This window comes from Drosophila bipectinata, chromosome XR (genome assembly GCF_030179905.1).
Source record: "Drosophila bipectinata strain 14024-0381.07 chromosome XR, DbipHiC1v2, whole genome shotgun sequence".
Taxonomy (NCBI): Eukaryota; Metazoa; Arthropoda; class Insecta; order Diptera; family Drosophilidae; genus Drosophila; species Drosophila bipectinata.
In genome coordinates, this window is record NC_091735.1 from 7,370,864 (window position 1) to 7,442,952 (window position 72,089).

At 39.5% G+C, this 72,089-nt stretch overlaps 2 protein-coding genes across 7 annotated transcripts; both read right to left on the minus strand.

The window, feature by feature from the left end:
- Window positions 1–15,784: 15,784 nt before the first annotated feature.
- Window positions 15,785–16,736, minus strand: LOC108133499 (solute carrier family 25 member 46-B-like). Its single transcript, XM_043211302.2, has 2 exons — window positions 16,705–16,736; window positions 15,785–16,639 (listed from the first exon to the last, which is right to left on the minus strand). The coding sequence occupies exons 1-2, from the start codon at window positions 16,734–16,736 to the stop codon at window positions 15,925–15,927; spliced, it is 747 nt and encodes a 248-aa protein (XP_043067237.1). The 3' UTR covers window positions 15,785–15,924.
- Window positions 16,737–19,715: 2,979 nt separating this feature from the next.
- On the minus strand, window positions 19,716–53,284 carry LOC108132130 (mitochondrial outer membrane protein SLC25A46-like). Of its 6 annotated transcripts, none has more exons than XM_043211249.2 (5): window positions 53,088–53,281; window positions 52,915–53,013; window positions 52,727–52,860; window positions 52,336–52,684; window positions 19,716–20,663 (listed from the first exon to the last, which is right to left on the minus strand). In XM_043211249.2, the coding sequence occupies exons 1-5, from the start codon at window positions 53,093–53,095 to the stop codon at window positions 19,949–19,951; spliced, it is 1,305 nt and encodes a 434-aa protein (XP_043067184.1). In that variant the 5' UTR covers window positions 53,096–53,281; the 3' UTR covers window positions 19,716–19,948. The 6 variants fall into 6 exon arrangements, with proteins under 6 accessions (XP_043067184.1, XP_043067186.1, XP_043067183.1 ...); XM_043211251.2 differs by lacking the exon at window positions 19,716–20,663 and adding an exon at window positions 24,668–25,447 and having other exon boundaries at window positions 52,915–53,036; window positions 53,088–53,284; XM_043211248.2 differs by lacking the exon at window positions 19,716–20,663 and adding an exon at window positions 24,669–25,447 and having other exon boundaries at window positions 53,088–53,283.
- Window positions 53,285–72,089: the final 18,805 nt, after the last annotated feature.

Here is a 72,089-nt window from a genome sequence, read left to right on the forward strand (position 1 = left end):
ATGAGATGATTAGCCAGTTGGGTTGTTGCCTGTGTTGGGCATCTGGAGCGACTAAGGATAGCGGTATCATCGGCGAACGTTGACGTTGTTAGTTGTACGCTCGTAGGAATATCCGCAGTATACATAACATATAGACACGGACCGAGTGCGATGGTGTAGTCGCACGAAGTGGGAGTACCTTATTATAGAGGTATGATTCCAGTAGCATGTGGGTGTATGTTGGCAAATACGTTTTAATTTTTTGCATGAGTCCGATGAGCCAAAATCGTTCAACAGCTTGAGATACGTCGAGGAAAATAGCGCTGCAGTACTCTCGCTGTTCGAAGGCTGAGCGTATTTCGGATGTTAATATGTTCACTTGTTCGATGTTTCCATGGGTTTCTCGGAAGCCAAATTGGTGTGCCGGGATAATATTGCAAGCTTCCAGATGTGGTATGCAAGTTAACAAGTATTTTTCAAACAATTTAGACAAACAAGATAGAAGGCTTATTGGTCTGTATGATGACGGAATTGTGTGGTTTTTTCCAGGCTTCGGTATCATTATAATGATGGATTTCTTCCACTTTTTTGGGAAATAGCCAAGATTAATGATTTCATTAAATAGTTTGCAGACGACCTCTATAGCGCATTTTGGAAGTTCGATCAGCATCTTTTGGTTTTAGCCCTCTTATGACTTTTTCGATTTCGTTCGGACGGAATGAAGGTGCGGCTGGCTGAGGGGAGGACTCTGGCTGAATTACTGGCAGGAGGAATGAATTTGAGGCTGGAAGACACTTTGGAGATGTGTGGCGAATGTTTCAGCTCGGTCTTCGTCGCTGCGAGCCCAGCATCCAGAAGAGTTTCTTATCGGGGTGGTCGTTTCAAGTGGGGCGCTAAGATTTAGGTGGGCCCTCCACAGGGGGTACTCTGTACTTGTTGGCGAGAGATTCTGGATGTACCTCAGCTGTTCACTTTCTTCTTGTTGGTGGGGAGCCTGGTCGATTGATCGGGTTGCTTCCTTAAGGCGTTGTTTTGAAACTGGTGATCTGCTGTTTTGCCAATCACGACGCGTGCGCCTCTTTTCTCGTACGAGCTGTTCAATTTGCTGATTAGATTTGAAGTGAGTTAGATTTGAAGCGAGTTCTCTGTGGGCACTCACGTACTTTTTGTATTTTAGCAAGTTCGTTTTTGGCGTCGTCAGGCTGAAGGGGTGTTCGGTCATTTCTGGGCTTTGAAGAAGCGTTAGAAGCACAGGCAAGTGGTCTGATGATAAGTCCTAGACTGCTTTGGCACTTATTAGATTGCGAGGTTTGTTTTTGTCAGCTTTCGTCAGCTGGGAGTTTTCGTGAGTCTGTTGGCCAGTATGTGGGACTTCAGAGTCACTAGACGTGATCCCAAATGCGTATGTTTAGCGTTGTAGTCTCCTGCGGCTATAAATCGATCCCCAAGTGAATTGTAGAAGTCCATAAATTGCCTTTCCGGGATTGAGAAACGAGGAGGGCAGTGAACGGCAGCGATTGAAAGGATTCCGTTGCTTGACTGAATTTGTATCGATGTGGCCTGCAAGAAGTTTGTTGCAAACCTTTTGTGAAAATGGTGTTTAATGCGTTCTTTGATTAGATCTCCAGTTCCGCCGTGGGATTTCCCATCTGGATGATCTGTGCGGTAGATTGTGTAGCCTCTTATATGAAAGTTGTATTTGCTTGTAAGATGCGTTTCCACCAGTAGCATAACGTCAATATGGTTTTCGGTCAAGAATTGTGATAATTCTAGTTTATGCCGTGAGACACCATTGGCTTTCCACATTGATATTCGTAGCGCCTGCATAGATTATTTAGACTGTTGTGCTACGAGCAGCTGTATCACCATGTTCTGGTTTTAAACAAGCGTTTGCATGGTCGTTTTCATGAATGACATAAGCTCCATCATACTTTGTTGGAGGGTAAGCATCATAGTTTCCAATTTGATGTGTGGCTGTTCTGGGGCCTGTTGAGCGCTTTGAGAGTTAGGCTGAATTGGAATTTCCCTTCCAGATTGTAGAGCGTCGGCATAGGGAAAGCCCTTGGTGGTGTTTAGTGGACCGAATGAGGATCTCGCAGCTTTGGCGACGAAGGCGTAGTTTTTAACTCCGACTCTTGCGACTCTTTAACTCCTCATACACCATACATCCTCTATAGTTTGCCGTATGGTTGCCTCCGCAGTTTCCACATTTCTTCACGGTACTGTCCTTGTTTGTAGTGCAGTAAGACTTGTGTGTCAATACTCTTGACAATTAGTGCATTGCACTGGACCGTTGCGTTTATGTGGCAGGTTGTGGCAAAATATATTGCAGGTTGTAGATTGGGTGAACTTCGTTCTTCTTCAGCGACCTGCTTTCTGGCTTGAGCTGAAGAGGGGTTTTGGCTTTTTATCTTTATTTAGAATGTTAATAACAGTCTTGGCGGCGAAGCCGTTTTCTTTAAGGGCGGTTTTTATTTCCGCGGCGGTAACATCAGGTTCTATTCCCTTTACTACCACTTGTAGGCCCTTACTGCTTTTCAGCTGGTACGTGTAATAGTTTTTCTGTACAGTGTCCAGATATTAGGACACGATTCGGAAGTGCTCTTCAGTCTTGGCTTGCACTTTTGTTTCATGGATGTTCCCTTTGATAAACGGAACAACATGAAAGTTGTCACCGTTCCCAATCAACGACGCAATTTTGTTGACCAGGGCACTCGAGCTTTTCTCCCTAATATAGATAAGAGTGGGCTTGGGATTTTTGCGGTGTCTTGGGCTGGTTGGTTTTTCTCAACCTCCGCCAGTTGGGCAAATCTGTTAGTAGTGGATCTGTCTGGTTCTTTATCGATCTTCAGGACACGGTTAATTTTTGTTTTATTGCCTGCCGGTTTACTCTGCGGGCTAAGCTTGCGCTTTATTTGGATGTAGCGATCCATTCCAGTCTGTGTGGCCGTGGCCGCATTGGCAATTTCCGAAGTTGTTGTTTTTGTACTCGCTGTAGTCGTTGACGTCGCAATACTTTGAGTTGCAGTGGTTGTCGCTGAGATTGCGACATCATTGCGTAGCACAACTGTTATAAAAAGCTTGTCTATTGTTTTTAATAAATTGTAGTTCATCGTCTTTTCGCTTATATTGCGTTACCCCACTTTTTTTATTAGCTGTGTTGTAATGTTAAACGTCGTCCAGAGGATCTATATAGCAAATACCATAGCAACAACCCAGAATGCATATATAAGGCTATTAAATACCACAGATATGGATCAAGTAGTTTATATTAAAAATATTCAGCATGAACCACTTTCAAACTACGAAGTAGTACAAACTGACTTAGAAACCAGAGGAAAAATTGTATTATCCCAACTTTCGAAAAACTTCCTCCTCAATTCAACGAACAACTCACAACATAATGCACCCAGTATAGTTCGGACTAGAAACCGAATCAATCACTGCCAATAATTTCTATAAACAAAAACTGAGATTAACTGATGTTAAACCCGTATATATAAAATAATTTAGAAATCCTCATAGTCAACAAGACGAAATTCAAAAACATGTCCAAAAACTCATTAAATATAAAATAGTGGAACCCTCTGTATCACCTTACAATAGCCCACTATTGTTAGTACCAAAAAAATCACTTCCAAATTCGGAACATAAAAAATGGCGATTATGACTATCGTCAAATTAATAAAAAAAACTCTTGTCTGATAAATTTCCGCTCCCTAGAATCGACGATATTTTGGATCAGCTAGGTAGAGCAAAATATTTCCCATGCCTTGACTTAATGTCGGGTATTCACCAAATTGAACTCGAAAAAAGTTCATGCGATATAACATCCTTTTCAACAAAAAATGGTTCATATCGCTTCACGTGATTACCATTCGGCTTAAAAATAGCGCCAAACTCTTTTCAGAGAATGATGACTATAGCTTTCTCTGGATAAGAACATTCGCAAGCATTCCTTTATATGGATGACTTAATAGTTATAGGTTGCTCTGAAAAACACATGCTCAAAAACTCAACTGATGTTTTGGAGAAATGAAGGCAGCACAACCTAAAGTTACATCCAGGAAAATGTTCATTTTTTACGCATGAAGTCACTTTTCTGGGATATAAATGCACAGATAAAGGAATTTTGCCCGACGACAAAAAATACGTCATTCAAAATTATCCAGTTCCACATGATGCGGACAGCGATAGAAGTGTCATCGCATTTTGCTATTATTACAGACGTTTCATAAAGAATTTTGCAGCCTACTCCCGTCACATAACAAGATTATGTAGGAAAAATGTAAAATTAGAATGGACAGCAGAATGTCTAAACGCCTTTGAACATTTTAAATCAGCATTAATAAATCCAACTCTGTTGCAATACACAGATTTTAGCAAAGAATTTTGCATAATCACAGATGCTAGCAAATACGCTTGTGGAGCAGTCCTAACTCAAAACAAAAATGAACTTCAGCTTCTGGTTGGATACGCATCAAGATCCTTTACTAAAGGTGAAAGCAACAAGAGCACTACAGAACAAGAACTAGCAGCTATTCATTGGGCAATAATACACTTCAGACCATATATTTATGGTAGACATTTCACTGTCAAAAGAGACCACAGAGCACTTATTTACTTATTTTCAATGGTAAATCTCAGTTCCAAACTAACAAGAATGAGACTTGAATTAGAGGAATATAATTTTACGGTAGAGTACCTAAAGGTACTTCATCTGTCTTCATCTAGCTTTCTTTGAGTTCGGACGTCTACTTTTTCGCTCATGTCGCCTCTCGTTTGCACCGAGTGCAGTGCAGAAGTTACTGCTACCCAACTTCGTGGGTGTGAGGCCGTTCGGTGCGCGTCGATCTGCCGGCGTGCCTATCACACCGCTTGTGTTGATTTGCCCTCGGAGGCTATAAAACTACTTATTAAGATTCCGAACTTAATGTGGCAATGTGATAGCTGCGTCATTGGAAATGATTCGCATTCCAAAATTGATAAGCTAAATCATAAAGTTCTAGATCTGGAGTCCCGTTTCGAAAGCCTTAATGCCAAAGTTGACCTTGCCCTGGTAAATGGAGCGGCTGTGCCCGCTAGACGCGCCTCTTCGGCTGGGGTGCATGTTGCTGCTCCCCCTGCTATGCCCACCACCACTGGGAGCATAAAGGCTACTCTGGGGCAGGCCCCAATGGCATCTAAGGGGGCTGTCCCGAAGAAGAAGCGGATCAACCCTAATAGGCGCATTGTGGGACAAGCACCCAGTTGCGCTCAACTTCAAGTGCTTCCCGCCTTGAAATACCTTCATGTTGGTAAATTCGCGACGTCTACCGAACCGGATGCATTGTGCAAATTTGTCGCAGATAAGCTGAACGTGGAGCCCAATGATTTAGTCTGTGCTAGGCTGATCAAAAAGGATGCTGACATCAACGCCCTCAAGTTCGTCAAGTTTAAATTGGGAACGCAGAGCAACATTTCCCTACAGTCTTCAATAATGATTTTTGGCCTATGTCGGTAAAAAACAGTCGGTTTGTTCATGGAGAGCCTGCTAAGGTTATTGACCTCCCGGCGATTCTACCTTCGCCGCATTTGCAATCTTCAAAAAACCCCCAGTAAGCGGCGTCGCTGGCGCTGGTTACTTCTTATTTTTCTCAAGCTTCAGTTTGTGTTCACTTGTGGATGTCCAGCAACAACTAGACGATGGTAATCGAGACGTTGGCAGCGCATCGCTTATCTTATGTCTTTTCGCTGGGCCACTCTCTGGTGCTTTCTTTTCGCCGATGGAAGATGTTTATTTACGTTTTGGACGGGTGGGTGGATCTTTGCTGCGTTTGGATGTGCCTGACTATGAACGCTAAATGTTTTCACCTGGCACTGGATCTGCCGTGCAACTGAACTCTCGCAGGTCTACTGATGAGTCTAATGGAAATTTCTATGTGTCCTTGTCGGCTATTTTGCAAGCTATGCGTATTGGATATGCCTCCACATGCACCAGTACCAGGAGTGCACTTTCACCATCACCGCCTTGCCGTCCAATTCCCAGTTCGGACTGTAGCTACTCGTCGTCCTCGGACCCTATTAAAAGCCTAAAAAACCCTATTCCAAAATATATCGGGAATGAGAACCAAGACCCGGATGGGATTCCTCAATTCTTCTGCCTGCGATTTTGATGTAATCATCCTTGTAGAAACTTGGCTCAATGACAAATTCAGCTCCTCTGAGTTCTTCGAGCCTAATTTGTACCATGTATTTCGAAAGGACCGAGATGCATTCAGTACCCAGTGTGGGCGAGGTGGAGGTGTGATCATCGCTATCCGTCGATCTCTTCAGGCTACACCACTGCGCCTTCCGGTGGCCGACCCTCTACTGGATCAGCTTGCGGTTTCAATCCAGGGCGTCCATGGCCCGTTCGTCATCATTGCATCATACATCTCTCCGAACAGCGCATTTAGTATATATTATGCGCATATGGAAAACATCACTAGTGTCTGTACCAGAACGTCGGACCCTACCGCTTTTATGGTAGCTGGCGATTTCAACCTGAGCTCCGTTGTCTGGTCTTGGGACCCGGAATCTCCCTGCATGCTACCTAGCAACGTTCACCAGAGTCATGAAATTGTAGTTTTAGATCAGTGGTCGGCACCCCAATACAATGATATGATTTTACCGCATTAGTGTTAGTAACGAATAGCAGAAAGTAGGCTGTGAGCATGACGTTTCACACATGTATACTAGAGGTCTGCATGATTGCACTCAAAATTTTCGGTTATTTGAGTACAATAAGTTTAAGTCGCAATTGAGCGTGCCAAACCGTTTCAACAAAGTGAATTGCGGATTGGTAAGGGTTGTTTTCGTTGTGCGCGAAATGAGTGAAATTCAAACCAATGTGGAATGGATAGAATGAGTGAATGCAGAGTAAATGCTTAGAGTACTCGGATAAAATTTTGACATTCTCGTCATTCATTGCAGTTAGAGCAGAAGCTAAAACTAGTTGCAAAATTTTTTGTATACCTGCAAGCAGCTCGGCAAGCAGGTAGCAAGGAGCTACCAGCAAAGAGCCTTTTCAGATGCTAGAAATTTAATTTCTGAAAAGCGATGTATTATTGCTAACAATGCAAATACAATAAAAAAAATTATGTTTTTGCATTCTGTTATGAAAAACTAAATAAATGACATACATACATATGTATATATAATAATTAATCCATGCCTTTCTATTTTTCTATTTCTTGTATTGAAAAGCAACACAAAAACAAAAAATAAATTTGACGTCACAAATGCGACGCACAACTAACCGAGTACTCGGTTACAAAACTCATTTGGTTATTGCGTCGCCGTTCGGATAGAGTAAATTTTTTATTCATGCCTTTACCACATTTGCCAAATCCGTTTTACTCAATGTCTCACTCAGTCAGTCAGAACTTTGAGTGAGAGTGCCAAATGCTGCTTTGACTGTATTCATGCAGACCTCTAATGTATAATATACTGTGTGTGTGTGGCAGAGCTCGGGCAGAGAAATTTCCTATGCCCCCGAGATAGGGCCGTGCCGACCTCTGTTTTAGATGATATTTTTAGTCTGGGCCTCTCCCAAGTAAATAATATTTTTAATGATTTATCCAAATTCTTGATCTTATATATTTAAGTCTCATGTTCCGGCCTACTTTTTAGAGGTTATTTCAAAAAAAATTTTTTGTAATAAAAAAAAATGATATCGTTTCAATTTTCACATATGTTTTTGTAGGCATCATAAACTATTTGAAAATATTTTGTTTAATTTATTCTTGTGTAGTTTAATACACTTTATTGCATGCCAAAATATGTATATATAAAAAAAAGGTAGGTCCCTGGCGCAGGTGATTTCGACTGCTAGAGTCATCCGAAACAAAAGAATTAGAATAGATTACACAGTACGACAGTGATTTGGAACTTTTGAAGAGACCTAGTAGGAATTGTTCATTATAAAACCGTGTTTGAAATTTTTCTAACACCCTCAAAATCTTGATTTTTTTAGAAAAAACGGGTTTTTGGGACTTTTTTGCTCCTAAAAATTCCTAAGCACGTAATTTTAAACCGATTTTAAAGTTTTTTTCGTTTTCCAATAGTTAAATTTTGTAGCTTTTGAAAAAAAATAGGTCTTTAATTTATTTCAACAAAAAGGGTACAATTTTTACGCAAGAAACTGACATTTTTGAATTTTTGTCGTGTTTTTCAGACTGTGACGCCATTTGTTCGGTACAATTTCTTAGAAATGATATCATTTTTGATACATATCATTATTGTCTCGTTAATTCTGAATGAAACGAGACTAATTTCATTAAAAAATTATGAAAATTGTTGAAGTTATAAGGCTTTTCCCAAAACAAGTCAGTGCAATTTTACTAGCGCTCGTGAGTAAAAGTGTGAAAAAAAGGATTAAGCGAAATGCCCTTCCATTTCGCTTATTCCTTATAACTTCAACGCGTTATAACTTCAACAATTTTCATAATTTCTTAATAATATAGGTCTCGTTTTATTCAGAATTAACGAGACAATAATTATATGTATCAAAAATGATATCAATTCTTAGAAATTGTACCGAAAAAATGGCGTCAAAGTCTGAAAAACACGACAAAAATTCAAAAGTGTCAGTTTCTTGCGTAAAAATTGTGAAAAAAATCGATTTTTTCAACCTCACATCCTGAAGAGCGCACCCTCGCGCTGAAGAGCTCATCCGTGCTAAAGAGCGCATCAGCGCTCGCCCCTCTATGCACTCTCTCTCTCTCGTCGGCCGTCGTCGATCGTCCGCTCTGGTTATAGCGTTTATTTTTACTAAGTTAAGTTTTCAGACTTGTTTACGGCCATTTACTTCCAAAACTCGCGGCTCACCCCATGAGGGGTTTGTCGCAGCGTGGCAAAGTCTCACAGACCGCTTTGAGAACCGGCGGCTATTGGTCAACAGCCAGTTGAAGATCCTTTTCAACATCCAGGCTATTTCTCAAGAGTCCGGGGTCACGCTGAAGGAGCTGCAAGCCACCATTTAGAGTTGTCAAACAGCCCTAGAAATGTCCTCCATCAATGTTGAGGCTTGGGACTGTCTCCTGGTATTTATGATTTCCTCAAAGCTCCCCAAAGTCACACTTTCTATGTGGGAGCAATCCGTACATAATAAGGCCGAAATACCAACATGGAAGGAATTAGATAACTTCCTGACAGAGCGCCATCGCACTTTGGAGGCGTTCGACGACGTCAGGCCTAGTGGCTCCGGGCAATTTCCGCCAAGGTCGGGAATTCCTACTGCCCCTCCTCGGAGGCTCAATTCTTACGAGACTCGAGTGGTTCCGGGCCAAAAGGGCTTCGACCTCTGTTCGAGGAAGAACCACTCCATTCGCTTATGTCCGCGTTTCCTAGAAATTGACGTAAATGGGCGCTCTGAATACATTAAGAGGAAGCAGTTATGTTTAAACTGTTTTGCCCGAGGGCACCAGCAGCGAGACTGCACGAGCGCCCATACCTGCTTCACATGCCACAGCCGACACCACACCCTCCTGCACCACGGCAATCCGTTCGCCACCGCTCCAAGTCCGCCTAAGCCAGCAAAGCCGGGTCAGGAGCCGTTCTACTGGGCACGGCCCTTATCAACGGGGTGCAGCGTCCAGGCACGAGCACTGATAGACTCAGGGTCCGAAGCGACTTTCATAACGGAACGACTCAACCTTGTCAAGTTTCCCTTCAAGACGATTCACGCCCAAGTTTCCGGCCTTAATCAGACCATTTCCGCGCAGTCTACTTAATTGTGCCATTTCTTCATTCGGTCGCCGTCTAGACCCGGGCTACAATTAGAGACTGCGGCTTACGTTCTTTCGCAGTTGGCAGGAAATTTGCCTTCATATCCGATTCCGCGAGATCGTCTCAAGGGGCTGCCCGACATTCCCCTGGCGGACCCCAACTTCTTTAAGAGCTCCCAAGTCGATGTGTTATTAGGATCTGACATTCTTCCGTCCATTCTCCTCGGTAATTCCAAGGCTAACATCTGCGGGTCGCTTCTCGGTCAGGAGACCATTTTTGGATGGGTGCTGACGGGCCCATTATGTCCAGCCAACGCCCGCAGCGTGTCCGTGTTTTCCACACGAGTTGCCCGCAGCCTCGGTAACTCACTGGATCAGGGAGATGTGCCCACACAGATCAGTTCGGAATCGGATTCAGGTTGCGAGCACAATTCTGTCTCGACTCCTTGTTCAATTTACGCATCGCATCTCGCTGCACTGTGACAATCAGCTGATGATCCGTCTGATCCGGGCCAAATTCGGGATTCCAAGGTCATATTCAGCACGATGTCGCCACGTCTACGCAGCGCAGAAAAACGGACAGAAAATAAGATTTGCTGATTGAATGTTGTATGCGTAAGGCTGATATCTCAATTTAGGCGGAAAATAAGTTGTTTGAAAAAATTCTGCGAATAGATGGTCTGCAATGTCCTGACCAGAGGTCGCAGATGAATTTTCAAACGTAAGCAGTGGTGGCAAAGATACATGTTTACGCTTTGTGTTTACAAAATTATAAAACTACTTCGGATCCTGAGAAAATTGTATCCGGCAGCGACGAATATAATTCCTGTAACATTCAGCATCATTCACGGTAAAGTTTGAACGAGCTAGTAGATTTAGGATAATTTGAGAAATCAATACTACTGCAGGTTTTTTTATATTTTAGTTAGAGCCTATTTTTAGTATTTTTTAGGTTAGTGAGGCACCTTGTAAACCATGGAGGATTTGATTTGAAGCGGACGGATATTTCCATGGCACAACGGAGTCAAAAAATGTATTTAAAGTAAAATAAAATTTGTCTAAGGTGTCGTTAAGATCAGTGCATGCCAGAACATCTGACCAGTCATATGTATCGATAAGGCTATTAAATAATTTGGTTAATAGTAAAGTAGAATTATGCAATGTACCATTAAGTCCTTGTGATATGCACCACAAGCCGTTGCAACGCGTTGGTAATTAATATTGAGTTTTATAGTTTCTTGCCTTCTGCTTCCCCCATTCCATATTATCATCTAAATAATACTAACTTGTCACTTATTACAATAGTTCAGGGATCGGCACCCCAATACATTGATATGATTTTACCGCATTAGTGTTAGTAACGAATAGCAGAAAGTAGGCTGTGTGCATGACGTTTCACACATGTATACTGTGTGTGTGTGGCAGAGCTCGGGCAGAGAAATTTCCTATGCCCCCGAGATAGGGCCGTGCCGACCTCTGCTATAGTTTCACTATTACACTTATCACTATAGTTTCTTGCCTTCTGCTTCCCCCATTCCATATTATCATCTAAATGATACTAACTTGTCACTTATTAATGCCTCTTTTTCAGCTTTTGATTGGGTTTCCTTTTTTTCGGATGGCTCAATCGATGATTGTTATACTTAGTTCTTGGTTGCCCTTTTTAATATTATTGATACTTATGCCCCTGTGAGGGTACGAAGATCCTATAGGCTTCCCTGGTATAAAAAAGGTTTAAAAAACTTAAAGAATAGAAGGGATAAGCAATACAAACAATTTATAATGACAGGTGAGACTCGAGCAGGAGAGCTGTACTGGCAATTTAAGCGGGAATTTGATTTCCTTAATAAGTTCCTCTACAATCAGTATATATCCGATGTCGAAGCTAGCCTTCTATCCAATCCTAAAGCTTTTTGGCGGTATGTTAACAGCAAAAAGTCAAAATCGGACATACCTTCATCCATATGTTATGGTAATTTAGCAGCCGACTCGGATCAGGGCGTTTCTGATCTTTTTGCAAAATACTTTGCCTCTAACTTGGAGCCGAAGGTTCCTTGGAGTGATAATGAAACTCTTCTTAGCATTGAGCCTTTTCTTAATGTGAGTAACATGGACGTTTTGGACGGTGACCTAGTTGAAGCCACTGGACATTTGACCGAGTGGCTCACACCTAACGTGGACGGTATCTCCCCATACTTTCTTAAGAGGAGTATCGCTTCTCTTTCTACTCCCCTTCAACTACTGTTCTCCTTTTCGCTCTCATCTGGTAGATTCCCCCACCGGTGGAAGATGACTTCTATAACGCCTGTTCACAAAGGTGGCAGTAGGTGTGATGTTACCAACTATCGACCTATAGCCAAAATTTGCAACGTCGCTAAGATACTGGAGCGGATAGTAACTAAAAAATTGACTTTTCTGGCTCGCAATTTCATATCCCCCAACCAGCATGGTTTTTTGCCTGGGAGGTCTACTACCACTAATTTAGCTGTCTTCTCTAAGCACTGCTTTGAAGCTTTTGGAAACCGATTTCAGGTTGACGCCATTTACACGGACTTCTCCAAAGCCTTCGACAAAGTGTGTCATGCTGCCCTTCTGGCCAAATTATATAAATTTGGTATTCATTCCTTCCTATTAAGTTGGTTCGAGTCTTATCTGGCTGACCGACCTTGCCACGTTATTGTTGGAGACGCTATCTCGAGTCCATTTGAGATCTAGAAGAGGGTCAACCACCGGAAGGCGTAGTGATGTAGCCTGAAGAGATCATCACACCACCTCTTCGCACACACTGGGTACTGGATGCACCTCGGTCTTTTCGAAATACTTGGTACAAGTTACGCTCGAAGAACTCAAAGTAGCTAAAGTTGTTATTGAGCCACGTTTTCAAAGGGATGAAAACACCAAAACCACCGGCAGAAGAATTCAGTAATACCATCCGGAACTTGGTCCTCATTTCCAATATATTTTGGAATATAACTTTTAAGCTTTTCTTGGAGTCCGAGGACAAATTATTACTGTCTAAACTGGGAAATGGACGGCTAGGCGGTAATGATGAAAATACACTCTTGGTACTCGAGCATGTGGAGGCATATCCAATACGCCTAGCTTGCAAGATAGCCGTCGAGGACACATAAATTCTTCCATTATAGTAGATTGGATTTCAAAAGCCAAAGCTTGAAGAGAGCGATTGGAGTGGGCAAAGTAAAATGCAGAAACAGAGATAAGAACCTCTATTGAACAATAAAAAAAGTAGAAGAAGCAGAACCAAACTATTCTTGGATTTAAATCAGTGGACGGCCCCCCAATACTTTGATATGATTTAAACGCATTAGTATTAGTAACGGATAGAAGAAAGTAGGCTGTGAGCATGACGTTTCACACATTTATACACAGAAATTTCCTAAGCCCTCGGGATAGGGCCGTGCCGACCACTGATTTAAAGTAAAAAAATGAAATTTGGTAGGTTAGATCAACTGACCAAAAATAGAATATGTACTAAGTTTCAGCTTTCTATCTTCAAAAACACCAAAGTTACCATATACCATTTCCGATCAATCAGTTATATGGCAGCTATAGGATATAGTGGCACGATCTGGTAAATTTTTTTAACATATGTTTACAATATTTTTCTAGATATTTGGTGAAAGTTTCATAGCGATAGCACATCTATAAATATTTATGGCCGCGGTTCCATACAAGCCAGACCACTGTGCGTTGGTAATTAATATTGAGTTTTATAGTTTCTTGCCTTCTGCTTCCCCCATTCCATATTATCATCTAAATGATACTAACTTGTCACTTATTACTATAGTTTCACTATTACACTTATCACTATAGTTTCTTGCCTTCTGCTTCCCCCATTCCATATTATCATCTAAATGATACTAACTTGTCACTTATTAATGCCTCTTTTTCAGCTTTTGATTGGGTTTCCCTTTTTTCGGATGGCTCAATCGATGATTGTTATACTTAGTTCTTGGTTGCCCTTTTTAATATTATTGATACTTATGCCCCTGTGAGGGTACGAAGATCCTATAGGCTTCCCTGGTATAAAAAAGGTTTAAAAAACTTAAAGAATAGAAGGGATAAGCAATACAAACAATTTATAATGACAGGTGAGACTCGAGCAGGAGAGCTGTACTGGCAATTTAAGCGGGAATTTGATTTCCTTAATAAGTTCCTCTAGAATCAGTATATATCCGATGTCGAAGCTAGCCTTCTATCCAATCCTAAAGCTTTTTGGCGGTATGTTAACAGCAAAAAGTCAAAATCGGACATACCTTCATCCATATGTTATGGTAATTTAGCAGCCGACTCGGATCAGGGCGTTTCTGATCTTTTTGCAAAATACTTTGCCTCTAACTTGGAGCCGAAGGTTCCTTGGAGTGATAATGAAACTCTTCTTAGCATTGAGCCTTTTCTTAATGTGAGTAACATGGACGTTTTGGACGGTGACCTAGTTGAAGCCACTGGACATTTGACCGAGTGGCTCACACCTAACGTGGACGGTATCTCCCCATACTTTCTTAAGAGGAGTATCGCTTCTCTTTCTACTCCCCTTCAACTGCTGTTCTCCTTTTCGCTCTCATCTGGTAGATTCCCCCACCGGTGGAAGATGACTTCTATAACGCCTGTTCACAAAGGTGGCAGTAGGTGTGATGTTACCAACTATCGACCTATAGCCAAAATTTGCAACGTCACTAAGATACTGGAGCGGATAGTAACTAAAAAATTGACTTTTCTGGCTCGCAATTTCATATCCCCCAACCAGCATGGTTTTTTGCCTGGGAGGTCCACTACCACTAATTTAGCTGTCTTCTCTAAGCACTGCTTTGAAGCTTTTGGAAACCGATTTCAGGTTGACGCCATTTACACGGACTTCTCCAAAGCCTTCGACAAAGTGTGTCATGCTGCCCTTCTAATTAAACCAAAAATTATATAAATTTGGTATTCATTCCTTCCTATTAAGTTGGTTCGAGTCTTATCTGGCTGACCGACCTTGCCACGTTATTGTTGGAGACGCTATCTCGAGTCCATTTGAGATCTAGAAGAGGGTCAACCACCGGAAGGCGTAGTGATGTAGCCTGAAGAGATCATCACACCACCTCTTCGCACACACTGGGTACTGGATGCACCTCGGTCTTTTCGAAATACTTGGTACAAGTTACGCTCGAAGAACTCAAAGTAGCTAAAGTTGTTATTGAGCCACGTTTTCAAAGGGATGAAAACACCAAAACCACAGGCAGAAGAATTCAGTAATACCATCCGGAACTTGGTCCTCATTTCCAATATATTTTGGAATATAACTTTTAAGCTTTTCTTGGAGTCCGAGGACAAATTATTACTGTCTAAACTGGGAAATGGACGGCTAGGCGGTAATGATGAAAATACACTCTTGGTACTGGAGCATGTGGAGGCATATCCAATACGCCTAGCTTGCAAGATAGCCGTCGAGGACACATAAATTCTTCCATTATAGTAGATTGGATTTCAAAAGCCAAAGCTTGAAGAGAGCGATTGGAGTGGGCAAAGTAAAATGCAGAAACAGAGATAAGAACCTCTATTGAACAATAAAAAAAGTAGAAGAAGCAGAACCAAACTATTCTTGGATTTAAATTAGTGGACGGCCCCCCAATACTTTGATATGATTTAAACGCATTAGTATTAGTAACGGATAGAAGAAAGTAGGCTGTGAGCATGACGTTTCACACATTTATACTGTGTGTGGCAGAGCTCGGGCAGAGAAATTTCCTAAGCCCTCGGGATAGGGCCGTGCCGACCACTGATTTAAAGTAAAAAAATTATTCATTCGCCTTCAAATATATCACATCACTCCCGATGCAATACTGTTGAAATTGAGTGAAGTTTCTTAAATTACGAAGATGTTGCCAGATGAAGTAGGAAAAACAAAAACCCCGTTCTGGTTATTACGATTCAGCCAAACTTGGTGAACTAAAATAAAACAATTTAAAAACATCTTCATTTTTATCTCAATAGATTTGACATAGCTTTTTTACCTGCATATTTTGAATAAGTTGTACATATTTATGCATAAAATGTTTAATTAATTTAAAAGTAGACAAGTTGGTTTATTTAAGGAAATATTTTTTTAACAAATTCTTAAATTTTTAATACATTAAATATATTATAGTCCTCCTTAGTTGTCACTTAATTAATATATTTTAGGAAAAACTATGCTTTACGACATATTCGATGAGCTAGAACTACAAACAATATTATCGATATTATAGTAGTGCACAACTCGTGATGATGGCTGATTTGAAAGAGTTTCAGATATTTTGCTTACAATCAACTTTGATAGTTTAAGGACAGCAAGGTGTGACATGAATTGTAGAATCATTGCGCCAAATCCTTTATAGAGCCCACAAAAACCTTCTGAAAATATGGTCGATTGGTAACAATCGATGGCTCCTTGATAGTTTGTTAGTATTGGAACAACTGCATAACCATTGTCTAAATTGTCAATAATAGTTCGTGTACCTTGTAGTTGAAGACGATGTAACACGGTTTCAAAAGGATAGAAAATGACCTCGGTGGTTATTGTTGTTATAAGATTGGTATATATCTCAGCATTTTGATTTTCTAGCTCATCATCGCAAATTTTTTCAGCACGTTTTTTTCTTAAAGCTGTTAACCGCCGTCTTATAATCCTAGAAGACAGCCCACGAATTACTAAACTGAATAAATACTTTATAATTCCCAATGAAACACATGGCCCTATTAACGCCCAAGCAGGCAGCATTCTGCCCTTCTGTGGTGAACTCCAATACAGAAATCGAAGACTTCCTTCTCGAAATATATCAAAAAGTCCTGGTTTTTCACTTGCTATATCACTTTGGACCGTCTCCACTAAAGATGCAGAATGGAATGTTACAACCACTCCAATGCTGAAACTGAAAAAAATTTTATCAGTAACACATATGAATAAATTGTATTTGACTAAAAAGGTGATATAAACTATTCCAGCAACTTCCGATTTTTATCTGACATATGGGCACTTCCAGAAACAGGCTAACCAGGAAAGAAAAATTGAATGTAAAACAAACACATGTTTTTTTTATTGCATATTCTTTAAGTATATTCTATTGGGAATACTCTCACAAAAATTCATAACGATTAGAACCGAAGCTGTAGCTATTTATAGCGCACTATCTGCATATAAAACTTGAACAAACTTAAAACTTTAAACGCGATTATCTCAGAATCTTTTTTTTGGGAAATTACCTTTGCGGTGGACACGATTACTAAAAAACTACTAATCCGATCAACACCAAGTTTTGACCACTTATTTATTATGATATTAGCTAGTCCGTGAACGAGGGATTTTTAATTTTTTTTAAAACTCCTTTTTTAAAGCACTAAAAACGAAAATCTTATACCTTGAAAAAGTACATTTTTTGTTAAATACGTCGCCATTTTTTTTAATCAAGTTTTTAAGGGGACTTCCCCCATTCTCGATTTTAAATTTTGACGATTTTCAATGGGCTGGCAAATGAACATAAATTATTTTTTAGGGTTGTAACTGTGCTTATATTAAGACACAAAAAGGAAGAAAATCATTTCACAGAATTTTTTTTTGTTCTGTTTTTGTTGTTGTTTTTTGTGATCAAAGAAAAGCCCTTCTTTTCGGGGGCGCATGTGATTTCCGCTCACTGGAACATCTGAATCCAAAAATTCCAACGGGATTAGAAAGAGTACATGTTTGGCTTTCGTATGAACTAGGATTATTAACTTCGCTCAAAAATTAACAAAATGGCGGACCTTTGAAATTTTTTTTTGAAAATTTTCATTTTTTTCAGCCACAAATCGAGTTGAAAAGTAAAGAAGATCTTCACCGATTTGATTTATCCTAGTTCACGCGAGAGCTATATATGTATAGAATAACGTATTACAATTTGGAACCGATTGGATTAATAGTTTTTGAGTAAACTCATGCGCCAGTCGTAAAAACACTGTTTCGAGAAAAACGCGTTTAAAGTTTTGAGACGGCTCTCGCCGTCGCCTGACGCTTCCACCATAAATCGGCTTTATCTTCAAGAGTTTTTGAAATTTTGACTTGAAATTTTCAGGGAACATTCTTGAATAGTTACAAGTTCGAATTAAATTTAAAAAAAAAATCGATTTTTTAAAACCGAGAATGGAGAGGGTCCCCTTAAGAATCCCTCGTTCACGGACTAGACAATACAATATACTAACTAAACTTTTTTGAATTTTGGATTTCGGATGAACCGTTTTCGAGAAATCATGTCCACCGCAAGACACCATCGAAAAAAGACGATTCGGGAATTCGGCTATAACATTTTTGTTATGTAATATTTTTTTATGAAAAAATTTAATTAAGTACCCAGAAACATGTACTAAACAAGGTCGGTAAAACATTTTTCATAAATATTTTCTATGGTGTCAAAAAAAATCGATAAAAATCCATATTTTTGCGCGGTACATCTGTATATAACCCCTTAAATAGCAGCTATAGGATATAGTTGGCCGATCCAGGCCCTTCCGACTTATATACTGCGTGCAAAGGAAAGTGGGGTGTGTGCCAATTTCCAAATCGATAACTTTAAAACTGAGAGACAAGTTTGCGTAGAAACAGACAGACGGACAGAAGGACATACTGACGGACATGCTCATATCAACTCAGGCGGTGATCCTGATCAAGATTCTATATACTATATAGGGTCGGAGATGTCTCCTTCACTGCGTTGCACACTTTTTGACAAAATTATAACACCCTCTGCAAGGGTATAGTATATATAAGATCATGAATTTTAGATAGGGCTCACACTAAAACTATCATCTAAAATTACAATTTCATGACTTTGGTGAACATTGCTAGGTGACTCAGCGTCAGGAGACCAGACGATAGAGCTTAAGTTGAAATCGCCAGCTACCATCAAAGAAGTAGGGTCCAACGTTCCAGCACAGACACTCCATATGCGCATGATAGATACTTAATGCGCTGTTTAGAGGGATGTTCGACCCAATGATGACGAACGGGCCATGGATGTCCTATATTGAAACGGTAAGCTGATCTAGAAGAGGGTCAACCACCGGAAGGCGTAGTGATGTAGCCTGAAGAGATCGACTGATAGCGATCATAACCACCTCCTCGCACACACTGGGTACTGGATGCACCTCGGTCTTTTCGAAATACTTGGTACAAGTTACGCTCGAAGAACTCAAAGTAGCTAAAGTTGTTATTGAGCCACGTTTTCAAAGGGATGAAAACACCAAAACCACAGGCAGAAGAATTCAGTAATACCATCCGGAACTTGGTCCTCATTTCCAATATATTTTGGAATATAACTTTTAAGCTTTTCTTGGAGTCCGAGGACAAATTATTACTGTCTAAACTGGGAAATGGACGGCTAGGCGGTAATGATGAAAATACACTCTTGGTACTCGAGCATGTGGAGGCATATCCAATACGCCTAGCTTGCAAGATAGCCGTCGAGGACACATAAATTCTTCCATTATAGTAGATTGGATTTCAAAAGCCAAAGCTTGAAGAGAGCGATTGGAGTGGGCAAAGTAAAATGCAGAAACAGAGATAAGAACCTCTATTGAACAATAAAAAAAGTAGAAGAAGCAGAACCAAACTATTCTTGGATCTAAATTAGTGGACGGCTCCCCAATACTTTGATATGATTTAAACGCATTAGTATTAGTAACGGATAGAAGAAAGTAGGCTGTGAGCATGACGTTTCACACATTTATACTGTGTGTGGCAGAGCTCGGGCAGAGAAATTTCCTAAGCCCTCGGGATAGGGCCGTGCCGACCACTGATTTAAAGTACAAAAATTATTCATTCGCCTTCAAATATATCACATCACTCCCGATGCAATACTGTTGAAATTGAGTGAAGTTTCTTAAATTACGAAGATGTTGCCAGATGAAGTAGGAAAAACAAAAACCCCGTTCTGGTTATTACGATTCAGCCAAACTTGGTGAACTAAAATAAAACAATTTAAAAACATCTTCATTTTTATCTCAATAGATTTGACATAGCTTTTTTACCTGCATATTTTGAATAAGTTTTACATATTTATGCATAAAATGTTTAATTAATTTAAAAGTAGACAAGTTGGTTTATTTAAGGAAATATTTTTTTAACAAATTCTTAAATTTTTAATACATTAAATATATTATAGTCCTCCTTAGTTGTCACTTAATTAATATATTTTAGGAAAAACTATGCTTTACGACATATTCGATGAGCTAGAACTACAAACAATATTATCGATATTATAGTAGTGCACAACTCGTGATGATGGCTGATTTGAAAGAGTTTCAGATATTTTGCTTACAATCAACTTTGATAGTTTAAGGACAGCAAGGTGTGACATGAATTGTAGAATCATTGCGCCAAATCCTTTATAGAGCCCACAAAAACCTTCTGAAAATATGGTCGATTGGTAACAATCGATGGCTCCTTGATAGTTTGTTAGTATTGGAACAACTGCATAACCATTGTCTAAATTGTCAATAATAGTTCGTGTACCTTGTAGTTGAAGACGATGTAACACGGTTTCAAAAGGATAGAAAATGACCTCGGTGGTTATTGTTGTTATAAGATTGGTATATATCTCAGCATTTTGATTTTCTAGCTCATCATCGCAAATTTTTTCAGCACGTTTTTTTCTTAAAGCTGTTAACCGCCGTCTTATAATCCTAGAAGACAGCCCACGAATTACTAAACTGAATAAATACTTTATAATTCCCAATGAAACACATGGCCCTATTAACGCCCAAGCAGGCAGCATTCTGCCCTTCTGTGGTGAACTCCAATACAGAAATCGAAGACTTCCTTCTCGAAATATATCAAAAAGTCCTGGTTTTTCACTTGCTATATCACTTTGGACCGTCTCCACTAAAGATGCAGAATGGAATGGTACAACCACTCCAATGCTGAAACTGAAAAAAAAATTTTATCAGTAACACATATGAATAAATTGTATTTGACTAAAAAGGTGATATAAACTATTCCAGCAACTTCCGATTTTTATCTGACATATGGGCACTTCCAGAAACAGGCTAACCAGGAAAGAAAAATTGAATGTAAAACAAACACATGTTTTTTTTATTGCATATTCTTTAAGTATATTCTATTGGGAATACTCTCACAAAAATTCATAACGATTAGAACCGAAGCTGTAGCTATTTATAGCGCACTATCTGCATATAAAACTTGAACAAACTTAAAACTTTAAACGCGATTATCTCAGAATCTTTTTTTTGGGAAATTACCTTTGCGGTGGACACGATTACTAAAAAGCTACTAATCCGATCAACACCAAGTTTTGACCACTTATTTATTATGATATTAGCTAGTCCGTGAACGAGGGATTTTTAATTTTTTTTAAAACTCCTTTTTTAAAGCACTAAAAACGAAAATCTTATACCTTGAAAAAGTACATTTTTTGTTAAATACGTCGCCATTTTTTTTAATCAAGTTTTTAAGGGGACTTCCCCCATTCTCGATTTTAAATTTTGACGATTTTCAATGGGCTGGCAAATGAACATAAATTATTTTTTAGGGTTGTAACTGTGCTTACATATATTAAGACACAAAAAGGAAGAAAATCATTTCACAGAATTTTTTTTTGTTCTGTTTTTGTTGTTGTTTTTTGTGATCAAAGAAAAGCCCTTCTTTTCGGCGGCGCATGTGATTTCCGCTCACTGGAACATCTGAATCCAAAAATTCCAACGGGATTAGAAAGAGTACATGTTTGGCTTTCGTATGAACTAGGATTATTAACTTCGCTCAAAAATTAACAAAATGGCGGACCTTTGAAATTTTTTTTTGAAAATTTTCATTTTTTTCAGCCACAAATCGAGTTGAAAAGTAAAGAAGATCTTCACCGATTTGATTTATCCTAGTTCATACGAGAGCTATATATGTATAGAATAACGTATTACAATTTGGAACCGATTGGATTAATAGTTTTTGAGTAAACTCATGCGCCAGTCGTAAAAACACTGTTTCGAGAAAAACGCGTTTAAAGTTTTGAGACGGCTCTCGCCGTCGCCTGACGCTTCCACCATAAATCGGCTTTATCTTCAAGAGTTTTTGAAATTTTGACTTGAAATTTTCAGGGAACATTCTTGAATAGTTACAAGTTCGAATTAAATTAAAAAAAAAAATCGATTTTTTAAAACCGAGAATGGAGAGGGTCCCCTTAAGAATCCCTCGTTCACGGACTAGACAATACAATATACTAACTAAACTTTTTTGAATTTTGGATTTCGGATGAACCGTTTTCGAGAAATCATGTCCACCGCAAGACACCATCGAAAAAAGACGATTCGGGAATTCGGCTATAACATTTTTGTTATGTAATATTTTTTTATGAAAAAATTTAATTAAGTACCCAGAAACATGTACTAAACAAGGTCGGTAAAACATTTTTCATAAATATTTTCTATGGTGTCAAAAAAAATCGATAAAAATCCATATTTTTGCGCGGTACATCTGTATATAACCCCTTAAATAGCAGCTATAGGATATAGTTGGCCGATCCAGGCCCTTCCGACTTATATACTGCGTGCAAAGGAAAGTGGGGTGTGTGCCAATTTCCAAATCGATAACTTTAAAACTGAGAGACAAGTTTGCGTAGAAACAGACAGACGGACAGAAGGACATACTGACGGACATGCTCATATCAACTCAGGCGGTGATCCTGATCAAGATTCTATATACTATATAGGGTCGGAGATGTCTCCTTCACTGCGTTGCACACTTTTTGACAAAATTATAACACCCTCTGCAAGGGTATAGTATATATAAGATCATGAATTTTAGATAGGGCTCACACTAAAACTATCATCTAAAATTACAATTTCATGACTTTGGTGAACATTGCTAGGTGACTCAGCGTCAGGAGACCAGACGATAGAGCTTAAGTTGAAATCGCCAGCTACCATCAAAGAAGTAGGGTCCAACGTTCCAGCACAGACACTCCATATGCGCATGATAGATACTTAATGCGCTGTTTAGAGGGATGTTCGACCCAATGATGACGAACGGGCCATGGATGTCCTATATTGAAACGGTAAGCTGATCTAGAAGAGGGTCAACCACCGGAAGGCGTAGTGATGTAGCCTGAAGAGATCGACTGATAGCGATCATAACCACCTCCTCGCACACACTGGGTACTGGATGCACCTCGGTCTTTTCGAAATACTTGGTACAAGTTACGCTCGAAGAACTCAAAGTAGCTAAAGTTGTTATTGAGCCACGTTTTCAAAGGGATGAAAACACCAAAACCACAGGCAGAAGAATTCAGTAATACCATCCGGAACTTGGTCCTCATTTCCAATATATTTTGGAATATAACTTTTAAGCTTTTCTTGGAGTCCGAGGACAAATTATTACTGTCTAAACTGGGAAATGGACGGCTAGGCGGTAATGATGAAAATACACTCTTGGTACTCGAGCATGTGGAGGCATATCCAATACGCCTAGCTTGCAAGATAGCCGTCGAGGACACATAAATTCTTCCATTATAGTAGATTGGATTTCAAAAGCCAAAGCTTGAAGAGAGCGATTGGAGTGGGCAAAGTAAAATGCAGAAACAGAGATAAGAACCTATATTGAACAATAAAAAAAGTAGAAGAAGCAGAACCAAACTATTCTTGGATTTAAATTAGTGGACGGCCCCCCAATACTTTGATATGATTTAAACGCATTAGTATTAGTAACGGATAGAAGAAAGTAGGCTGTGAGCATGACGTTTCACACATTTATACTGTGTGTGGCAGAGCTCGGGCAGAGAAATTTCCTAAGCCCTCGGGATAGGGCCGTGCCGACCACTGATTTAAAGTAAAAAAATTATTCATTCGCCTTCAAATATATCACATCACTCCCGATGCGATACGGTTGAAATTGAGTGAAGTTTCTTAAATTACGAAGATGTTGCCAGATGAAGTTGGATAAACAAAAACGCCGTTCTGGTTATTACGATTCAGCCAAACTTGGTGAACTAAAATAAAACAATTTAAAAACATCTTCATTTTTATCTCAATAGATTTGACATAGCTTTTTTACCTGCATATTTTGAATAAGTTTTACATATTTATGCATAAAATGTTTAATTAATTTAAAAGTAGACAAGTTGGTTTATTTAAGGAAATATTTATACCCTTGCAGAGGGTATTATAATTTTGTCCAAAAGTGTGCAACGCAGTGAAGGAGACATCTCCGACCCTATAAAGTATATATATTCTTGATCAGGATCACCTCCTGAGTTGATATGAGCATGTCCGTCTGTCCGTCTGTCCGTCTGTCTGTTTCTACGCAAACTAGTCTCTCAGTTCTAAAGCTATCGTCTTGAAACACACACCCTTCTTTCCTTTGCACGCAGTATATAAGTCGGAACGGCCGACTATATCCTATAGCTGCCATATAACTGATTGATCGGAAATGGTATAACTTTGGTGTTTTTAGAGTTAGAGAGTTCAAATTTGACACGAGAGCTATTTTTGGCAAAATAATACGACATGCCAAATTTCATAAGGATCGGCCGACTATATCCTATAGCTGCCATATAACTGAACGATCGGAAATGACCCAACTTTCGTGTTTTTGAAGATAGAAAGCTGGAATTTAGTACAGACTCTATTTTTGGTTAGTTCATCCAACCTACCAAATTTCATAAGGATCGGCCGACTATATCTTATAGCTGCCATATAACTGAACGATCGGAAATGACCCAACTTTTGTGTTTTTGAAGATAGAAAGCTGGAACTTGGTACAGATTATATTTTGATCCATCCTACCAAATTTCATAAGGATCGGCCAACTATATCCGATGTTTGCGATATATATCCGGTTTTAGCTGCAAGGGTATATAAACTTCGGCTCCGCCCGAAGTTAGCTTTCCTTTCTTGTTTTTTAACAAATTCTTAAATTTTTAATACATTAAATATATTATAGTCCTCCTTAGTTGTCACTTAATTAATATATTTTAGGAAAAACTATGCTTTACGACATATTCGATGAGCTAGAACTACAAACAATATTATCGATATTATAGTAGTGCACAACTCGTGATGATGGCTGATTTGAAAGAGTTTCAGATATTTTGCTTACAATCAACTTTGATAATTTAAGGACAGCAAGGTGTGACATGAATTGTAGAATCATTGCGCCAAATCCTTTATAGAGCCCACAAAAACCTTCTGAAAATATGGTCGATTGGTAACAATCGATGGCTCCTTGATAGTTTGTTAGTATTGGAACAACTGCATAACCATTGTCTAAATTGTCAATAATAGTTCGTGTACCTTGTAGTTGAAGACGATGTAACACGGTTTCAAAAGGATAGAAAATGACCTCGGTGGTTATTGTTGTTATAAGATTGGTATATATCTCAGCATTTTGATTTTCTAGCTCATCATCGCAAATTTTTTCAGCACGTTTTTTTCTTAAAGCTGTTAACCGCCATCTTATAATCCTAGAAGACAGCCCACGAATTACTAAACTGAATAAATACTTTATAATTCCCAATGAAACACATGGCCCTATTAACGCCCAAGCAGGCAGCATTCTGCCCTTCTGTGGTGAACTCCAATACAGAAATCGAAGACTTCCTTCTCGAAATATATCAAAAAGTCCTGGTTTTTCACTTGCTATATCACTTTGGACCGTCTCCACTAAAGATGCAGAATGAAATGGTACAACCACTCCAATGCTGAAACTGAAAAAAATTTTATCAGTAACACATATTGTTTAGGTGAGGGGCCGTGGTGCCACTCACCTGAAGAGCGCACCCGCGCTAAAGAGCGCACCCACGCTAAAGAGTGCACCCGCGCTGAAGAACGCGTCCACACTCGCGCCTCTGTGCCCTCTCTTCTCGCTCGTTGGCTGTCGGCGATCTCTTTTTTTTTTCACTAGTTTTTAAGATCAATCTCATGTAAGCAGCCGAATAAAGCTGACCGCGTTATACCATCCGAAAGACGCCCCCGACTTCATATTTCAACATTCTAATTTTTTCTGGAATCTTTTTGCGGAACCACGCCCCCCCTTCAAATTTTGGTCCTTCGAGCCGGATACCAGGATATTCAGGATATTTTGGATCCACCAGCAGTTCAGGCATTGTTCCGCCCAAAAGATAAGTACGAAATTTTTTCCGTCTCCGTCTCTCTGCCGGTCTTCAGCAGTGGTCCGAACATAAAATTTCGTTCACACTGCTGCAAGATTGTTTTTTCCTCCGTGTCAACTCCAAGTCCGAGTTTTCCGACACCACGGCAGCTTGAGACTTTTCTAAGACAAAAAAATTACCAAATTTTCCATCCATCTCCGTTGTGTGTGCCTCGCCATATTCCTCGCCGTTTTTGGCTTTTCCGTTATCCGTTCGCTCGCCAACGGTCGAGGCATATGTACATGCATACACACATTTATTGTGTTTCGTGCAATTAATCCGCAAAAAAAAAATCGGCAAGTGAACAGTGAAAGTGTGTGGTGAAGAAAAAAAAAATATAAAAATAAAAGGGCATAATTAATATTGGCCAGCCGGTGTGAAGTGGTTCCGGGAATCTCCAAGTTCACCGAACAGTCCGCCGCTGTCGTAATATTGGTTTTTCATCCCCAATTTTTTACACCACATAACTTTTCCGTTTCCGCCGTTACACATTATCGACGCTCCACTATGCCAACATACATATGCCCACATGCCCTTACATACATATATCCGTACCTGCATGCATGTCCACATATCTCCAAATATTTTCTGCCTCCGATTTCAGGAAATATATAACCGATAAAATTTAACCATACAGTCCACTTATCGACGTTCCACTGTGCCATCATATGTCCCACATGCCCTTGCCCTACTTGCATGTATGCCCATATATTTCTCAATATTTTCTGCCTCCAATTTCAGGAAATATATAACCAAACAAATTAAAAAAAAAAATATCAATTAATTATAAATTTATTTATTTATATTTACAACTACAAAAATTTATTTAATTCGTATTTTCCGTCCGAGCAAAGGGCCAGGTTTTTTAATTCACCTTTCCGGCCACTCAATAATTAAATCGAAAATTTAATTTTCGAAAAAGAAATTATAATTAAATAATTTAATTGTCGATCTTCTTTCTGAACCTAGCCGCGGTTTCAATTCCACCGTTCCAGCTTCGGGTTCCTTAACCTCCATTGATTAAGAATTGAAATTTTCAACTCCACCCGTCTATTTCCATAATAATTAAATCCGCCAATTAGGCAAAAATTAATTATTTATTTTTTTTCTCTGTGTTCAATCCAAGCCAAGGTCAAGTCCACCTTTCCGGCTCCGCAATTTCGAAAATAGTCAGGAATTGAATATTTACGTACGAGACATACTGGTCGAAATATACAGACATATCTATATAGACAGTAATAAATTATTTTTCCGAACGATCACGAATTTTCCGGGCCTTGTCCATTTTCCGTTCCGTCATTTCCCTACCGCTGCTTCTACTTCGCATCTGGCAAAATCCGCCTAGAATCTCAACGAACCTTGGCCCTTCTGGATTTTTCTTTTTGGCTTCCTGAAGTTTCTCCCACATCCGAATTGTGCCGCATCCGACGTTCCTCTCGACATCGGCGCTTCTAATTCCAACTTGGCCTTGCAATCGCAATTCGTCCGCGATCTCACCGGTCTCATCACATTAATGACCGGCTACCGCTTCGTACGAGGCACCCATTGCGCGCGTCAGTCGACAAGTTCTGACCAGCGAATTGGTGTCTGAGAATGCCCACGGGAGACGACCAAAAGCCACGTCCGATCCCAACCATCCGTCTGGACAGATCTCAATCCGCGGACGCCTCTTCTCCGCGGACGCCTCTTTTAAAGCCTAAGGCGTACAGTGCCATTCCAAGGGCAAAGAGTGACGAATCCGTCAATACAATCCCCGGTCCTTCACAGAGGCAGACTCGTTCCGTTGCAAAAATGGCTCAAAGTGCGGTCGACGTGGCGCTGAAAAAGTTCATTGCCACAACGGATCGAATTAGCCAATTTGAGGCTAACATAAATACTCCGGGCGCCAGAGAAACGGAAGGAGGCTCCCAGTACATTTGCGAGGTCCATCGGGACCAAATTCGGGCACTGTGGGAGAAGGTGGAGAAAAGCTATGAGAGCTGCTCCGATTTACTAGCCGTGTCAGACGACAATGTGGCCACCTCGACCGTGCTGGAATCGAAGTACAACTACTGCTACTCCGTCTATTCGAGATGTATTGCCCAGCTTGGGAGAAAATTGCTTCCCAATCCACTCAGGCTTCCGTCAATGTCCACACGCCCGCGCCTACAGGCTGCCGGTTACCTCCAGTGGATACCGAGGTCTTCGCGGGTGATTATCTTCGGTGGCCCACCTTCAGAGACTTGTTTACGGCCATTTACATCCAAAACTCGCGGCTCACCCCGGTAGAGAGGTTGTTCCACTTACTGTCCAAAACAAGTGGAGACGCCCACGCCATTGTCTCTAAGGCTCCGCTTACCCATGAGGGGTTTGTCGTCGCTTGGCAAAGCCTCACAGACCGCTTTGAGAACCGGCGGCTACTGGTCAATAGCCAGTTGAAAATCCTTTTCAACCTCCAGGCTATTTCTCAAGAGTCCGGGGTCGCGCTGAAAGAGCTCCAAGCCACCATTCAGAGTTGTCTGACAGCCCTCGCAATGTCCGCCATCAATGTTGATGCTTGGGACTGCCTCCTGGTGTTTATGATTTCGTCAAAGCTCCCCAAAGTCACACTTTCCATGTGGGAGCAATCCGTTCATAACAAGGCCGAAATTCCAACATGGAAGGAATTAGACAACTAGAATTAGAGCTCGAAGGCTCCATTCATACGAGACTCGAGTGGTTCCGGGCCCCAAGGGTTGCGATCTCTGTTCGAGGGAGACCCACCCCATTCGGACTATATTAAAAGAAAGCAGCTATGTTTGAACTGTTTTGCCCGAGGGCACCAGCAACGAGACTGCACGAGCGCCCATACCTGCTTCACATGTCACAGCCGACACCACACCCTTCTGCACCGCGGCAATCCGTTCGCCACCGCTCCAAGTCCGCCTACGACAGCAAGGGCTCGACCCGCACAGACTGCCAGAAGCACAAACGGCCCAGAGGACCAATCGGATGTGCAGGTGTGTTTCGCTTCCGGGTCAGGAGCCGTCCTACTAGGCACGGCCCTTATCAACGTGTGCCATTTGCGGTGCAGCTTCCAGGCACGAGCTCTGATAGACTCAGGGTCCGAAGCGACCTTCATCACGGAACGACTGTTCAACCTCGTCAAACCACCCTTCAAGACGATTCAAGCCCAAGTTTCCGGCCTTAATCAGATCATTTCCGCGCAGTCTACAAAATTGTGCCATTTCTCCATTCGGTCGCCGTCTAGACCCGGGCTACAATTAGAGACTGCGGCCTACGTTCTGCCGCAGTTGGCAGGAAATCTGCCATCATACCCGATTCCGCGAGATCGTCTCAAGGGGCTGCCCGACATTCCCCTGGCGGACCCCAACTTCTTTGAGAGCTCCCAAGTCGATGTACTAATAGGAGCTGACATTCTTCCGTCCATTCTCCTCGGTAATGCCAAGGCTAACATATGCGGGTCGCTTCTCGGTCAGGAGACCATTTTTGGATGGGTGTTGACAGGCCCATTATCTCCAGCCAATCCCCGCAGCGTGTCCGTTTTTTCCACACGAGTGGCCCCCAGCCTCGGTGACTCAGTGGATCAGCTCCTCACCAAATTCTGGGAGGTGGAAGATGTGCCTACACCGATAAGTTCGGAATCGGATTCCGTTTGCGAGCACAATTTTGTCCAGACGACGAAAAGAGACGAGTATGGCAAGTACGTTGTGACGCTCCCCTTACGCGACCCCGGGCAGAAGGGTTCCGAGCTAGCGGCTTCACGGTCCTTTGCCCTTGCTCAGTTTCTGCGTAATGAGCAGCGCCTGAAGAGGGACCCGCCCCTTAAGGCCCGCTATGACTCGGTAATTCAGGAGTACATCGACTTAGGCCACATGACCGAGGTCTCTCCCGCGAGCAATTCCGCTACCTACTATCTTCCACATCATGCAGTCTTCAAGCCCGAAAGCACGACCACCAAGGTGCGAGTGGTCTTCAATGCTTCGAGCCCGTCCGCAAACGGGACCAGTCTGAACGACATTCTTTACGCGGGCCCGGTCTTACAATCCGACCTGACGATTCAAATCCTAAAGTGGCGGTACTTTAGGTTTGTCTTCAACGCCGACATCGAGAAGATGTATCGGCAAATTTGGGTAGACCCCAAGCATACTCCGCTCCAACGTATTTTGTTTCGCAATCCCGATGGGGATATCCGCGACTACGAGTTGAAAACGGTCACCTTCGGTGTCAATTTTGCCCCGTTCCTGGCGATCCGTGTGCTGCGATAGCTCGCTGACGACGAAGAGTCGAAGTATCCGCAGGCAAGCCAAATTATCCGGCAGTTTATGTACGTTGATGACGTTCTCGCGGGGGCAGACTCCAAAACTGAAGCCCAAGCTTCGATTCGGGAGCTGAAAGGGGCCCTAGAGTCAGCAGGGTTCCCACTTAGGAAATGGACGTCGAATAACAAGACAATCCTGGCCGACATTCCGATCGATCACCGTCTCCGTGCTGACTTTCTCGACATCGATGCAGAGAGCACGGCCAAGACACTCGGCGTGCGGTGGAAAGCGACGACTGATGAATTCTTTTTTGTCCCGCCAGAATTGACTTCCGGCTCGGTTTTCACGAAGCGCCAAGTCCTCTCCCAAATTGCCAAATTGTTCGATCCAGCAGGTTGGCTCGCTCCTTTCATTGTTCGGGCAAAAATGTTCATGCAAGACATTTGGCTTCTGGATCTAGGGTGGGATGACGCCCTCCCTCAAGATTTCTGTCAGCGATGGGTTGACTTCCTAAAGAATTACTCGGTGCTCGATCAGATTCGTGTTCCTCGATGGGTCGCGTTCCGACCACACCTAAAGGTCGAACACCACGGGTTCTGCGACGCTTCATAGAAGGCGTACGGCGCAGCCATTTACGTTCGTGTCGAAATCGGGTCCACGGTAATAGTGACCCTGCTGACTGCAAAGACTCGAGTGGCCCCAGTTAAGACGGTGTCGCTCCCTCGACTAGAACTGTGCGGTGCCTTGTTGTTGTCCGAGATGGCCACCGCCGTTCTGTCACAAATGCCAGGGGCCGCGGATGCCCTATACTGTTGGACCGACTCGACTATTGTCCTCGCGTGGCTGCATAAGCCAGCGTGCCAGTGGACAACGTTCGTGGCCAACCGGGTGACCAAGATCACCCAGTTCACCGACGTGCAGAAATGGGCACATGTCCGCTCCGAGCATAACCCTGCGGATCTCGCTAGCCGGGGCGTAGCTCTCCAAGATCTTGCAGATAACCAGTTGTGGTGGCACGGTCCTGACTGAGAAGCCTCGCAGCGACTGGCCCACTCAAGGCTATGATGCCCCCGTGACTGAACTCGAGAAGCGAGCAGTCAAGGTCCATGTCGCGAAAGTACCCCCCGAAGATCTCCCTGAGCGTTTTTCTACACTCGACAAGGCATTACGAGTCCTTGCCTATGTTAATCGCTTCATCCAACGCGCGCGGAAGATTCGACCCTCGTTTGAAGAACACCTGACCGCTAATGAGGTTACGTCGGCTGAACGTCTTCTAGTTTCCGTCACTCAGCGCAGACACTTCGTCTCTGAGATGGGCTGCTTAAGCGAAAAGCGTCCGATATCGGCATCCAGTCCGATTCAGAATCTGAACCCCTTCGTGGATTCGCAAGGCCTTATGAGAGCCTGCGGCCGGGTCACGTCCTCTGAGCTTCTCCAATGAGACGAACGGCACCCTATTATCCTTCCGTACGACTGTCAGCTGTCTCGACTCCTGGTTCATTTTACACATCGCATCACGCTGCACGGTGGCAGTCAGCTGATGATCCGTCTGATCCGGGCCAAGTTCTGGATTCCAAGGGTGAGGAATTTGGTCAAGTCCGTTGTCCATTCTTGTAAGGTATGTGTCATCCACAAGAAGAAGTTGCAGACGCAACTCATGGGAGTGCTATCCAAGGAACGGACGTCCTTCTCGCGCCCGTTCACGCACACCGGTGTGGATTATGCCGGTCCCTTCGAGATAAAAAACTATACGGGGAGGGCCTGTCTCATCACAAAGGGTTATGTGTTGGTGTTTGTGTGGGTCTCCACTAAGGCCATCCATTAAGAGCCTACTCGGACCTTACGACCGAGAAATTTCTGGCGGCTTTCGCACGGTTCGTGTCCCGGAGAGGATTCCCCCGTCCAGTGCAGTCCGACAACGGGAAGACCTTTGTGGGAGCAGCTGCTCTACTATCCCGCGATTTTCTCCAGAGCCTAAAGGGGGCTGTGACTGGTGCCTATAGTCACCAGCAGCTTCTCTGGCATTCCATTCCTCCGGGAGCTCCCCACATGGGGGGCCTTTGGGAAGCAGGGGTCAAGAGCTTCAAGACCTTGTTCTACAAGTCCGCCGCCACGCGAAAATACACCTTTGAGGAGCTGGCTACTCTCCTGGCGAAGATCGAGGCGTGCCTGAATTCGCGGCCACTCGCGCCAATGTCCGAAGACCCTGCTGACCTGCTAGCTCTTACACCCGGGCACTTTCTTGTGGGAGGACCACTTCTCGCCACGGTCGAGCCCGAGATAAAGGGGGACACCAGTTCCATCATCAATCGTTGGCAACACCTCAAGGCGCTTCAGCAGCAATTTCAGCTCCGGTGGAAGGAGGAGTATCTCAAGGAGCTCCATAAGAGAAACAAGTGGCGAGCCCCTACAAGGGACCTCCGCGTTGGGGATATGGTCGTCATCAAGGAAGACAACCTTCCGTCCAATGAGTGGCGTTTAGGCAGGGTTGACGCGGTGTATCCCGGCTCTGATGGCCATATCCGCGTGATCGACATCCGCACCGCGCGAGGGCTTGTAAAGCGGCCCGTTGTTAAGGTCGTGCTTCTTCCGTTGGACGCGTCCGCCTACCCACAGTGATCAACATTTCTTCCGCTCCAATGTTCCTGTCCAATTGTGCTGTCCCGTAGCTCTGCCCGTAGTTCCGAACCTTCATTTACACCGATTCTGATCATGTTATTTGTTCCTTTATCATATTTCCGTCAGCCATAGCCAACACGATGTCGCCACGTCCACGCAACACCCAAGCATCGCTGGAGAGCAGATGAACTCGTGGTATTCAATCCTACCGTTGCCGAGTCTGCAATGGAATCCACGCCTTAAAGAAGTGTCGGCGCTTCCTACGCCTTAGCGCCGAGAAGCGGCTCCGAGCGGTTCTTGTGAACCGGTATTGCTCGAGCTGCCTGGCCCACGAGCACTCCGACGGATCCTGTCGTCGGGGTGACGGTTGTAAGACGTGTGGACAGGATCACCACACGCTGCTGCATCTCGTGGAGAAGCCGCGGGCTCGGCGCAAGGCACGCCAAGAGGAGCACCGGTCACGGAGCGCGGGAGTCAGGACACAGAGTGTCACGTCTGGCGCCCGGCCGTCATCCGCCAACTCCCGGCGCGGTTCGGGTGCTCCTCGGCCTGGGTCCGCCACTTTCCGGTAATCCCAACCCGATCCACGGCCACCGACGTCCCGGCACTCGTCGATGCATCCTCGGCCTTCTTCCGCCACTCCTCGATTGCCAACCACCGCTCATCCGCCCGCGTCATCCGCACCTAGGCAAAGTTCCGCCTCTCGTCGAGGGCCCCCGCTGGACGCGGTCGCTGCGCCCACCCTCTCATCGCTGTTGCAACGGAACAGCGTCAACGTGCTGCCGACTGCACTAGTGCGGATCGACACCGGGACCCGGAGCTTCGATACGGGGGCCTTCATCGACCCATGCACGCCCTCGAGCTGCATCGACGCCTCGCTCGCTGCGTGTTTCCGGCTGCCCACTACCAGCGTGGGGGACGAACAGGTGTGTTCCGCCACCGTGGGGTCAACGACCGATGACAGCGTTCGGCTGGAGGTCATGTTCAAGATCGAGCCTCACGTGCGAGATCGTACGCCGTCCCGGGAGCTGAGCGAGGCGGTGCGTGCCCACTTCCGAGGCGTGACCCTGGCGGATGAGCGATTCCATCTGCCAGCGACAATCTCCGTCGTCCTGGGCGCAGATATGTACCCACGGATTATTCAACCGGGCTTCCTGAAGATCCAGGACGGCCTCCCAGTGGCCCAGAGCACCGTGTTTGGATGGGTCGTGTCCGGAGCCTGCCACCAGCCATAACTTCGAGGGAGCTATTGCAACCCGAGCGATTGCAAGGGGGGCGGAATGTTTAGGTGAGGGGCCGTGGTGCCACTCACCTGAAGAGCGCATCCGCGCTGAAGAGCGCACCCTCTCTTCTCGCTCGTTGGCTGTCGGCGATCTCTTTTTTTTTCACTAGTTTTTAAGATCAATCTCATGTAAGCAGCCGAATAAAGCTGACCGCGTTATACCATCCGAAAGACGCCCCCGACTTCTTATTTCAACATTCTAATTTTTTCTGGAATCTTTTTGCGGAACCACGCCCCCCTACACACATATGAATAAATTGTATTTTACTAAAAAGGTGATATAAACTATTCCAGCAACTTCCGATTTTTATCCGACATATGGGCACTTCCAGAAACAGGCTAACCAGGACAGAAAAATTGAATGTAAAACAAACACATGTTTAAAATTCGAGTGTATGCGTCGCAGAGAAAAACAATGAGAGCAAAGAATTCACTGAGCGAATAAAACCCAGTTTTTTATTTCATTTTTCGTTTATTTAAAAATTTTTTGTAGCATTGTTTTTGTAAATCTTCACGGCTCACTGACCGCGCGACTCGATCGTCTGGCCCGATTTGCTGGCGCCAAAAATTACGAATAACGGGGGGAGCCTTAAGAGCCCGAGGAGCCTTGGGCTTGCCCACCCCTGGTGTATATTATTTTAAAGTAAACTTTTCTAGCAACAGTTCTTAAACAAAAGAATCACTACGCCTTCCTATCTATATTTTCTATGTATAAAACTTGTTCCAAACCAATTTCTGAGATTTGTCTTAGTGGAAATATATTTTTTTTTAAGTTTTGGCTGTCAAACAAGGCAAAATGGGAGCAAATGAGAGAGATTCTTGAAAAATTTGAGAGTGCTTACACTGTCAGTGTGCCGGCAGCGCTGCGGCAGAATTTCCTACCCGTGCTATGGAAAATGAGATTTTGCCCCCAACTGGTTTAAAGTAATTTTTTCATTATTTGATTATTATTTCATCCTATGATATGTTGGCAGACCTTATACCAATTATCAAATGTCTTATGCGAGAAGATAATCGCCAAACCAAAATTAACAAAATTCTTATTTAACAGGTTATTCAATTTTTACTAATTACGTTTGTTTTGATAGTAAGTTAGCGACCAAACATTATCAATTTAATTGGTCATCCATTTACAGTAGCGGACAATGAAATCCGGACAGGCAGAAAATACTACCTTTTTAATTTTTTTTGTTTAGCCAGCTTTACTTTATGGAGTAAATTTGTTTTTAATCGATGAAATTAATATAAATGGTAACATGTGTTTTTATACCCTTGCAGAGGGTATTATAATTTTGGTCAAAAGTGTGCAACGCAGTGAAGGAGACATCTCCGACCCTATAAAGTATATATATTCTTGATCAGGATCACCTCCTGAGTTGATATGAGCATGTCCGTCTGTCCGTCTGTCTGTCCGTCTGTCTGTCCGTCTGTCTGTTTCTACGCAAACTAGTCTCTCAGTTTTAAAGCTATCGTCTTGAAACTTTGCACACATCCTTCTTTCCTTTGCACGCAGTATATAAGTCGGAACGGCTCGGATCGGTCGACTATATCCTATAGCTGCCATATAACTGATTGATCGGAAATGGTATAACTTTGGTGTTTTTAAAGTTAGAGAGTCAAATTTTAGGTGAGAGCTTTTTTTGGCAACATAATACGACATGCCAAATTTCATAAGGATCGGCCGACTATATCCTATAGCTGCCATATAACTGAACGATCGGAACGATCGGACCCAACGTGTTTTTGATGATAGAAAGCTGGCACTTGGTACACATTCTATTTTTGGTCAGTTAATCCGATCTACCAAATTTCATAACGATCGGTTGACTATATCTTATAGCTGACATATAACTGTACGATCGGAAATGGTTTTTGGTAGAAATACCAACTTTGGTATTTTTGAAGATAGAAGCTTGAGACTTTTTTTAGATTTTGTATTGTAATAAATTGGATTATATATTCATATTCCCATAAGGATCGGCCAACTATATCCGATGTTTGCGATATATATCCGGTTTTAGCTGCAAAGGTATATCAACTTCGGCTCCGCCCGGAGTTAGCTTTGCTTTCTTGTTTTTAATTTAATTTTGTTTTATTTGGAAATAAAACGTATACTTTAATATTCGAAAGAATTAACAAAAATGTGTAAAAATTTTTGAAAATTGTTTCTTAATAGATTAATATTTAAGGTGTTCAAAAATAATTTTGTTTTGGTTCTTTAGTATTTATTTGGTCTTCCTTGAGTTTTTAGTACGGCCTAATTATGTCTTTATAAAAGACACTTTCCATTGTTAAATTAAATTCTCTTATTTTTTTGGTTTTGTTTTTATGCATTTTAACTTTTAAAATAGGACAACGATATTGAATCGAATAGAAATCAGGACTACTGCCTGGCCAGTCTAATGTTGATATTCGATTTTTCTGCAAATAATTTATTACCTAAATTTAAAAAAAAATACTAGAAATTTAAAACTTCAATTATTTTTTAAACAAATCCTTAACGAATTAAAAAAAATATATATCCCTGTTTTTTGGACGACAGCAAGGACCTGAGTCGTCCTGAAAGATTATGTTTGGGGCATGAGAAAGATGGTCCTCCATTGAGGGTAGAAGGTGACGATTCAGAACACCTTGGAACTTTTCAGCATTCACAGTTCCATCAAGTAATGTTAGATCACTAACGCCATAGTAAGAAAAGCATCCCGGACAATTCGGCATGCTCCTTGCCTGACCTTTTGCCGTAAGCAATTATTTTTCAAGCGTTTGTCGCGTTTGGGGCGCACCTAGCTCATACTTTGGGTTAGTGTGGTGAGCGAGGCGGTGCGTGCCCACTTCCGAGGCGTGACCCTGGCGGATGAGCGATTCCATCTGCCAGCGACAATCTCCGTCGTCCTGGGCGCAGATATGTACCCACGGATTATTCAACCGGGCTTCCTGAAGATCCAGGACGGCCTCCCAGTGGCCCAGAGCACCGTGTTTGGATGGGTCGTGTCCGGAGCCTGCCACCAGCCATAACTTCGAGGGAGCTATTGCAACCCGAGCGATTGCAAGGGGGGCGGAATGTTTAGGTGAGGGGCCGTGGTGCCACTCACCTGAAGAGCGCATCCGCGCTGAAGAGCGCACCCTCTCTTCTCGCTCGTTGGCTGTCGGCGATCTCTTTTTTTTTCACTAGTTTTTAAGATCAATCTCATGTAAGCAGCCGAATAAAGCTGACCGCGTTATACCATCCGAAAGACGCCCCCGACTTCTTATTTCAACATTCTAATTTTTTCTGGAATCTTTTTGCGGAACCACGCCCCCCTACACACATATGAATAAATTGTATTTTACTAAAAAGGTGATATAAACTATTCCAGCAACTTCCGATTTTTATCCGACATATGGGCACTTCCAGAAACAGGCTAACCAGGACAGAAAAATTGAATGTAAAACAAACACATGTTTAAAATTCGAGTGTATGCGTCGCAGAGAAAAACAATGAGAGCAAAGAATTCACTGAGCGAATAAAACCCAGTTTTTTATTTCATTTTTCGTTTATTTAAAAATTTTTTGTAGCATTGTTTTTGTAAATCTTCACGGCTCACTGACCGCGCGACTCGATCGTCTGGCCCGATTTGCTGGCGCCAAAAATTACGAATAACGGGGGGAGCCTTAAGAGCCCGAGGAGCCTTGGGCTTGCCCACCCCTGGTGTATATTATTTTAAAGTAAACTTTTCTAGCAACAGTTCTTAAACAAAAGAATCACTACGCCTTCCTATCTATATTTTCTATGTATAAAACTTGTTCCAAACCAATTTCTGAGATTTGTCTTAGTGGAAATATATTTTTTTTTAAGTTTTGGCTGTCAAACAAGGCAAAATGGGAGCAAATGAGAGAGATTCTTGAAAAATTTGAGAGTGCTTACACTGTCAGTGTGCCGGCAGCGCTGCGGCAGAATTTCCTACCCGTGCTATGGAAAATGAGATTTTGCCCCCAACTGGTTTAAAGTAATTTTTTCATTATTTGATTATTATTTCATCCTATGATATGTTGGCAGACCTTATACCAATTATCAAATGTCTTATGCGAGAAGATAATCGCCAAACCAAAATTAACAAAATTCTTATTTAACAGGTTATTCAATTTTTACTAATTACGTTTGTTTTGATAGTAAGTTAGCGACCAAACATTATCAATTTAATTGGTCATCCATTTACAGTAGCGGACAATGAAATCCGGACAGGCAGAAAATACTACCTTTTTAATTTTTTTTGTTTAGCCAGCTTTACTTTATGGAGTAAATTTGTTTTTAATCGATGAAATTAATATAAATGGTAACATGTGTTTTTATACCCTTGCAGAGGGTATTATAATTTTGGTCAAAAGTGTGCAACGCAGTGAAGGAGACATCTCCGACCCTATAAAGTATATATATTCTTGATCAGGATCACCTCCTGAGTTGATATGAGCATGTCCGTCTGTCCGTCTGTCTGTCCGTCTGTCTGTCCGTCTGTCTGTTTCTACGCAAACTAGTCTCTCAGTTTTAAAGCTATCGTCTTGAAACTTTGCACACATCCTTCTTTCCTTTGCACGCAGTATATAAGTCGGAACGGCTCGGATCGGTCGACTATATCCTATAGCTGCCATATAACTGATTGATCGGAAATGGTATAACTTTGGTGTTTTTAAAGTTAGAGAGTCAAATTTTAGGTGAGAGCTTTTTTTGGCAACATAATACGACATGCCAAATTTCATAAGGATCGGCCGACTATATCCTATAGCTGCCATATAACTGAACGATCGGAACGATCGGACCCAACGTGTTTTTGATGATAGAAAGCTGGCACTTGGTACACATTCTATTTTTGGTCAGTTAATCCGATCTACCAAATTTCATAACGATCGGTTGACTATATCTTATAGCTGACATATAACTGTACGATCGGAAATGGTTTTTGGTAGAAATACCAACTTTGGTATTTTTGAAGATAGAAGCTTGAGACTTTTTTTAGATTTTGTATTGTAATAAATTGGATTATATATTCATATTCCCATAAGGATCGGCCAACTATATCCGATGTTTGCGATATATATCCGGTTTTAGCTGCAAAGGTATATCAACTTCGGCTCCGCCCGGAGTTAGCTTTGCTTTCTTGTTTTTAATTTAATTTTGTTTTATTTGGAAATAAAACGTATACTTTAATATTCGAAAGAATTAACAAAAATGTGTAAAAATTTTTGAAAATTGTTTCTTAATAGATTAATATTTAAGGTGTTCAAAAATAATTTTGTTTTGGTTCTTTAGTATTTATTTGGTCTTCCTTGAGTTTTTAGTACGGCCTAATTATGTCTTTATAAAAGACACTTTCCATTGTTAAATTAAATTCTCTTATTTTTTTGGTTTTGTTTTTATGTATTTTAACTTTTAAAATAGGACAACGATATTGAATCGAATAGAAATCAGGACTACTGCCTGGCCAGTCTAATGTTGATATTCGATTTTTCTGCAAATAATTTATTACCTAAATTTAAAAAAAAATACTAGAAATTTAAAACTTCAATTATTTTTTAAACAAATCCTTAACGAATTAAAAAAAATATATATCCCTGTTTTTTGGACGACAGCAAGGACCTGAGTCGTCCTGAAAGATTATGTTTGGGGCATGAGAAAGATGGTCCTCCATTGAGGGTAGAAGGTGACGATTCAGAACACCTTGGAACTTTTCAGCATTCACAGTTCCATCAAGTAATGTTAGATCACTAACGCCATAGTAAGAAAAGCATCCCGGACAATTCGGCATGCTCCTTGCCTGACCTTTTGCCGTAAGCAATTATTTTTCAAGCGTTTGTCGCGTTTGGGGCGCACCTAGCTCATACTTTGGGTTAGTGTGGTAGTAGCGCGTGTTATTATATCGAGTTGAAATTTTTTCGTTATTTGCGGAAGCTTTCATGATCTAAAAGTATTTTTATACCCTTGCAGAGGGTATTATAATTTTGTCCAAAAGTGTGCAACGCAGTGAAGGAGACATCTCCGACCCTATAAAGTATATATATTCTTGATCAGGATCACCTCCTGAGTTGATATGAGCATGTCCGTCTGTCCGTCTGTCCGTCTGTCTGTTTCTACGCAAACTAGTCTCTCAGTTTTAAAGCTATCGTCTTGAAACTTTGCACACACCCTTCTTTCCTTTGCACGCAGTATATAAGTCGGAACGGCCGGGATCGGCCGACTATATCCTATAGCTGCCATATAACTGATTGATCGGAAATGGTATAACTTTGGTGTTTTTAGAGTTAGAGAGTTCAAATTTGACATGAGAGCTATTTTTGGCAAAATAATACGACATGCCAAATTTCATAAGGATCGGCCGACTATATCCTATAGCTGCCATATAACTCAACGATCGGAAATGACCCAACTTTCGTGTTTTTGAAGATAGAAAGCTGGAATTTAGTACAGACTCTATTTTTGGTTAGTTGATCCAACCTACCAAATTTCATTAGGATCGGCCGACTATATCCTATAGCTGCCATATAACTGAACGATCGGAAATGACCCAACTTTTGTGTTTTTGAAGATAGAAAGCTGGAACTTGGTACAGATTATATTTTGATCCATCCTACCAAATTTCATACGGATCGGCCAACTATATCCGATGTTTGCGATATATATCCGGTTTTAGCTGCAAGGGTATATAAACTTCGGCTCCGCCCGAAGTTAGCTTTCCTTTCTTGTTTAAATTATTAAACTTCTTATGTTAAAAAAAAATTTTTTTAAATATGTCGAAAATGACTGAAAATGTCCAAAGGGGCCATATTGGCCTTACAATGAAAAATCTTAAGCTTCCGAGGAATAAGCTCTAATGTTAGATTCATTAAGTCTTCTTTCGAGGATATCCTACTAAATTTTTAAGAAAACCAGAACTCTAAAGCATTTGCCAGGATCAGGAAAGAAAAAGAAGACCAACTACCACAAGCATCGAATCCTTTCACGATTAGGCATGACTGATCGTTTCAAATCAGCAAAACATGTAAGAAGTACGTTTTTCCAGGTGAAAGAAGTCGAAATAAGCACTCGAACAGTTCGAAGGAACATTGAGGAGGCCGGACCTCATGGCCGTCGAACAGCGAAAAACCCTGTCTTGACCGCAAAAATGCTCCAGAAAAGGCTACAGTGGGTCAAAATGCAGAATCTTGGACTGTACATGATTGGCGGAACGTCATTTTTTGTAACGACACAAAAATAATCCATTTGTCTTACAATAGTATGAGCTAGGTGCGCCCCAAACGTGACAAACGCTTCAAAAATAATTGCTTACGGCAAAAGGTCAGGCAAGAAGCATGCCGAATGGTCCGGGGATGCTTTTCTTACTATGGCGTTGGTGATCTAACATTACTTGATGGAACTGTGAATGCTGAAAAGTTCCAAGGTGAGACTGGCCAGGCAGTAGCCCTGATTTCTATTCAATTCAATATCGTTGTCCTATTTTAAAAGTTAAAATACATAAGAACAAAACCAAAAAAATATGCGAATTTAATTTAAGGGGATTCTTGATTCAAATTTCGACAATTTTCAATGGGCTGGCAAATGAACATAAATTATTTCGCACATAGTTTCGCACAAAAATTAACAAATTGGCGGACCTTTAAAATTTTTATACCCTTGCAGAGGGTATTATAATTTTGGTCAAAAGTGTGCAACGCAGTGAAGGAGACATCTCCGACCCTATAAAGTATATATATTCTTGATCAGGATCACCTCCTGAGTTGATATGAGCATGTCCGTCTGTCCGTCTGTCTGTCCGTCTGTCTGTCCGTCTGTCTGTTTCTACGCAAACTAGTCTCTCAGTTTTGAAGCTATCGTCTTGAAACTTTGCACACACCCTTTTTTCCTTTGCACGCAGTATATAAGTCGGAACGACCCGGATCGGCCGACTATATCCTATAGCTGCCATATAACTGATTGATCGGAAATGGTATAACTTTTGTGTTTTTAGAGTTAGAGAGTTCAAATTTGACATGAGAGCTATTTTTGGCAAAACATTACGTCATGCTAAATTTCATAAGGATCGGCCGACTATATCCTATAGCTGCCATATAACTGAACGATCGGAAATGACCCAACTTTCGTGTTTTTGAAGATAGAAAGCTGGAATTTAATACAGATTCTATTTTTGGTCAGTTAATCCAACCTACCAAATTTCATTAGGATCGGCCGACTATATCTCATAGCTGCCATATAACTGAACGATCAGAAATGGTATTTGGTAGAAATATCAACTTTCGTATTTTCGAAGATAGAAGTTTGGGACTTTTTTTAGATTTTGTATTGTAATAAATTGGATTATATATTCCTATTCAGATAAGGATCGGCCAACTATATCCGATGTTTGCGATATATATCCGGTTTTAACTGCAAGGGTATATAAACTTCGGCTCCGCCCGAAGTTAGCTTTCCTTTCTTGTTTTTTTTTAAATTTCCTATTTTTCAGCCACAAATCAAGTTGAAAAGTAAAGAAGATCTTCACCGATTTGATTTATCCTAGTTCATACGAGAGCTATATATGTATTAAAATACCGTATTAAATAACGTATTAAAATTTGGAACCGATTGGATTAATAGTTTTTGAGTAAACTCATGCGCCAATCGTAAAAACACTGTTTCGAGAAAAACGCGTTTAAAGTTTTGAGACGGCTCTCGCCGTCGCCTGACGCTTCCACCATAAATCGGGTATATCTTCAAGAGTTTTTGAAATTTTCACTTAAAATTTTAAAGGAACATTCTTGAATAGTTATACGTTCGAATTAAATTTAAAAAAATCTATTTTTTGAAACCGAGAATGGGGAGGGTCCCTTTAACAGTGGAAAGAGTCTGTTATAAAGACATAATTAAGAAAACTAACGAACACTTGGTAGATTTTATGCCATCAAGAATAAAAGCCGTATTAAAAACTCAAGGAAGACCAACTAAATACTATAGAACCAAAACAAAATATTTTTTGAATACGTTAAATACTAAGCAGGGTAAGCAAAAATACCAGAGTTCAAAAAAATTGAACCACAAAAAAGCCTTTGTGGAGAGTGGGAAAAGGACACATATACCATTTTTTAAGGGCGAATCCAGAAACACAAAAAACTTTTATTTCGATTTCTATTGTTAATATTGAAATAAAACTCTTATTTTCAATTTTTATAATAATAATTAAGAATAATAATTATTTATCAATTTTTATGAAAAAAATAAAAATAAAAATTATGATTCAATTTTTATTAAAACAAGAAAGCAAAGCTAACTCCGGGCGGAGCCGAAGTTGATATACCCTTGCAGCTAAAACCGGATATATATCGCAAACATCGGATATAGTTGGCCGATCCTTATGGGAATATGAATATATAATCCAATTTATTACAATACAAAATCTAAAATAAGTCTCAAGCTTCTATCTTCAAAAATACCAAAGTTGGTATTTCTACCAAAAACCATTTCCGATCGTACAGTTATATGTCAGCTATAAGATATAGTCAACCGATCGTTATGAAATTTGGTAGATCGGATTAACTGACCAAAAATAGAATGTGTACCAAGTGCCAGCTTTCTATCATCAAAAACACGTTGGGTCATTTCCGATCGTTCAGTTATATGGCAGCTATAGGATATAGTCGGCCGATCCTTATGAAATTTGGCATGTCGTATTATGTTGCCAAAAAAAGCTCTCACCTAAAATTTGAACTCTCTAACTTTAAAAACACCAAAGTTATACCATTTCCGATCAATCAGTTATATGGCAGCTATAGGATATAGTCGACCGATCCGGGCCGTTCCGACTTATATACTGCGTGCAAAGGAAAGAAGGATGTGTGCAAAGTTTCAAGACGATAGCTTTAAAACTGAGAGACTAGTTTGCGTAGAAACAGACAGACGGACAGACAGACGGACAGACGGACAGACGGACATGCTCATATCAACTCAGGAGGTGATCCTGATCAAGAATATATATACTTTATAGGGTCGGAGATGTCTCCTTCACTGCGTTGCACACTTTTGACCAAAATTATAATACCCTCTGCAAGGGTATAAAAATGTAAAATAAAACTTATGATTCAATTTTTATTATAACAAGAAAGGAAAGCTAACTTCAGGCGGAGCCGAAGTTTATATACCCTTGCAGTTAAAACCGGATATATATCGCAAACATCGGATATAGTTGGCAGATCCTTATGATTACATCATAATAAAACCAATTTACTAAAATACAAAATCTAAAATAAGTCCCAAACTTCTATCTTCAAAAATACGAAAGTTGATATTTCTACCAAGTACCATTTCCGATCGTTCAGTTATATGGCAGCTATAGGATATAGTCGACCGATCCTAATGAAATTTGGTAGGTCGGATCAACTGGCCAATAATAGAATCTGTATTAAGTTTCAGCTTTCTATCTTCAAAAACACGAAAGTTAGGTCATTTCCGATCGTTCAGTTATATGGCAGCTATAAGATATAGTCGGCCGATCCTTATGAAATTTGGCATGTCACAATAATTTGCCAAAAATAGCTCTCATGTCAAATTTGAACTCTCTAACTCTAAAAACACCAAAGTTATACCATTTCCGATCAATCAGTTATATGGCAGCTATAGGATATAGTCGGCCGATCCGGGCCGTTCCGACTTATATACTGCGTGCAAAGAAAAGAAGGGTGTGTGCAAAGTTTCAAGACGATAGCTTCAAAACTGAGAGACTAGTTCGCGTAGAAACGGACAGACAGACAGACAGACAGACGGACAGACGGACAGACGGACAGACGGACATGCTCATATCAACTCAGGAGGTGATCCTGATCAAGAATATATATACTTTATAGGGTCGGAGATGTCTCCTTCACTGCGTTGCACACTTTTGACCAAAATTATAATACCCTCTGCAAGGGTATAAAAATGTAAAATAAAACTTATGATTCAATTTTTATTATAACAAGAAAGGAAAGCTAACTTCAGGCGGAGCCGAAGTTTATATACCCTTGCAGTTAAAACCGGATATATATCGCAAACATCGGATAAAGTTGGCCGATCTTTATGATTAGATCATAATAAAACCAATTAACTAAAATAAAAAATCTAAAAAAAGTCCCAAGCTTCTATCTTCAAAAATACGAAAGTTGATATTTCTACCAAGTACCATTTCCGATCGTTCAGTTATATGGCAGCTATAGGATATAGTCGACCGATCCTAATGAAATTTGGTAGGTCGGATCAACTGGCCAATAATAGAATCTGTATTAAGTTTCAGCTTTCTATCTTCAAAAACACGAAAGTTAGGTCATTTCCGATCGTTCAGTTATATGGCAGCTATAAGATATAGTCGGCCGATCCTTATGAAATTTGGCATGTCACAATAATTTGCCAAAAATAGCTCTCATGTCAAATTTGAACTCTCTAACTCTAAAAACACCAAAGTTATACCATTTCCGATCAATCAGTTATATGGCAGCTATAGGATATAGTCGGCCGATCCGGGCCGTTCCGACTTATATACTGCGTGCAAAGAAAAGAAGGGTGTGTGCAAAGTTTCAAGACGATAGCTTCAAAACTGAGAGACTAGTTCGCGTAGAAACGGACAGACAGACAGACAGACAGACGGACAGACGGACAGACGGACAGACGGACATGCTCATATCAACTCAGGAGGTGATCCTGATCAAGAATATATATACTTTATAGGGTCGGAGATGTCTCCTTCACTGCGTTGCACACTTTTGACCAAAATTATAATACCCTCTGCAAGGGTATAAAAATGTAAAATAAAACTTATGATTCAATTTTTATTATAACAAGAAAGGAAAGCTAACTTCAGGCGGAGCCGAAGTTTATATACCCTTGCAGTTAAAACCGGATATATATCGCAAACATCGGATATAGTTGGCAGATCCTTATGATTACATCATAATAAAACCAATTTACTAAAATACAAAATCTAAAATAAGTCCCAAACTTCTATCTTCAAAAATACGAAAGTTGATATTTCTACCAAGTACCATTTCCGATCGTTCAGTTATATGGCAGCTATAGGATATAGTCGACCGATCCTAATGAAATTTGGTAGGTCGGATCAACTGGCCAATAATAGAATCTGTATTAAGTTTCAGCTTTCTATCTTCAAAAACACGAAAGTTAGGTCATTTCCGATCGTTCAGTTATATGGCAGCTATAAGATATAGTCGGCCGATCCTTATGAAATTTGGCATGTCACAATAATTTGCCAAAAATAGCTCTCATGTCAAATTTGAACTCTCTAACTCTAAAAACACCAAAGTTATACCATTTCCGATCAATCAGTTATATGGCAGCTATAGGATATAGTCGGCCGATCCGGGCCGTTCCGACTTATATACTGCGTGCAAAGAAAAGAAGGGTGTGTGCAAAGTTTCAAGACGATAGCTTCAAAACTGAGAGACTAGTTCGCGTAGAAACGGACAGACAGACAGACAGACAGACGGACAGACGGACAGACGGACAGACGGACATGCTCATATCAACTCAGGAGGTGATCCTGATCAAGAATATATATACTTTATAGGGTCGGAGATGTCTCCTTCACTGCGTTGCACACTTTTGGACAAAATTATAATACCCTCTGCAAGGAAAGCTAACTTCGGGCAAAGCCGATGTTGATATACCCTTGCAGTTAAAACCGGATATATATCGCAAATATCGGATAAAGTTGGCCGATCTTTATGATTAGATCATAATAAAACCAATTAACTAAAATAAAAAATCTAAAAAAAGTCCCAAGCTTCTATCTTCAAAAATACGAAAGTTCATATTTCTACCAAATACTATTTCCGATCGTTCAGTTATATGGCAGCTATAGGATATAGTCGGCTGATCCTTCTGAAATTTTGCGTGGCGTATTATTTTGCCAAAAATAGCTTTCGTGTCAAATTTGACTCTCTAACTCTAAAAACACCAAAGTTATACCATTTCCGATCAATCAGTTATATGGCAGCTATAGGATATAGTCGGCCGATCCCGGCCGTTCCGACTTATATATTGCGTGCAAAAATAAGTAAGGTGCGTGCAAAGTTTTAAATCGAAAGAAACAGAGACAGGGGGACATGTTTATAATCGGAGATTATTTGGTACAATTTCAATAATAAAAATTCAGTAAATGTCAGTTATATATGGTCCAAGTAGGTTAAAGGCTACAGATTATAGGGTCAGCAAAGATATAAAAATTGCAGTTAACGAATTTACACGGTCTCTCCTCTTAAGCGAACGGACGTGTTTTTTTTTATGCGCACTGCGTTTATGATAAATATTGGTAAACCGGTGTTAACTTACTTGTGAATCGAATCTATTGAGAATCCTAAGTTTTAACCTAAACCGTATCGCTTCGCGAGTGCTGTGGTATATTTGAAGGCGAATTAATAATTTGTCTAAATTCGATTCCAAGCATAGCTCTGCTTTTTCCCCGTCTTATCTCTATTTCTGCATTTTTCCTTTGCACTCTCCAAAGCTCTCGCTTCGACTTCCTATTTGACTCAGTGGTTCAAGGTATGATGTTTTTTTAACTTTTTATATATTAATTTTGTTTTATTAATTAAAAATATGGAATTTAAACTGGTCTGTTCTATGAAGTCTTGTAACAACACAATTTCCTCATCCCAGCCTACCATCCATTGCTGGCTTTGTGAAAACGTCGTACACGCCTAGTGTGCCGGGTTCACTGCCTCAGTTTCGGATGCCATTTCTCGTAGGTCCGGTATACATTATTGTTGTGAAAATTGTCGTGCTGTCTAAGGCGAAATGAGGTCGTTCATGAGACAGACCAAGAATGGAATTAAAGAGCTGATCAATGGTTTTCGTAAAATCAATGACCTGCTCAGTGCGCTTGACACTCAGTTTAGTGGCCTTCAGCTGCTAAATGAGTCCCCTAAGCGTAAGAAATCCGCTGTTTCTGATCCGCCTCAGCCGACATTAATGCAGCCGCTCATACCTCTGACCACCCCAAGGGCTAGAACTGAGAACAATTCATCCGAATTTCTTAGGGAAAATGAGCAATTGTCCGATATGTCCGCCATGGCATCCCTTCAAGTGATGCCACGGGAAACCCCCGTTTTGGGAGAACGAAACCCCCGTTAGAGTCACCCAAAAGCGTATTCCACAGACCGGACCACCCGCACCGACTGATGCTGCAGTTCTCGTACCTGCGACACCAAAACCCTTGCAGGGGATTCCTCCATCGAAACATATATTTGTTTCTCGGCTTGCCCCTGATACTTCAGCGATTGATATCTCTGCTTATATCAAATCCAAAACAAACGCCGATATAAAGGTGGGGGACATAGCTTAATTTAAATATTATTATATACGGCGCACGTCTTCTTTCGATATTCGTCGGCCCACGCTAATGTTCCAGACGATTTGTTCACCCAGTTTTTGGCCAGAGAATATTTTCGTCCAAGAACATCAGCCTAGTTCCGTGACACTTACCTATCAGAATACTAGGGGGCTATGTAGTAAACTCTCCAAACTATATTCTGATAGTTTTTTCTTTGCATCCCATATTATAGCCTTTACAGAAACTTGGTTAAAGCCGCAGATCTTTAGCTCTGAAGTTTTGCCAAGTAAGTACACTAGAGGTCTGCATGAATAGCATTGAATGAGTTAGAGTTACAGTTCGCATTCGAATTGTTTCAAATGCATTCTAGAATATACGATACAACTATGCACATTTGCCTGTTTTTTTAGACGCTGATAATAAAATAATTCAAAAGTGGAAGTAAGTCATTGTTTTTTTCAGATATATTCATTATTATGCTGTATAATTTATTTTACATATTTTACTTATAAGAATGTAAAAACATTTTCAATATTTATTAATAAATAATTTTCCAGCACAATTTTGCCGCTAAAAAAATTTTGTAAAATAATTTAATTTGAAAAAACTAAACAAAAATCACTAAGAAAATAATAATAACATAAATACCATAAATAAAAAAAACATTTTCATCACAATTCACCTTTCGGTCAATTCCTTCATTATTAAAGAAGTATTAAGGAAGCGTTTTGCTTAACAGAAGAAAATAAATGAATGCATAGAGTGTGTTAAAAACCATTCGAGACATTCGGCTTCATTCCTCATTCCAAAAACACTCTTTTTACTTTCCACCCAAACTCACTCTGTTTCAAAGCAAGAGAATGCCCATGAGTTAGAATGCTCTCTCACTCAATTCGTTGTGTCTCTTGCACTCATTCATTCCATTCCATTCGGATGTATTCTTAGGCTGAGGCAATAAGAATGTATTCCTGCAGACCTCTAAAATACACCACTTTTAGAAGGGATCGACCTCAGCGAAGTCCTCATTTCGGTAGACTCCCAACTTGCTTCTGAAAAGGTGAAATCACAAGAGTTTGGTCACATTGAGTTTATTTGCATTAATATCGTTTTGTCCTAGAAATTTTTATACTTTACATGTTCGTATATACCGTTTTCGTCTGAACCGCCCACATATTGGCAGCATTTGTCCGCTATTCAATCCGTTTTTAATCTGCGACCTCTGATCAGGCCATTGCCGATCTATTCGCAACATTTTTTTTAAACAACTTATTCTTCGCCTAAAATGACAGAACATCCTTACGCATACAACATTCACATCGAGAGAATGTCGAATAACATCGAGTATAGCTTATTATCTGATCTTCTAAAGGTCAAACCCATTCCATGTCGCTGTGGGCGAATTAAAGTGGTCCAACGTCGATAACTCACCATCTTTATCACTTATCACTCACCATGACTTCACCGCGGGCATGTTTGACATGTCCCTAGGTCAGATTAACCATGTTAGAAATTCGTTAGGTCGGCTTTTGGACTTATGTTTTGTATCAGATCTTGATGGTACAGCTCTCTCCAGAGCTTTTCCCCTTTCAACCCCAGAGGATCCATATCATCCCACGCTGGAGGTCTCAATCGAAACCATTCCTGGTATCGATCAGATGTCTCCATGCATGCCAAATAAGATTCGCTGCTTCCGTAAAGCCGATTTTCACAAACTTTATAGCCTTATCGATACATATAATTGGTCCGATATTCTGGCATGCACTGATTTTAACGCCACCTTAAAGAAATTTTACTTTAAATACATTTTTTGACTCATGTGTGCCATGGAAATATCCGTCCGCTTCAACAAATCCTAATTGGTTTACAAGTTGCCTCACTAACCTAAAAAATACTAAAAATAAGCTTTTCATTAAATATAAAAAAAAACCTGCAGTAGGTTTTTCAAGATATCTACGCTCGGTCAAATTTTACCGTGCATAACGCTGAATGTTACAGGATTTATATTCACCGCTGCCGGATACAATTTACTCAGAATCCAAAGCAGTTTTATAATTAGGTAAACACTAAGCGTAAACACGTATCTTTTTCACCCCTGCTTACGTTTGAAAATTCCTCTGCGACCTCTTATCAGGCCATTGCCGATCTATTCGCAGAATTTTTTTTGAATAACAAATTATTCTCCGCCTAAATTGACAGATCAGCCTTACGCATATAACATTCAAGCAGCAAGTCTTATTTTCTGTCCGTTTTTTTCTGAGAAAAACTTGTTATCTGATCTTCTAAAAATCAAACCCATTTATTCGCCAGGCCCCGCCAGGCACCAGGCTGTGTGCTAAAATACTGTGCCAGCGCTCTGTGCAAGCCTCTTCTAAGACTTTTCAACTTATCTTTGGAAACCTCGATTTTTCCCCTTAAGAGGACCCCCCCCATTCTCGATTTTAAATTTTGACGATTTTCAATGGGCTGGCAAATGAACATAAATTATTTTTTAGGGTTGTAACTGTGCTTACATATATTAAGACACAAAAAGGAAGAAAACCATTTCACAGAATTTTTTTTTTTTTTGTTTTTGTCGTTGTTTTTTGTGATCAAAGATTAGAAAGAGTACATGTTTGGCTCTCGTATGAACTAGGATTATTAACTTCGCTCAAAAATTAACAAAATGGCGGGCCTTTGAAATTTTTTTTTGAAAATTTTCATTTTTTTTCAGCCACAAATCGAGTTGAAAAGTAAAGAAGATCTTCACCGATTTGATTTATCCTAGTTCATACGAGAGCTATATATGTATAGAATAACGTGTTAAAATTTGGAACCGATTTGATTAATAGTTTTTGAGTAACCTCATGCGCCAGTCGTAAAAACACTGTTTCGAGAAAAACGCGTTTAAAGTTTTGAGACGGCTCTCGCCGTCGCCGGAGGCTTCCATCATAAATCGGCTATATCTTCAAGAGTTTTTGAAATTTTGACTTGAAATTTTCAGGGAACATTCTTGAAGAGTTATAAGTTCGAATTAAATTAAAAAAAAAAATCGATTTTTTAAAACCGAGAATGGGGGGGGGGGGGGGGGGGGGGGGTCCCCTTAAGTGGAAGGAATAATTCTTAATTTCCCTACATAAAAAAGGGAAAAAGTCCGATGCTGCCAACTACAGAGGCATCTCTAAGTTGTCGGCAATTCCAAAGTTTCTCGAGCACCCTTCGGTTGTCTGGGCCTCTAAGCTTTATGATGAATATAGGAATGCTAGCTCTTATTGATGCACTAGGCATTTCCAAATTCTAAAAGAACGCGAAAAAAAAAAATAATAATTTAATATATGGTACAATTACACCCCGCAAACCTTTAGGCGTTTAAGAGATTTCACCCCAGCGATCTGTCTTCCCGTGTTGTTCACTAGTATTGTAAATTAATGTAACTAATTGTAAATTATTGCATTTAGTCTAGGCCCATATCCCATATGTACCATTTTCACCCCATCTATGAAGCGCCCGCTTATGTTAAAATGGTTCTGAACGATTTCGGCGACTACAATAAAATTTAACCTGTTTTAAAAAAAAAAAAAAAGGTACAATCATATAAATTTCTTTAAGTCAATTGATTGCTGTTCTGGACTTTGGTTCAGGGATGGCCAAAATATATGAAGCAAGGGAAATCATGTGTAGATATTTAAAAAAAAAAAGATTTTTAATTGGAAAATGTTTGTTTGGATATCGCGATACCAATAATATTGTTCCTAATAATACATACATATGAACATACATAAGTAATTTACAAAAATTCCTCCCTTTACATTTTACAAAATATTCTTTAAGCGTTACACAACAAGACACAATTTTTTCCAATGAACAGATAGCAATAAATTCGTTTGGAAAAAGTAACACAAATGTACCAAAAAAATTTAAACTGCACAACGTACAATTTTAAATATATAAAGCATTTTTTCTTTATATACTTTTAAAATCTTTTAACCTTATTCTTAAAAGTCTTACCACTTGAGGAGAATGTGTTGTCCGAATCTCTTCAATGTTGTTTTACTGTTTACTTCCTTAGGCCAACCAGTGAATTTGGAAATAATATCATCAATGGCCAGGGTCATTCCACGCACAAGAAGGCAGCTACCGACACCCTTCCATAAAGTAGCTAACCCTTGCCGCCTTTGTAAATTTAATATACTGGGCAGTAGTGTTATTGGGTGAATGTGGTAACGATTTGACGTGTTAAAAACTTGACACTGTCTACGCAAGACAATAAATGGATGACTTAGTAAGTTTTCTGTCACTAGCGAAACCCACTGCACGCCAACGGCAAGATAATTACGAAGTGTTATTTCTAAGACATCTTTGTTTTAGGATTATTTATTATTGCTATCCGAATACTTACCGTCTTCAGCAATATCAAATTTTTCCCCTGTCTTTTTTTCCACTTGTAACGACAATTCATTTAAAGAATGCATATCTTTTATTGGATCTTGGTCTGCGTTTATATTTTGCACGATGGACTTCTCGTAGCCCATGCTAAAAAAGTAATTCATATAATATAAAATAATGCAAGCAATGTCAATACAGTACCTATAGCCCACATTATTTACAGGTTTAGAAAGTGCCTGTAACACGTTTTCTGGCAATTCGTTCTCGACAAGTTTGGCATATTCATCTGCTTCTACAAATCTATTAATACATATAAAAGAAATCTTAACTATACCCATAAAACACAAATGGTATGTAAGTTTATAAAAAAATACCTATTCATGGTTACAATATTGTAGGAGTGTCGTGGGTTTTAAAATTAAGTTTAGTTTTAAGCCTTGCTGGTAAAATACGTAGGAATATTTGTTTATATGTATGTATGTTTATTTTATAAATATCAGTATATAACAAGTAAAATTAAATCAACAACTAAAGAAAGTTTTGTGTGTATGTTAGAGAAGGCAACTTTTCGATAACAGAAATCCGCGCCTTTTTATCTTTAAATCGAAATAATTTAAAATGAAACATACTAACGGACTTGTATGTGAACATTTAAGCATAGTACTGAGTTGACAAAAATCCGCTGTTGAAATTCGGATAACGATTTTGCACTTTATTCAACTACCGAGGTAGTGTGACCAAAAAAATAAAGAAATAAGGTAATACTGAACAGTTGTTGTTTGTAAACAAAAAACAAATAAGCAAAAATGAATTCAAAACGATTGGATGTTGGTGTTTTGTTTATGTATTTCGCCGCTAAGGAGCTGATTAAGAAATAGAAAACTGGGTCAAAATCAAACTCAATCACAAATCATTTCAATGCCATTTTATGGCATTAAAATGACCCTTGTGGGTCAAATCCCATATTATGGGCTTCGCCTTGACCGCAGAAATTAATTTTAATTTGTCCTGGCGCGTCGAAAATTTTTCGGGCCGACTATTTTTTTGTTTGATCAATTGACCCTCCATGTCACACCTATAGAAATAAATGAAATTATTTCTTTCAACTCCCCGAGATCAGCTGTTTATTTACTTGTTATGCTGTTGCCCTGGCTTCGTGTGGCATGCTTGTGTTTACCTTTTCAAAACTATTTGTTCATTTACTAATACATAGTTTTTATTTTGTTTGATATTCCCTTGTAATAAATTTTAATAGGTTCTTCTTATAAGTGTGTGTTTGTACGATCTTATATTTTGAATTCATGGTGCGGCGAAAACTTTAAATGAAGGTAATACGGCAAGAAGGTTTTTTAGTGATACAAAATTGTCTGCTGATACAACAGGAATGGATGAACATGTTTAGAGAGATGTGCAACATTACTGCAATACATGGCTTCTGGATATAAAATAAATACCGAAAAATTTGGAAGCTTTGCACTTGACGACGCAAAAATGCTAATTAAATTATACCCATGGTATTACCTTCCACCTTCAGTTCACAAAGATTTAGTCCACGGTCCGGAAATTATAAATTATGCGCTTGTTTTGATAGAATAATTATCTGAAGAAGCTGCCGAATCCAAAAATAAAGACATAAAAAAATTTAGAGAATATCATACTAGGAAAATGTCACGAGTTGACTCAAATAGGGGTTTATTTATTAGATTGCTCTTAAGTTCAGACCCTTTCATAACTTTCAAAATTGTCCCGGGGCCCGCAAGGGACAGGGGCCCGGGAGTGGGGTCTAATTTTTTAGATGGCCAAAATTGAGAAAGAAAAATATGAATGTTTAATTAGAATGAATAAATATTGAAAATGATATTGGTTGATCTCACTAACAAGTCATTTTATATTACAAAACTAATTTACAAACGTCATTTATATCTGTTCGCTGGTTACAATTTTTGGCAATCCGCTCGAGTGATTCAGCGTGATACTCTTGAGAGCATCCTCTTGAACATTACTGACCCATGTCATGGCGGTGCTCATGCTCAGCACAATATCGATTCATGGACGCCACCATTAACTAATAATACCCTTGCAGAGGGTATTATAATTTTGTCCAAAAGTGTGCAACGCAGTGAAGGAGACATCTCCGACCCTATAAAGTATATATATTCTTGATCAGGATCACCTCCTGAGTTGATATGAGCATGACCGTCTGTCTGTCTGTCCGTTTCTACGCGAACTAGTCTCTCAGTTTTAAAGCTATCGTCTTGAAACTTTGCACACACCCTTCTTTCCTTTGCACGCAGTATATAAGTCGGATGCTCTTCACACAGCACGTCCACCACTCGTTGGTCTGCTCGAGTAGATTGTGTGAAGCCATTTGCTGCTCACATGCCTGGGTTGCTGAAGGCCATTGACGATATTAGCTGTTTAAATCTAACTCCTGAAACAAGGACTGATCTGCAAGGTCTTAAAACATACATGAAGTCTTTTGAGTGTACTCTTTTGGCTTCCATTTGGTTCAAAGTCCTAACAGCTATAAACCATCGAAATCTTGTTCTCCAGGCAAGGAATGCAACATTGGATGTGGAGACTGCAAACATTGAAAGTCTCGTTGGTGAATTGAAAGCATTGAGGGATCAGTCATTCTTCGTGAATGTGAAATTGTTGCTGTAAATGGTAATTTTTCGGACAAAATGAGAAAGCGCCAGTTTGATGAGTCGACTCCAGATGTAGCTATCCCAACTCCAGAGATTCAGTTAAAACAAGGAGTATTTTATGTTCTTTTGGACTGCTTGATAGGCAACATGACCAGACGTTTCGATGCTTTAAACGCCATTGAAGTCAAATTTGGTTTTTTCTGGGGATACCGAGAACTCAATAAACAGGATCTGAGACAACAAGCACGATCATTTTGTGAGACCTATCATGGAGATGTCTCTATCGACATAATCGAAGAAATCATCTATCTGAAGGCAATTCATGAAGCAAATTTAGGACCCGATATTCTTCCACCTATTATTCTTCCACGACATTCTATTCTTACAACTACTGAATGAACTTCATAAAGTAAAGATGGAAGTTCTGTTTCCTAACATCTGCATCTCACTAAGAATATACTGTACGATTCCCGTTAGTGTAGCTGAAGGTGAACGTTCATTCAGTCTCTTAGTTCGAATAAGAAATTTCTTGCGTTGTACCATGAGTCAAAAACGTCTAACAAACCTTGGCACACTAGCACTCGAATCAGGACTTACCAGTAATATCGATTTCAATGCAATCATTTCGATGTTCGCTGAACAGAAAGCTCGTAAGGTTTTTTGGATTAATTAGTTTTCACTACTCTAGTCGTCAGTTAGTCGTTTATATTGAATCAATCTACCAAAGAAGATATTCAACCAAAGTTCAACCAAAATGTACCAAATACGTTCTGATATGTAAATAAACGGACTATAATGTCGGAACCACCCAGGTGATTTTATTAGTAACCGTCTCAAAATGTCATTTTTATCTTTATTTTATCTTTATCATCCAACTAGCTTGTAATGTGCAACGCTTCAGTATAATTTAAATGAGAGACGAAAACGAAAAAGGGCCCGTGAGGAATCCGTGCCCCGGGGCCCGACATGGCTCTCGACGGCCCTGATGGCAGCTATAGGATATAGACGTCCTATCTGATCAATTTTTTTTACTATATACTTACAAAATTATTTTAGATTTTTCGTATTAATTTCGTATTAAAAAAGACGATTTATAATTCTCCTATATTAAAAGCAGTCCTATGAAACTCAAAAAGTCAAACGCAACAAGCGTTTAAATCTGAGCTTGCAAATAACAGTTAACCAACAGTTGACAAATTGTCAAAAACGAACCTTTTTATTCGGATTTTGACTAAAAGGTTCTCACTCAGAGATAAACCGATATATTTTCTCAAATCTATTCAATATGGTGTTATGACCACTTCGGGTCCGACGGTCCGCCTATCGGCATAGGTCTGGCTCCGGATAGCTCATCCAAGGCCGTGGCTTCCCTGACCCTTCCCATCTGACCGTTAACAATAAATTAATCCTAAAAATACAAAGATCTCTCGGACGTTACTCAACACTGAAACTCCTACAATAGTCCGATTCAAGACTCCTAATCCTAACACACGTAACATTTATGCTTACCCTATCGAATCACAGATTTTTAATACTCCTGTTGACTTGGAGTTTCGTGGCCTTCCCTCCCATCCTTAGCGGAACGTTGGCCTTTTCTCGCGTCCGCCCCTGAGTCAAAAACCCGATCCCCCCTCTACTTTCCCATTAGCCCTTCCTCATGCCCCCTGCCGTATAGCTCTACTCAATATTAATTTTCTTCAATTGATCTTTTTTTATTTTTAACCTTATATTTAAACATTCGGAATCCGCTCCGGAGTATTTGCTTTGCTTTCAGGCGCTTTGCTTTTTCTAATTTTATTACACCACGCGGAGAGCTCTCTTGATCTATGATCTCTTGGGATTTGGGACAACCATACAGTGGAGGGAAATTAGATCTTCCAGCTTCCACAGCCGCTACCGGAACTCACAAATTTGATATAAAATGAATAGAAATTAAACAGGACTTATAATTACGTACAAACAATATAAATAAAAATAAAAAAAATGTAACACAAAAAAAAATAATTAACAAACAAATACACAATAAAATAAATACTACTATATATAAAAACAAAAAATATACAAGAAAGGAAAGCTAACTTCGGGCAGAGCCGAAGTCTATATACCCTTGCAGTTAAAACCGGATATATATCGCAAACATCAGATACAGTTGGCCGCTCCTTATGGGAATATGAATATATAATCCAATTTATTACAATAAAAAATCTAAAAAAAGTCCCAAACTTCTTCTTCAAACATACCAAAGTTGGTATTTCTACCAAAAACCATTTCCGATCGTTCAGTTATAGGTCGGATAAACTGACCAAAAATATAATCTGTACCAAGTTCCAGCTCTCTATCTTCAAAAACACGAAAGTTGGGTCATTTCCGATCGTTCAGTTATATGGCAGCTATAGGATATAGTCGGCCGATCCTTACGAAATTTTTACGCTCATGTGAAATTTGAACTCTCTAACTACTTTAAAAACACCGAAGTTATACCATTTCCGATCAATCAGTTATATGGCAGCTATAGGATATAGTCGGCTGATCCCGGCCGTTCCGACTTATATACTGCGTGCAAAGGAAAGAAGGTTGTGTGCAAAGTTTCAAGTCGATAGCTTTAAAACTGAGAGACTAGTTCGCGTAGTTCGTAAACAGACAGACGGACAGACAGACAGACGGACAGGCGGACATGCTCATATCAACTCAGGAGGTGATCCTGATCAAGAATATATATACTTTATAGGGTCGGAGATGTCTCCTTCACTGCGTTGCACACTTTTGACCAAAATTATAATACTTTCTGCAAGGGTATAATAATCGGGGAGTCGATGGCGGGATTTCCTTTTCTGCAGTCGTCGAAATGATTAGATGCGAGGTATTTTCCCGCAGGGATGTCCTCGTTCAGAAGTTCTGGCCTCCTTAGTTTAATTTTCAGATTTTAGATTTTCAGGCGGGCCGCGCATGCGCAATTGATGGCCCGCAGAAAAAAAACCGCGTGGAAGAACCAAAAAGGAAAATGCCGGCTTGCCTGGCCTAAGGTTCATACACCCCGGAATTAACGGTGCCTAGAAAAATCAACAAATTTGCCAGGCCTAATTCTTCTCTTGTCAGGCCTGGCTTCCTTATACGGAAAAATGGGTCTGGTCGGTCCGGAAAGAAGCAATCCATTAGCCATGGCTCTTCTTCCTGGACCCACCTCTTACCTATATTGTCAGCCGATCCTGCCTCCCGTCTCCGTATCTTCCTTCGAGATTTTTCGTCACTAAAATCATAGTGGCATCACTAGGGCCTACCATGTCCGACTCAGTGGCATCGTCTAGTCCGACTTATTTATCGGCCACAACAATGGTTATGTACGTTATATGAATGCTTTATTTTTTAAAAATATACTTAATTTAAAGGGATGCGATCGTTTCAATTTTCAAATATGTTTTTATAGGCATCATAAACTATTTGAAAATATTTTGTTTAATTTATTCTTGTGTAGTTTAATACACTTCATAGCATGCCAAAATATGCATATAAAAAAAAGGTAGGTCCCTGGCGCAGGTGATTTCGACTGCTAGAGCAATCCGAAACAAAAAATTAGCATAGATTATTGTTTTGTTAGCTTATGGCTCTGTCTCGTACTAGAATAAAATATTTTCATAAATTAACAACAAAATGGCGAACTCACAAAAAAAAATTTAAACAAATTTAAAAAATGTATCTTAAATTTATGATAAAAAAAAAAAATCATTAAAATAAATGATTCTAGAGGTGTTGCTTTTTAGAACAACATATCCAAATTTCAGCTAGATCGGTACCATAGAATTTTGTGAATCACCTGCGCCGCACACAAAAATGTCGTTCCGAGAAAAACGCGTTGAAAGTTTAGACGCTACCGAGAAACTCATCGGAAACTTTTCGGTGTAGGCGCGCTCTCGATTATGGGCTGTATCTCTGTCATTATTTGATATTTTTATTTGAAACTTTAACAGCACTTTCGAAATATGTGAAAAAAATCGAATTTTTTAACTTCACACATGAGACTACATCCTTAAAATTTTGACGATTTTTAAATGGCAAATGAACATAAATTATTTTTTAGGGTTGTAACTTTGCACACATTTAATTGAAGACATAAAAAGAAAGAAAAAAGTTTTACATAATTTTGCTTTTTTTTTTGTTGTTTTTTGTGATTAAACAAATGCCATCCTTTTCGGCGGCGCATGTGATTTCCGCTCACTGAAACATCAGAAATCAAAAATTCCAACGGGATTAGAAAGAGTACATTTGGCTCTGGTATGAACTAGGATTATTAATTTCGCACAAAAATTAACAAAATGGCTGAACTTTGAAATTTTGTTTTTAAAAATTGCCTAATTTTCAGCCACAATCCCCTTAAATCAAATTAGTAAGAAACACTTGTTTGGTCATTGAGATTTTTCAATGCAGTAAATAAATAGGCAAATTTTGTTTAATTGTAACCGTTATAAAAATGTTTATTTCTGCATGCAGATGAAGCAGATATGTAGATCAACTTATGGCGCATGCAGAGACTCAAGTAAAGTACAGAAAGGGCGGCCCGACTAGTCACTGCGAAGCTAAAGCTCTCGATAATGGAGAGGGCGGCCCGAACTAGACGTTTGCGGAGCTAAAACTCTCTAAAGAAAGCCTGTTGAATCGAGCGGCAGAGAGAGAGCCGGCTTGCGATCAACTAAGCTATTTGTACTTACATAAGCCTAATAAATTAACACTACACTAAACATTACATTAACATTATTTAAACATCATCATTAAGTTAGGATCTAAGTTATTAAGTTAAGATCTTGAGTTAGGGCAACTTTTAAAATGAAAAACAAAAAACCGTTTGAGATGAGTATTTTATTTTTTCGGTATTATGAAAACTCCCAGTTTGTAAGCAATCAATTGATTAAATCTCGGTGATTTATTTTTGCGGACCCTAAAATATACAACTCATCTGAGAACGCCCAACAGAGAACCTTAATATGTATATCAAACCAAAGGGTTTTCTCTCATAGAGGGAGTAAATCTTCTTTGTTGTTTTAAATAGCTTTTTTTTAAATTTTAAAAAATTTTAAATTTTTTTTCGAATTGGCGTCATCAAATTTGCATAAAAATGATGTTTGTGTTATACCAAAGATTATAAAGTACATAGATGGGACATCAGGGCCCAAAACGGTCAACTTTTTGCGTCGAGCTTGTTGGTGAGGGGGGAACGCACATGCATACGATTCTATTTTTAGAACTCATTACATGTATCCGTCAACAAAAATGTGAACCTATGTATGTATGTGTGACTGCTCGCACGACGGAGTAAAAATGTTTTGGCTTCCAAATTTCAATTTCAATTTCTCGTTTCTGTTTCCGATGCGCCGATGTGGTAGTTGGCAGAACAAATAGTATTTTTAGTCGCCGCAGATCGATACAGGATGGTAGCGTAATGCATAAAGTAGATACTCTATGAGTAATTTTTCTGTGTTCAAATCCTCGTAAGGACTTTCAACTTTTTCGTTCTTTTATATTTATGTTTTTTTTTATTTTTCCTTAATTATAATGTTTTTCTTTAATTTTACAAATGTAAAATTGTTTAATTCTTTATTATGTCCGGCTAATAAAATTTCAAGGGAGTCCTTCCGGGATTTTGTCATCTGACACGTCCGTCACTTATTTTTACAACAATTGTAATAGAATAATAATAACGTAAAAATTAAAAGTAAAAAAAAATAAAAATAAAAAAAATAAAAGTAAATATAAAAAGAATCATAAAACTATAACTTTATCAAAATTGAAACAAGCGCCCCCCCGCTAATGAAGTCGAACCCAGGACCCCATGAATAAGGACCACGCACTATCCATCTAGGCTACCCTTGAAGTCGATTTTATGATACTTAAAATTGGTGTTAAAGGAGGCGCTAGAATCTATACCAAAAACAGAGTTGACGAGTAAGGATAGTAAAAGATATTTCTGATCTCTTTACTCTTACATTGGTTCGATTACAACGTTTCTAACTTTCATCGTTCCAAAGATGTTACGATCTAAAAATAGAATTCTCTCTCTCCCTATCTCATCTGCCAGCCTTTTGTCGTGGAACCCGCTCTCAAATGTTTTCATTATTACAGCGGGTTCCACGACGGAAAAAATGAAAACATTTGAGAGCGGGTTCCATGACGCGGCCTACCAAAATGCCGTAGAACCCGCACTTATAGACATTTTTACAGCGGGTTCCACTACGAACTGAGACAATGTTAGGGTTATTTTACAATTTTGTATTTTTTTTTTATTGGATTATTAATTTAGGAAAACACATTAAAATAATAAAACAATAATATAAATAGATTAAAAATTAAAAAAAAAATGGACTTCCCGAGCCCGGTTTAAACTCGTTTTACTTTGCACACCAGCCAAGCACTCTACCACTCGGCTATTCCTCATTCGTTGTCGCGCGAAAAATTTCTCAAACTTAACTTGTCGCGCAATGGAACCCGCTCGTTCCAGCGGGTTCCACTGATGGAACCCGCCATAGAAAATTTTTCTTTGTATGAGAGGTCCCATCTATGTACTTTATAATCTTTGGTTATACATCTATATGACTAGAAGGATTTTCTTTTTACTCCCTTTCTTATACTCTTTGAGTTGGATAGATGATTTTCAGCACCTCGAACTCATAATCTTGACTTTGGCACACAAAATCTTCGCACTAAGGGCTTGTCAAACGTTCATTGGTTCATTGGTTGGCATCCCCAGGTGAATTTATGTTCATTTTTATCTCGCACTCTAAAATGGATAAGCCAAATCACAAGGTTTGGAATCTAGGATTCCTTTACCGAAGTCTTTAAGCTAAAGTAGATCAAGTTCTGGTAAATTCGACTGGACTCATGAGGCCTCTTCGGCTGAGGCTCACTGAAAACAAAGAGGCCAGGCCCTAATTGCGTCAAATGTGTCTGTCCCAAAAAAAAAAGAAGAAAACCCATAATATTTGCATTGTGGGATAAGCACCCAGATACGCTCAGCTTAAAGTTTTTCCCGCCCTAAAATATCTTCATACCGGTAAATTCGCGACGTCTACCCAACCTGATGCATTGTGCAAGTTTGTCGCTGATGAGCTGAACAGAGAGCCGAATGATCTAGCCTGTCATGAGCTGGTTAAAAAGTGCTGACATCAACCCCCTCAAGATCGTTAATTTTAAATTGGGAGTTTCGGAGTGACATTTCTCTACCGTCTTCAGTGATAACTTTTGGCTTATGCCGGTAAAAGTCAGCCAGGTTGACTGCTGACTTTTAGAAAGACAGACTGCTAAGGTTATTGACCTCCCGGCCCTTTTTCATAAACGGGATCGTCAAAATATCCCTAGCGCCGCTGTCGCCAGTACTCCACCCTCTTTACAAACATATATTTTTCACGTGACAGGGCGTGACGGGTAACGGTTGGCACTTTTTTCAATTCCTTCAAAATTTTACTTCAATCGCTATACAATATACTACAACAACTATTTCCAAGGCGAGCTGTTTACATATTTTTTCACTTGTGGATCTCCAAGTCCGCACGCGCCGTAAGTGCCGTCCACCCGTTTCATTTTTTTCTCGAATGGAGATGTCTATTTACCTTAAACATTATTCCACCATTTTTTTCTTTTTTCGCCAAATTGATTTGAATTTAATAATTAAAATTTTATGAAATAAATAATAATATTTTAAAAATAAAAATACCAAATATTTTAAAATGTTTATCGTTGATGTTTGCTTTTTAAAAAATAAATCAAATTATGAAATACATAATAATATACAGAAACTAAAATCCACGACGCTTGATGATTTATAAAGAATATTAAATGTTAGAGTGAAAAGCATTCACTGAGCATTCGAGACAAGAAAGCGGAAACCCACCTAGAAGATTTCTCATTGGTCTTAACGTTAACGACTTTACGTGGACGACTTCATCGATAGCATGAGGAACGAACAGGAGGCTTTTCAGATCCTTATCCCAGGGACAGGCAGGTTTTTAAGTTCGTAAAAATCAGCTTTACAGAAACAGTGAATCTTATTTACCACGCAGGGAAACTCCTTATCGATACCAGAAATGGGTTCAATTGAAACCTGAAGCGTGGGGTGATATAGATCCTTTGGGATTGAAAGGGCTCTAGATAATAATCAAATTAGTAAGAAACACTTGTTTGGTCATTGAGATTTTTCAATGCCGTAAATAAATAGACAAATTTTTTTTAATTGTAAACGTTATAAAAATGAAGCAGATATGTAGATCAACTTATGGCGCATGCAGAGACTCAAGTAAAGTTCAGAGAGGGCGGCCCGACTAGTCACTGCGAAGCTAAAGCTCTCGATAATGGAGAGGGCGGCCCGAACTAGACGTTTGCGGAGCTAAAACTCTCTAAAGAAAGCCTGTTGAATCGAGCGGCAGAGAGAGAGCCGGCTTGCGATCAACTAAGCTATTTGTACTTACATAAGCCTAATAAATTAACACTACACTAAACATTACATTAACATTATTTAAACATCAACATTAAGTTAGGATCTAAGTTATTAAGTTAAGATCTTGAGTTAGGGCAACTTTTAAAATGAAAAACAAAAAACCGTTTGAGATGAGTATTTTATTTTTTCGGTATTATGAAAACTCCCAGTTTGTAAGCAATCAATTGATTAAATCTCGGTGATTTATTTTTGCGGACCCTAAAATATACAACTCATCTGAGAACGCCCAACAGAGAACCTTAATATGTATATCAAACCAAAGGGTTTTCTCTCATAGAGGGAGTAAATCTTCTTTGTTGTTTTAAATAGCTTTTTTTTAAATTTTAAAAAATTTTAAATTTTTTTTCGAATTGGCGTCATGAAATTTGCATAAAAATGATGTTTGTGTTATACCAAAGATTATAAAGTACATAGATGGGACATCAGGGCCCAAAACGGTCAACTTTTTGCGTCGAGCTTGTTGGTGAGGGGGGAACGCACATGCATACGATTCTATTTTTAGAACTCATTACATGTATCCGTCAACAAAAATGTGAACCTATGTATGTATGTGTGACTGCTCGCACGACGGAGTAAAAATGTTTTGGCTTCCAAATTTCAATTTCAATTTCTCGTTTCTGTTTCCGATGCGCCGATGTAGTAGTTGGCAGAACAAATAGTATTTTTAGTCGCCGCAGATCGAGACAGGATGGTAGCGTAATGCATAAAGTAGTTACTCTATGAGTAATTTTTCTTTGAACTTTCTATGAGACTTTGAACTTTTTCGTTCTTTTATATTTATGTTTTTTTTTATTTTTCCTTAATTATAATGTTTTTCTTTAATTTTACAAATGTAAAATTGTTTAATTCTTTATTATGTCCGGCTAATAAAATTTCAAGGGAGTCCTTCCGGGATTTTGTCATCTGACACGTCCGTCACTTATTTTTACAACAATTGTAATATAATAATAATAACGTAAAAATTAAAAGTAAAAAAAAAAAATAATAAAAAAATAAAAGTAAATATAAAAAGAATCATAAAACTATAATTTTATCAAAATTGAAACAACCGCCCCCCCGCTAATGAAGTCGAACCCAGGACCCCATGAATAAGGACCACGCACTATCCATCTAGGCTACCCTTGAAGTCGATTTTATGATACTTAAAATTGGTGTTAAAGGAGGCGCTAGAATCTATACCAAAAACAGAGTTGACGAGTAAGGATAGTAAAAGATATTTCTGATCTCTTTACTCTTACATTGGTTCGATTACAACGTTTCTAACTTTCATCGTTCCAAAGATGTTACGATCTAAAAATAGAATTCTCTCTCTCCCTATCTCATCTGCCAGCCTTTTGTCGTGGAACCCGCTCTCAAATGTTTTCATTATTACAGCGGGTTCCACGACGGAAAAAATGAAAACATTTGAGAGCGGGTTCCATGACGCGGCCTACCAAAATGCCGTAGAACCCGCACTTATAGACATTTTTACAGCGGGTTCCACTACGAACTGAGACAATGTTAGGGTTATTTTACAATTTTGTATTTTTTTTTTATTGGATTATTAATTTAGGAAAACACATTAAAATAATAAAACAATAATATAATTAGATTTAAAATTAAAAAAAAATTGACTTCCCGAGCCCGGTTTGAACTCGTTTTACTTTGCACACCAGCCAAGCACTCTACCACTCGGCTATTCCTCATTCGTTGTCGCGCGAAAAATTTCTCAAACTTAACTTGTCGCGCAATGGAACCCGCTCGTTCCAGCGGGTTCCACTGATGGAACCCGCCATAGAAAATTTTTCTTTGTATGAGAGGTCCCATCTATGTACTTTATAATCTTTGGTTATACATCTATATGACTAGAAGGATTTTCTTTTTACTCCCTTTCTTATACTTTTTGAGTTGGATAGATGATTTTCAGCACCTCGAACTCATAATCTTGACTTTGGCACACAAATATCTTCGCACTAAGGGCTTGTCAAACGTTCATTGGTTCATTGGTTGGCATCCCCAGGTGAATTTATGTTCATTTTTATCTCGCACTCTAAAATGGATAAGCCAAATCACAAGGTTTGGAATCTAGGATTCCTTTACCGAAGTCTTTAAGCTAAAGTAGATCAAGTTCTGGTAAATTCGACTGGACTCATGAGGCCTCTTCGGCTGAGGCTCACTGAAAACAAAGAGGCCAGGCCCTAATTGCGTCAAATGTGTCTGTCCCAAAAAAAAAAGAAGAAAACCCATAATATTTGCATTGTGGGATAAGCACCCAGATACGCTCAGCTTAAAGTTTTTCCCGTCCTAAAATATCTTCATACCGGTAAATTCGCGACGTCTACCCAACCTGATGCATTGTGCAAGTTTGTCGCTGATGAGCTGAACAGAGAGCCGAATGATCTAGCCTGTCATGAGCTGGTTAAAAAGTGCTGACATCAACCCCCTCAAGATCGTTAATTTTAAATTGGGAGTTTCGGAGTGACATTTCTCTACCGTCTTCAGTGATAACTTTTGGCCTATGCCGGTAAAAGTCAGCCAGGTTGACTGCTGACTTTTAGAAAGACAGACTGCTAAGGTTATTGACCTCCCGGCCCTTTTTCATAAACGGGATCGTCAAAATATCCCTAGCGCCGCTGTCGCCAGTACTCCACCCTCTTTACAAACATATATTTTTCACGTGACTGGGCGTGACGGGTAACGGTTGGCACTTTTTTCAATTCCTTCAAAATTTTACTTCAATCGCTATACAATATACTACAACAACTATTTCCAAGGCGAGCTGTTTACATATTTTTTCACTTGTGGATCTCCAAGTCCGCACGCGCCGTAAGTGCCGTCCACCCGTTTCATTTTTTTCTCGAATGGAGATGTCTATTTACCTTAAACATTATTCCACCATTTTTTTCTTTTTTCGCCAAATTGATTTGAATTTAATAATTAAAATTTTATGAAATAAATAATAATATTTTAAAAATAAAAATACCAAATATTTTAAAATGTTTATCGTTGATGTTTGCTTTTTAAAAAATAAATCAAATTATGAAATACATAATAATACACAGAAACTAAAATCCACGACGCTTGATGATTTATAAAGAATATTAAATGATAGAGTGAAAAGCATTCAATGAGCATTCGAGACAAGAAAGCGGAAACCCACCTAGAAGATTTCTCATTGGTCTTAACGTTAACGACTTTACGTGGACGACTTCATCGATAGCATGAGGAACGAACAGGAGGCTTTTCAGATCCTTATCCCAGGGACAGGCAGGTTTTTAAGTTCGTAAAAATCAGCTTTACAGAAACAGTGAATCTTATTTACCACGCAGGGAAACTCCTTATCGATACCAGAAATGGGTTCAATTGAAACCTGAAGCGTGGGGTGATATAGATCCTTTGGGATTGAAAGGGCTCTAGATAATAATCAAATTAGTAAGAAACACTTGTTTGGTCATTGAGATTTTTCAATGCCGTAAATAAATAGACAAATTTTTTTTAATTGTAAACGTTATAAAAATGAAGCAGATATGTAGATCAACTTATGGCGCATGCAGAGACTCAAGTAAAGTACAGAGAGGGCGGCCCGACTAGTCACTGCGAAGCTAAAGCTCTCGATAATGGAGAGGGCGGCCCGAACTAGACGTTTGCGGAGCTAAAACTCTCTAAAGAAAGCCTGTTGAATCGAGCGGCAGAGAGAGAGCCGGCTTGCGATCAACTAAGCTATTTGTACTTACATAAGCCTAATAAATTAACACTACACTAAACATTACATTAACATTATTTAAACATCAACATTAAGTTAGGATCTAAGTTATTAAGTTAAGATCTTGAGTTAGGGCAACTTTTAAAATGAAAAACAAAAAACCGTTTGAGATGAGTATTTTATTTTTTCGGTATTATGAAAACTCCCAGTTTGTAAGCAATCAATTGATTAAATCTCGGTGATTTATTTTTGCGGACCCTAAAATATACAACTCATCTGAGAACGCCCAACAGAGAACCTTAATATGTATATCAAACCAAAGGGTTTTCTCTCATAGAGGGAGTAAATCTTCTTTGTTGTTTTAAATAGCTTTTTTTTAAATTTTAAAAAATTTTAAATTTTTTTTCGAATTGGCGTCATGAAATTTGCATAAAAATGATGTTTGTGTTATACCAAAGATTATAAAGTACATAGATGGGACATCAGGGCCCAAAACGGTCAACTTTTTGCGTCGAGCTTGTTGGTGAGGGGGGAACGCACATGCATACGATTCTATTTTTAGAACTCATTACATGTATCCGTCAACAAAAATGTGAACCTATGTATGTATGTGTGACTGCTCGCACGACGGAGTAAAAATGTTTTGGCTTCCAAATTTCAATTTCAATTTCTCGTTTCTGTTTCCGATGCGCCGATGTAGTAGTTGGCAGAACAAATAGTATTTTTAGTCGCCGCAGATCGAGACAGGATGGTAGCGTAATGCATAAAGTAGTTACTCTATGAGTAATTTTTCTTTGAACTTTCTATGAGACTTTGAACTTTTTCGTTCTTTTATATTTATGTTTTTTTTTATTTTTCCTTAATTATAATGTTTTTCTTTAATTTTACAAATGTAAAATTGTTTAATTCTTTATTATGTCCGGCTAATAAAATTTCAAGGGAGTCCTTCCGGGATTTTGTCATCTGACACGTCCGTCACTTATTTTTACAACAATTGTAATATAATAATAATAACGTAAAAATTAAAAGTAAAAAAAAAAAATAATAAAAAAATAAAAGTAAATATAAAAAGAATCATAAAACTATAATTTTATCAAAATTGAAACAACCGCCCCCCCGCTAATGAAGTCGAACCCAGGACCCCATGAATAAGGACCACGCACTATCCATCTAGGCTACCCTTGAAGTCAATTTTATGATACTTAAAATTGGTGTTAAAGGAGGCGCTAGAATCTATACCAAAAACAGAGTTGACGAGTAAGGATAGTAAAAGATATTTCTGATCTCTTTACTCTTACATTGGTTCGATTACAACGTTTCTAACTTTCATCGTTCCAAAGATGTTACGATCTAAAAATAGAATTCTCTCTCTCCCTATCTCATCTGCCAGCCTTTTGTCGTGGAACCCGCTCTCAAATGTTTTCATTATTACAGCGGGTTCCACGACGGAAAAAATGAAAACATTTGAGAGCGGGTTCCATGACGCGGCCTACCAAAATGCCGTAGAACCCGCACTTATAGACATTTTTACAGCGGGTTCCACTACGAACTGAGACAATGTTAGGGTTATTTTACAATTTTGTATTTTTTTTTTATTGGATTATTAATTTAGGAAAACACATTAAAATAATAAAACAATAATATAATTAGATTTAAAATTAAAAAAAAATTGACTTCCCGAGCCCGGTTTGAACTCGTTTTACTTTGCACACCAGCCAAGCACTCTACCACTCGGCTATTCCTCATTCGTTGTCGCGCGAAAAATTTCTCAAACTTAACTTGTCGCGCAATAGAACCCGCTCGTTCCAGCGGGTGCCACTGATGGAACCCGCCATAGAAAATTTTTCTTTGTATGAGAGGTCCCATCTATGTACTTTATAATCTTTGGTTATACATCTATATGACTAGAAGGATTTTCTTTTTACTCCCTTTCTTATACTTTTTGAGTTGGATAGATGATTTTCAGCACCTCGAACTCATAATCTTGACTTTGGCACACAAATATCTTCGCACTAAGGGCTTGTCAAACGTTCATTGGTTCATTGGTTGGCATCCCCAGGTGAATTTATGTTCATTTTTATCTCGCACTCTAAAATGGATAAGCCAAATCACAAGGTTTGGAATCTAGGATTCCTTTACCGAAGTCTTTAAGCTAAAGTAGATCAAGTTCTGGTAAATTCGACTGGACTCATGAGGCCTCTTCGGCTGAGGCTCACTGAAAACAAAGAGGCCAGGCCCTAATTGCGTCAAATGTGTCTGTCCCAAAAAAAAAAGAAGAAAACCCATAATATTTGCATTGTGGGATAAGCACCCAGATACGCTCAGCTTAAAGTTTTTCCCGTCCTAAAATATCTTCATACCGGTAAATTCGCGACGTCTACCCAACCTGATGCATTGTGCAAGTTTGTCGCTGATGAGCTGAACAGAGAGCCGAATGATCTAGCCTGTCATGAGCTGGTTAAAAAGTGCTGACATCAACCCCCTCAAGATCGTTAATTTTAAATTGGGAGTTTCGGAGTGACATTTCTCTACCGTCTTCAGTGATAACTTTTGGCCTATGCCGGTAAAAGTCAGCCAGGTTGACTGCTGACTTTTAGAAAGACAGACTGCTAAGGTTATTGACCTCCCGGCCCTTTTTCATAAACGGGATCGTCAAAATATCCCTAGCGCCGCTGTCGCCAGTACTCCACCCTCTTTACAAACATATATTTTTCACGTGACTGGGCGTGACGGGTAACGGTTGGCACTTTTTTCAATTCCTTCAAAATTTTACTTCAATCGCTATACAATATACTACAACAACTATTTCCAAGGCGAGCTGTTTACATATTTTTTCACTTGTGGATCTCCAAGTCCGCACGCGCCGTAAGTGCCGTCCACCCGTTTCATTTTTTTCTCGAATGGAGATGTCTATTTACCTTAAACATTATTCCACCATTTTTTTCTTTTTTCGCCAAATTGATTTGAATTTAATAATTAAAATTTTATGAAATAAATAATAATATTTTAAAAATAAAAATACCAAATATTTTAAAATGTTTATCGTTGATGTTTGCTTTTTAAAAAATAAATCAAATTATGAAATACATAATAATACACAGAAACTAAAATCCACGACGCTTGATGATTTATAAAGAATATTAAATGATAGAGTGAAAAGCATTCAATGAGCATTCGAGACAAGAAAGCGGAAACCCACCTAGAAGATTTCTCATTGGTCTTAACGTTAACGACTTTACGTGGACGACTTCATCGATAGCATGAGGAACGAACAGGAGGCTTTTCAGATCCTTATCCCAGGGACAGGCAGGTTTTTAAGTTCGTAAAAATCAGCTTTACACAAAACAGTGAATCTTATTTACCACGCAGGGAAACTCCTTATCGATACCAGAAATGGGTTCAATTGAAACCTGAAGCGTGGGGTGATATAGATCCTTTGGGATTGAAAGGGCTCTAGATAATAATCAAATTAGTAAGAAACACTTGTTTGGTCATTGAGATTTTTCAATGCCGTAAATAAATAGACAAATTTTTTTTAATTGTAAACGTTATAAAAATGAAGCAGATATGTAGATCAACTTATGGCGCATGCAGAGACTCAAGTAAAGTACAGAGAGGGCGGCCCGACTAGTCACTGCGAAGCTAAAGCTCTCGATAATGGAGAGGGCGGCCCGAACTAGACGTTTGCGGAGCTAAAACTCTCTAAAGAAAGCCTGTTGAATCGAGCGGCAGAGAGAGAGCCGGCTTGCGATCAACTAAGCTATTTGTACTTACATAAGCCTAATAAATTAACACTACACTAAACATTACATTAACATTATTTAAACATCAACATTAAGTTAGGATCTAAGTTATTAAGTTAAGATCTTGAGTTAGGGCAACTTTTAAAATGAAAAACAAAAAACCGTTTGAGATGAGTATTTTATTTTTTCGGTATTATGAAAACTCCCAGTTTGTAAGCAATCAATTGATTAAATCTCGGTGATTTATTTTTGCGGACCCTAAAATATACAACTCATCTGAGAACGCCCAACAGAGAACCTTAATATGTATATCAAACCAAAGGGTTTTCTCTCATAGAGGGAGTAAATCTTCTTTGTTGTTTTAAATAGCTTTTTTTTAAATTTTAAAAAATTTTAAATTTTTTTTCGAATTGGCGTCATGAAATTTGCATAAAAATGATGTTTGTGTTATACCAAAGATTATAAAGTACATAGATGGGACATCAGGGCCCAAAACGGTCAACTTTTTGCGTCGAGCTTGTTGGTGAGGGGGGAACGCACATGCATAGGATTCTATTTTTAGAACTCATTACATGTATCCGTCAACAAAAATGTGAACCTATGTATGTATGTGTGACTGCTCGCACGACGGAGTAAAAATGTTTTGGCTTCCAAATTTCAATTTCAATTTCTCGTTTCTGTTTCCGATGCGCCGATGTAGTAGTTGGCAGAACAAATAGTATTTTTAGTCGCCGCAGATCGAGACAGGATGGTAGCGTAATGCATAAAGTAGTTACTCTATGAGTAATTTTTCTTTGAACTTTCTATGAGACTTTGAACTTTTT

What these genes read in the sequence shown, in the direction of transcription:
- LOC108133499 (XM_043211302.2), bottom strand. Translation starts at nt 16,736, where the DNA reads ATGTCAGATAAAAATCGGAAGTTGCTGGAATA. An exon ending in AATCGGAAGTTGCTGGAATA is followed by an intron (nt 16,640 to 16,704) that starts GTTTATATCACC and finishes AATTTTTTTCAG; the next exon opens with TTTCAGCATTGGAGTGGTTG.
- LOC108132130 (XM_043211249.2), bottom strand. An exon ending in ATTTGATATTGCTGAAGACG is followed by an intron (nt 52,685 to 52,726) that starts GTAAGTATTCGG and finishes CCTAAAACAAAG; the next exon opens with ATGTCTTAGAAATAACACTT. An exon ending in CAACACATTCTCCTCAAGTG is followed by an intron (nt 20,664 to 52,335) that starts GTAAGACTTTTA and finishes TTTTTTTTTCAG; the next exon opens with TTTCAGCATTGGAGTGGTTG.